At 42.8% G+C, this 61,381-nt stretch overlaps 1 protein-coding gene across 1 annotated transcript; it reads left to right on the top strand.

Annotated features, from left to right (window-relative positions):
• The first annotated feature begins 2,729 nt into the window (after window positions 1-2,729).
• LOC121855134 lies at window positions 2,730-26,043 on the top strand. The gene is made up of 5 exons (XM_042350001.1): window positions 2,730-2,954; window positions 21,200-21,410; window positions 22,199-22,330; window positions 23,389-23,571; window positions 24,376-26,043. The coding sequence occupies exons 1-5, from the start codon at window positions 2,730-2,732 to the stop codon at window positions 24,603-24,605; spliced, it is 981 nt and encodes a 326-aa protein (XP_042205935.1). The 3' UTR covers window positions 24,606-26,043.
• Window positions 26,044-61,381: the final 35,338 nt, after the last annotated feature.

Here is a 61,381-nt window from a genome sequence, read left to right as displayed (position 1 = left end):
ACGATGAGGGGAGGGAGGGGGAGGAAACCGTGAAGGTGAGGGATGGGGCGAGGGAAGGAAGAGGAGGGGGAGGGGAGATCGCTGTTTCTGGGCCAGATTTCAACAGTGCCTTGACCTATTGTCTTCAGATTAGCTGTACACGTTAGTCAGTGGTGAGTTAATGTAAGCTGCTGTGTTCCCTTCCTTCCTTCCTTCGTTACTCCTTACCCCTCCATGTCCTTCTATAATCCTCCTCCTCTTCCTATCCCCTTCCCCCCCCCTCCTCCTCCACGTCTGTTTTAATTCCTCGTTGTTAGTGTTCGTACGTCTGTATGCCTAATTACATATTTAATCACCCATAAAACACACACATACTAAACCTCCCCTCCCTCCCCTCCCCCTTCCCCTCCCCTCCCCCCAAGAAAAAATAATACCCCAAAATTACTACGAGGAAAAAAGTAAAAGATAAAATTAATATGCAAATTACTGTCATAAAGATTGGATAGAAAAAAAAAATATTCGAAAAGTTTATAATATGGAGAAAACCAAAAAAAAAAAACTCAAAATTACAATATTATTAAGTCTCTCCTCCCCCTGTGTAATTTTTAGAAGAGGTCGTTATTCCAGCAGAGATGAATCCAGCTCAGGTCAACACTTTTACCTGTCCTCAAAGGGCTTAGCGGAAATAATGATTTACCTAACTAACATAAGAGAGATACGGGTTATATTTATTCGTTTAGTTACGCCTGAAATTATTAAACGTTTTCTATAAAGGGAAAAAAAACTTATAAATTTCTTCCCGTTTTTTTTTATGGTATTGTGAATATATATTTTAATTAATTGGTGGGAAAAATATATAAAAATCTTCATATATTTCAATTATTTTCTTTATATTATCTCCAACTTAAAGGTTCTAGGTTAATTAAATAAAAAAATTACATTCGTTTTGGTGTTTAAAAAATAATAAAAATTACATCCAATTTATATTCTTGTAATTTTAAGTACAATATATTATCCTGATATATTAAATGGAAAACAATTGTCTCCCGTATTTACAAACTGCTGTAATTTACTGTTTTATAAAGAAGAGAACTTTTTCCTAACATTGAGTGATACAGTAATGTCTACATGATTCATTTTAAAGAGAAACGGTGAAGACTGTAGCGAGGCTTGTAGAGGTGGAGGGAGGGTGTGTGGTGGAGGGAGGGTGTGTGGTGGAGGGAGGGTGTGTGGTGGAGGGAGGGTGTAGGCGTGGAGGGAGGGTGTGTGGTGGAGGGAGGGTGTGTGGGTGGAGGAGGTGTGTGTGTGGAGGGAGGATGTGTGGTGGAGAGAGGGAGATGTGGGCGTGGAGGGAGGGTGTGTGGTGGAGGGAGGGTGTGTGGTGGAGGGGAGGGTGTAGGCGTGAGGGAGGGTGTGGTGGAGGGAGGGTGTGTGGTGGAGGGAGGGTGTGTGGTGGAGGGAGGGTGTAGGCGTTAAAGGAGGGTGTAGGCGTGGAGGGAGGGTGTAGGCGTGGAGGGAGGGTGTAGGCGTTAAAGGAGGGTGTAGGCGTGGAGGGAGGGTGTAGGCGTGGAGGGAGGGTGTAGGCGTTAAAGGAGGGTGTAGTAGTGGAGGGAGGGTGTAGGGGTGGAAGGAGGGTGTAGTGTCCTGTATATTGATAACACCCAGACGGCTGACGACACCTGGTGAGCTTAAGTTACCTCATTTACATACAAATTACCGAGGGTCATGGTATTAATATTTAACACTTAACTTATTTTTTTACTCTTTCATTATACCGCAGGCGGGTGATGTGCGAATAATCTCCATCAGTCCGTGCGTGTGTTTACCTCTCTCCGTGCGTCCATCCATTCGTCTATCCCCTCCGTGCGTCCATCTACCTTCCATGCGTCCGTCTACCCCTTCCGTGCGTCCGTCTACCCCTTCCGTGCGTCCGTCTACCCTTCCGTGCGTCCGTCTACACTTCCGTGCGTCCGTCTGCCCCTTCCGTGCGTCCGTCTACCTTCCGTGCGTCCGTCTACCCCTTCCGTGCGTCCGTCTACCCCTTCCGTCGTCCGTCTACCCCTTCCGTTACGTCGTCTGCACCCCTTCCGTGCGTCCTCTGCACCCACCCTGCGTCCGTCTACCCACCCTGCGTCGTCTACCCCTTCCCTGCGTCGTCTACCCTTCCGTGCGTCCGTCTACCCCACCCTGCGTCCGTCTACCCCTTCCCTGCGTCCGTCTACCCCACCCTGCGTCCGTCTATACATCTTGTCCACGCGATAACTTAAATTGTTTTCATTATATTTTGTTATAAGTTAATACGTGAATGTAACTCCTTAAGATCTTGGATGAGTTCGATAACTACTGTATTCCTTTCAGGTGTTGAGAAGTTATGGGTGTTTTTGTTCCTATGATGATGACAGTGAGGGGATGGTAGGTCCCTGTGGTCAGTCTGGTGTGTTTACGTCAGTACAGTAAATAGGAAGGTGGATGTTTTATTGTTTGTTTTTTTGGTGTTGATGTTTTTTTTTTTAGTTATTTTTTGCCAAACTCTCTCTCTCTCTCTCTCGCTTTCTCTCTCCATCTATCTATCACTCACTGTCTGTCTGTATCTAGTATATATCTGTGTATCTGTCTATATCCCAGCCAGCAAATATCACACCCACACCCACACCCACCCACACCCACACCCCACCCACACACACCCACACACACACACACACACACACACATACACACTATCATCATACTTAAAGCCAAGTAATGACGTCATGTGTCTTAATCAACACCCCCCCCCCTCCCTAGGCTTGGCTCACGGGTCGGTGGTGGCGCCGGAGGAGGGAGGAGGTGACGACGAGCCTGATGAAGGAGGAGGGAGGAAGGTGGAGACGTGTGATACCTGCCCCTACTTTCTTAACACCACCGTCCACGTCACCACCTCACAGGGCGTTCCTGCTAATCTTACCTGCGGAGTGAGGAACCTTGTTGACAGAAAGGTGAGTTGATTGTTGTTTGATGTGGTTGGGTTAGGTTAGGTTAGGTTAGGTTAGGTTAGGTTAGGTTAATTTGGGTTTCGTTAGCTTAGGTTATGTCAGGTTAAGTTAGGTTAGGGTAGCTTATGTTAGATTTGGTTAGGTTTCGCAAGTTCAGGTTAGGTTATGTTATGTTATGTTATGTTATGTTATGTTAAGTTAGGTTAAGATAGGTAATATTAAGGTAGATTAAGTTAGGGTAGGTAAAGTCTGGTTAAGTTAAGTTAGAGTTAAATTAAGAGAGAGATTAGGTTAGGGTAGTTGAATCTTAACCACAACCACCCACCAAAAATTAATTTACCCAACAACATTATTAATCTGACTAGAGTCTCCGTGTAAAATCGACGCCATAAAAAACCACCATCATACCTGTACCATTAACCTACCTTTTCCCATAACCGGTTAATGAAGAAGCTCTAAAAGTTACGAGGATGCTAAGAAGGTTTATTGTCTCAGGAGCCATAGAGTTTAATGTCTCAGGAGCCATAGAGTTTAATGTCTCAGGAACCATAGAGTTTAATGTCTCAGTAGCCATAGAGTTTAATGTCTCAGGAGCCATAGAGTTTAATGTCTCGAGAGCCATAGAGTTTAATGTCTCAGGAGCCATAGAGTTTAATGTCACAGGATCCATAGAGTTTAATGTCACAGGATCCATAGAGTTTAATGTCTCAAGAGCCAAAGAGTTTAATGTCTCAAGAGCCATAGAGTTTAATGTCTCAAGAGCCATAGAGTTTAATGTCTCAAGAGCCATAGAGTTTAATGTCTCAGGAGCCATAGAGTTTAATGTCTCAGGAGCCATAGAGTTTAATGTCTCAGGAGCCATAGAGTGTAATGTCTCAGTAGCCATAGTTTAATGTCTCAGGAGCCATAGAGTTTAATATCTCAGGAGCCATAGAGTTTAATGTCTCATTAGCCATAGTTTAATGTCTCAAGAGCCATAGAGTTTAATGTCTCAGGAGCCATAGAGTGTAATGTCTCAGTAGCCATAGTTTAATGTCTCAAGAGCCATAGAGTTTAATGTCTCAAGAGCCATAGAGTTTAATGTCTCAGGAGCCATAGAGTTTAATATCTCAAGAGCCATAGAGTTTAATGTCTCAAGAGCCATAGAGTTTAATGTCTCAAGAGCCATAGAGTTGAATGTCTCGTGAGAAATAGTTTAATGTCTCAAGAGCCATATAATTTTCAGTGCTCCTCCATCAAGTGTCTTAGTAGCATGGTAGGTTAGTATAGTATGCAAATTAGGTCTTTTTATCCCCTGGTCTTAAGTGGGTGTCGTCTAGAGCAGCTACCATCATAAGACCCTGGTTTAAGGTGGTGTCAAGACCCCCAGGGAACGATTTTGGGTGAGGTGTAGTCTGGGTGTGATCTTGGCGGCCATCTTTGTTTTTGGGTTGTGTGGGTGTGGTTAGGTTAGGTTAGGTTAGGTTTAATATAGATTTGGTTGGGTTAGGTTTGGTTAGGTTAAGTTGGATTAGATTAGATTAGATTAGGTTTGGTTAAATTAGGTTGGGTTAGGAATGATTTGTTTAGCTTATATTAGCTTGAATTAATTTGGGTTTAGGTTAGGTTAGGTTAGGTTAGGTTAGGTTAGACTTGTTAGTTTAGGTTAGGTTTAAGTTAGCATTAAGGTGAAATAAGCTGGGGGTGTCTTATCTTCACTTGACTTAACCTGTCTATGGTCGACACGGCAAATACATTCGAGGTTAGGTCAGAGGTCAAACTCATCTAGGTGGCTCTGTACCCTTTAATTATAACTCATATAGTATAGTTACTGTTCATGTATAGTTACTGTTCATGTATAGTTACTCTTCATAAAATGTATAAAAAGGTTTGATTTTACCCTAATTTATCCCTAACAGTTTTAGCGCAAAAAAAAAAATTAATTGGGTCTTTTGTGAGTTGATTACAAGCAATTACAAAAGGTTAATGAGATCATGACGTCCATTTTGGGTGGTTAATGCTGACGTCAGGCGCAAGAAACCTTTCCTACACACGTTCAGAAAAATTAAACCCGAACTTTTGGACAGGAAAATGTATAAAGTTTGTTTTTCTGGGGTTTTTTTTATATAATGGCGGCTATTTTGGATTGGGGTACACTGACGTCACGAAGACATTTAAGAGAGAGGAACATCTAAAGTGACATTTTTTAAAAGAGTTTCACAGTAACAATGACTCACTAGTTCTGGAGAGGAAGTCGAAAATGTGGAAAGTTTTGCGGTTGAGAACGAGAGGTCGACCGTACCAGCAGATGTAGAAGTAGTAGTAGTAGTAGTAGTGATAGTAGTAGTTATAGACGTAGCAATGATAAAAGTAGTAACAGTAGTAGTAGTAATAATGTTAGTAGTAGTGGACTTATACGAGAGGCCAACCATGATAGTAGGGGTATTTGTAAATTCTTTCTATGACGTCAACAGCAACCAAGCAGTGATGACGCAATGATTTTATTACATGTGGTTGATATGAGACTTGAGATTGTTTGGTAATTAAGCACAAGGTATCTCTCTCTCTCTCTCTCTCTCTCTCTCTCTCTCTCGAGTTGTTTGAAGTAATGTTTACCTTCAAGAAATTCTCAATCTATTCTTGTCTTGGAAGGAAGATTTCACATACCAAGATTATGCCTCTGGGAGCTTCTTGTCTTGACACACACACACACACACACACTAGGGGAGGAGGCTTAAAAGGTCACACGCCTGGCTGTAAATAATCCCACCAAACTCCTTGATGAGTCTTTGACCTTCAAGTGGTTTTTCCTCCTCGTCCTTCAAGTGGTATAGCTCCTCCTTCAAGTGGTATAGCTCATCCTCGACCTTCAAGTGGTATAGCTCCTGGAAAGATAGAAGCAACGACAAGGCTTTTTAACCTCTTCTCTCCCATCAATAAGAGAGAGACTGAGACAAGAGACGATGAGACAAGTATCTTTTTATAGTCAGGTGAGAGACGAGGTGAGATAATCATTACGAAGCACTTCACCTCCTTGAGAGACCTCTCACACAAATGAGGGGGGAGAGAGAGAGAGAGAGAGAGAGAGAGACTTAATCTCCTCCCAAACGAGAGACAGTACATCTTTCCTCATTTCCAAAATCTCCCCAAACCTTCTCTAGATTCCCAACCACCTCAGTCTCCCAATTTCTCCAAAATCTCCCAAACCTTCCTAGATCTCCCCACCCCTAAGTCTCCTCAACCACCCCTAAATCTCCCCCAAACCTTCCTAGATCTCCCCAACCACCCCTAAGTCTCCCCAATTTCCAAAATCTCCCCCAAACCTTTCTAGATTCCAACCACCCCTTAACTCTCCCAATTTCCCAAAATCTCTCAAACCTTCCTAGATCTCCCCAACCACCCCTAAGTCTCCCCAACTTCTCCAAAATTCCCCCCAAACCTTTCCTAGATCTCCCCAACCATCCCTAAGTCTCCCCAAATTCTCCAAAATCTCAAACCTTCCTAGATCTCCCAACCACCCCTAAGTCTCCCCAACCACCCCCAATCTCCCCACCTCCCAAATTCCCCCAGATCTCCCCTGACCGCCCCTAAACTTCCCTCAACATACCATCACTACCTGGGGTCGCCACTGAACTTAGTCAAAGGTGATGACGACAAGTCTTGGTGAGGTGAGGAAACTTTGTTCTCTCTCTCTCTCTCTCTCTCTCTCTCTCTCTCTCTCTGGAAGCTACAAGATGGTTGCCCTGGGTGTAGAAGCAGACGACTTTATTAATGTAGAACTTGACCGTGTGAACTTTATTAACCCTGTGAATTGAAGTTTATTAGAGGTGAGAGAGTGCCATTATGGGTGCTGAGCTAAGAGTGCCAGAAGGTCAGAGTGCCAGTGCCAACAGCGAGGGTCACAGCTGTTCAGTACGTTACGGGGTGGTTTTCCAATCTTGAAGAAAATGAGGTGGACTCTCTCTCTCTCTCTCTCTCTCTCCTCTCCTCCTTCACTTTCTTCCATTTCTTCTTTCCTCTCTCTCCTCCCTCCTCCCTCCTGTTTCTCTCTCTCCCTCCTTCACTCTCTTCCATTTCTTCTTTCCTCTCTCTCCCTCCCCTTCATCTCTCCCTCCCTCCTGTTTCTCTCTCTCTCTCCCCCTCACTCCTTCACTCTCTTCCATTCCTTCTTTACTCTTTCTCCCCATCATGTATCTACAGCGAACACAGACACACAAGAAACTGGAAGATTAATAAACAAAATTAACACCAAATAAATGTATAGATAGATAAAACACCAATAAACAAATACACACAAGAAAGAGAAGGATAGATAGAGTAAACCGATAAATGTGTGGATAGAGAAATAAGAATAACCACAGTGTTTTTATTACCAACTCTGCCCAGGAAGAGGAAATTTCTACGCGGAAGCATAGGGAAGTGTGTGTGGGCGTGTGTGTGTGTGTGTGTGTGTGTGTGTGTGTGTGTGTGTGTGTGTGTGTGTGTGTGTTTTGTGTGAGTCTTGTCTTGTGTGGCTCTGGCAGAGGTGAGCCCTTAGTGCGTGACAGGAGGTGGTGCCCAGTGTGCGGACAGGAGGTGGTGCCCGTGACAGTGTGGCGTGACAGGAGGTGGTGCCCCGTGACAGTGTGGGCGACAGGAGGTGGTGCCCCCGTGACAGTGTGGCGTGACAGGAGGTGGTGCCCCGTGACAGTGTGGCCTGGGAAAGGTGGTGCCCTGTGACAGTGTGTGGCCTGGGGAAAAGGTGGTGCCCCGTGACAGTGTGGCGTGACAAGAGGGGGTGCCCCGTGACAGTGTGGCGTGACAAGAAGTGGTGCCCCGTAACAGTGTGGCGTGACAAGAGGGGGTGCCCCGTAACAGTGTGGCATGACAAGAGGTGGTGCCCCGTGACAGTGAGACGTGACAGGGGGTGCCCCGTGACAGTGAGACGTGACAAGAGGTGCTTATGACAGAATGACAGCCGCTGTGATGCGACTGTCACAACCCAACAACTTGTGGTTTAGGTTAGGTCAGGTCAGGTCAGGTCAGGTTAGGTTAGGTCAGGTCAGGTCAGGTTAGGTCCAGACATAAAGCTGTAGTTTGTACGTGTAAAGTAAGGCTCGTGTAGGGAGGAACTTCTCTTTCCCGAGGAATGAGACGTTTAAGGTGAGGGTGAGGTGTGTGTGTGTGTGTGTGTGTGTGTGTGTGTGTGCGCGTGCGCGCGCGTTACCACAATATAAAAGACCTAGAAAATTATTGCCAAAAGGAGACAAAAGTATTAACCAATTTATCATAATTTTAAATATATTTGGATATTTCTTCGATAATTTTGAGATATTATTGGAATATTAAGTAAACATAAGAGACAAGGAGGTGAGTAACACGGAGAGAGAGAGAAAGAGATAAGATGTTCGCTGGGAAGGTGTTTACTGGTAAGGTGTTGAGCTGGATGTTCGCTGGGAAGTGTTTGTGTAACTCCCCGCCTCGAAACTCCCACCACTCCAACCCTTCTTCCTCCTACTATCTATCCCAATATAAGCTTATATAATACATCCATCCGTCTGACGATCGTACGCCTGTCATCTGCCTGTAGTGGCGGTCTTATATACAACAGAAACATAACTATGAAATATAAATGCTCAGATGGTCAATAATATTTTACCTATTCGTTTAGTAGTCATTGTAAGTGTTTTAAAATATATATCTCTCGTATTAAGTGTCTCATTTAAGTGCCTGGTTCTAAGTTAATGGGTTTTTATAGTAATTTATTAAACTCTTTTCCAGAAGCCGATCATTTAGAATATATATAAACTGTATAAAGGAAAAAAAAGATTAGAAATATCTCGCTATTTTTTCCCGCGCTAAAGTGACATCACTCTGTTGCGATTCTATGATATAAAAAAATGATTTTATTTATTGTTTTTTCTTTGTTTTATTTAATTCTGTTGATTTTTTTTTCATATGTTTGATTTATTTTACCTTTTCCTTTGGTTATTTTTCAGATTTTCTTATTTATTTTTGCTTTCTCGTTATTCTTTTGTTTTCTTTCTGTAATTTTATTTATTCCTTTTTTTGTTCTAATGTTTTTTTTCTTTGTACAGACGGTGGTACACACACACACACACACACACACACACACACACACACACACACACACACACACACACACACACTCTCTCTCAGGTACACGTCACCATCTTACACTCTGTTATGGTGGTGTCATGTTAGAGGTACTATTTTCACCTCTATTGCCTCTGGGCGGTGTTATCTCATGTACAATCCGAACTTAATTGTGTAGGTGTGAGATGTTGGTGGGGGATTTGAGTGTGTGTGTGTGTGTGTTGGTGTGGGGATTGAGGTGTGTGTGTGTGTGTGTGTGTGCAGCCAGCCAGCCAGCAGGGAGCCTCCCTTTATCCTCCCCCCCCAGCTGTTATGACCTGCGGGAGAAAATCTTTAACTCCCCCACGACCACCAATTAATACATTCTTATAACTACAACCACTACTACATTACCTATAACCACACAACCACCACCTATAACTTACTTGACCACCACCACCACTCTGGTATCCAGCAACTACCGACTATACCACCACCACCACCTATAACCACAACCACCACCACCACCTATAACCACCACCACCACTACTACCTATAACCACGACTACCACTACCTATAACCATGACCACCACGGCCATAACTACGACCACGGATGTAACTACGAGCACAACGATGACTACCACAACCACGAATACCACAATTACCACCAAGTTTACGTTCACATCCTTAACCACATCCACGACGATCAAAACCACGACGACCACATTAACGACCATGTTCACAATCGCAACCACCACAACCACGACGAGAATGACTGACTTCCGCAATAACATCTTCAATAATACCGGAGAGTAGATGTCTTAATACAAGCGAGGAGGCGATAGGTGGGGGGGGGAGAGGAGGAGGAGATAGGTGGGGAAGAAGGGGAGGAGGAGGGGATGGGAGAGGGCAGGAAAGAGGGTGGGAGAGAAGGAGATGAGGGGAGGGAAAGTAGGAGAGAGAGAGAGAGGAGGAGGAGGAGGATAAGGAAGGAAGGGGAGGGAGAGACGTAAAGGAGGGGAAGGAATTAGAAAGAGGAGGGAGAGAGCAGAAAGAGACTGAATAGGGAAAAGGGGAGATGAAGAGAGGAAGAGGAGACAGGGTATACCACAACATACTGTAAATTATCGAGACGACGCGGGTGGAAATGCGTGAACTCGTCCCTTCGACTCAATTAAGTTACGACACAAATTTCAGTCAGCGCGAAATTGCAAAACCGGAGGCGCTCGAACAGTCATTCAGTCAGTCAGTCAGTCAGTCAGTCAGTATATGTGTCCCCCCCTTGTCGCTGAGTGTTACTGGAGGATAAAGACACAGTTACTTATATTTAATGTCTGTAGGAACTCAAGAGACCATGAGTATAAACATAAACATAAACATTACTCCTCAAAAGCTGATTGTCCCCCTCCCGCCCCTAATGTTTTAAGCTGGAGAGAAGGAGGAGGACAGCTACAAGGGAACACAAGATAACTTAAGCTTTTTTTTTTTTTTACGATTTAGGAAATATCTTCAAGGGAATACAGGACCATTAGTGTTTATTAAGAGTATAATCCTCAAGTTTTATTCTCGATCCTTTACCCCGTCACTACTCCTTCACTCCACTCTACCTCCTTCTACTCCGCCACTCCACTCCCATCCCACTCCCCCTCCAAGTAAAACAGTAAAGCCAATCATTTATTCCCTCAGTGCAAGGAGGTTGGTCCAGGGCGGACAGGAGGGAGGGAGGGGGTGGGGGCAATATAGGGATGAAGGAGGAGAGGTTAGCTACATAGAGTGGGGGTGGGGAGTTAGAGAGGGAGAAAGATAGGGAGGAAGTTCGGTACATAAGGGAGGGAGGTTGGCTACATAGGGAAGGGAAAAGGGTTAATCCATCATCTTCAAAGGGTTAATCCATCGTCCTCAAAGGGTTAAACCATCGTCCTCAAAGGGTTAAACCGTCGTCCTCAAAGGGTTAAACCATCGTCCTCAAAGGGTTAAACCATCGTCCTCAAAGAGTATAACCCACCGGGATAATGTTTATGAACACTAAGGTTTATATTATACAAATAAATAAATAAAAAAAGTTTTGGTGTGTGAGATCGTGGGAGGAGGGGGGGAGGGAGGTGGAGGTAGGAGAGGAGGAGAGATATGCCACAGGAGGACACGTGTCACAGGAAGAGGACAACAGAGGTCAAATGTCACAGGAGGCCAACAGAGGTCACAGGAGAAAATGGTCAGAATTCACAGAGGAAGAACAGGGGTCACAGGGGAGGAAGAGAGAGGTCACATGAGGGGCATGAGGGGGCAAGAGAGGTCACAGGGAAGGACAAGAAAGGTCAAAGGTCACAGGGGAAGACAATAAAGGTCACAGGGGGAGGACAAAAGAGGTCAAAGGTCACAGAGGAGGACAACCTTTTACTCTAAGGTCATTTACATCCAACATGGTCACCAGGAAACAGACAAAAACACTTTTAATTAAATGGAAATGTTTAGAGCCTTGTTGAATACCTTTGTGGAGTAGGAGGAGTGATGGTGTCTTTGTGGAGGAGTGATGGTGTCTCTGTGGAGGAGTGATGGTGTCTTTGTGGAGGAGTGATGGTGTCTCTGTGGAGGAGTGATGGTGTCTTTGTGGAGGAGTGATGGTGTCTTTGTGGAGGAGTGATGGTGTCTTTGTGGAGGAGTGATGGTGTCTTTGTGGAGGAGGAGTGATGGTGTCTTTGTGGAGGAGTGATGGTGTCTCTGTGGAGGAGTGATGGTGTCTTTGTGGAGGAGTGATGGTGTCTCTGTGGAGGAGTGATGGTGTCTTTGTGGAGGAGTGATGGTGTCTTTGTGGAGGAGTGATGGTGTCTTTGTGGAGGAGTGATGGTGTCTTTGTGGAGGAGGAGTGATGGTGTCTTTGTGGAGGAGGATGGTGTCTTTGTGGAGGTGGTGTCTTTGGAGGAGTGGGAGGAGGAGGATGGTGTTTTTTGGAGGAGTGATGGTGTCTTTGTGGAGGAGGATGGTGTCTTTGTGGAGAGGAGTGATGGTGTCTTGTGGAGGGGAGGAGTGATGGTGTCTTTGTGGAGGAGTGATGGTGTCTTTGTGGAGGAGTGATGGTGTGTCTTGTGTGGAGGGAGTGAGGAGGAGTGATGGTGTCTTTGTGGAGGAGGAGTGATGGTGTCTTTGTGGAGGAGGAGTGTGGTGATGGAGGAGTGATGGCGTCTTTGGGAGGAGTAGTGATGGTGTCTTTGTGGAGGAGTGATGGTGTCTTTGTGGAGGGAGGGAGTGATGGTGTTCTTTGTGGGAGGGAGGAGTGATGGTGTCTTTGTGGAGGAGAGTGATGGTGTCTTTGTGGAGGAGGAGTGATGGTGTCTGTGGAGGAGGAGTGGATGGTGTGTGCTTTGTGGAGGAGTGATGGTGTCTTTGTGGAGGAGTAGGATGGTGTGTCTTTGTGGAGGAGTGATGGTGTCTTTGTGGAGTAGTGATGGTGTCTTTGTGGAGTGATGGTGTCTTTGTGGAGGAGTAGTGATGGTGTCTTTGTGGAGGAGGAGGGGTGATGGTGTCTTTGGGGTGTCTTTGTGGAGGAGTGATGGTGTCTTTGTGAGGAGTGATGGTGTGTCTTTGTGGAGGAGTGTGGAGGATGGTGTCTTTGTGGAGGAGTGATGGTGTCTGGAGGAGTAGGATGGTGTCTTTGTGGAGGAGGAGGTGGTGTCTTTGTAGGAGGGAGGTGTGATGGTGTCTTTGTGGGAGGAGGAGGAGGTGAGGTGGTGTCTTTGTGGAGGGTGATGGTGTCTTGTGGAGGAGGAGTGATGGTGTCTTTGTGGAGGAGGAGTGATGGTGTCTTTGTGGAGGAGGATGGTGTCTTTGTGGAGGAGTGATGGTGTCTCTGTGGAGGAGTGATGGTGTCTTTGTGGAGGAGTGATGGTGTCTCTGTGGAGGAGTGATGGTGTCTCTGTGGAGGAGTGATGGTGTCTTTGTGGAGGAGTGATGGTGTCTTTGTGGAGGAGTGATGGTGTCTTTGTGGAGGAGGAGTGATGGTGTCTTTGTGGAGGAGTGATGGTGTCTCTTTGTAGAGGAGCAGTGATGGTGTCTGTGGAGGAGTGGATGGTGTCTTGTGGAGTGCGAGGATGGTGTGTCTGTGGAGGAGTGATGGTGTCTTTTTGGAGGAGTGTTGGGTGTGTTCCTTTGTGGAGGAGGAGGAGTGATGGTGTCTTTGTGGAGGAGGTGGAGGAGGATGGTGTCTTTGTGGAGGAGGAGGAGGAGGATGGTGTCTTGTGGAGGAGCAGCAAGAGGAGTGATGGTAAGTCTTTGTGGAGGAGGAGGACAGTCTTGTGGACGGAGGGTCAGGGTACCAACAACATCCACTAGGGGTGGTCACCAAACAATCCCCCATCTTCCCTCAATTCCCCGAACTGTTGAAGGATTCCGTGAGTGGAGGGATTGTGGGGAGGGAGGAAGGAGAGGGAGGAGTGGAAGGGAGAGGGAGGAGGGAAGGATTGTGGGAGTGAGTGGAAGGGAGAGGGGAGGAGAGGGAAGGGATTGTGGGAGTGAGGAAGGGATTGTGGAGTGGAGTGGAAGGAGAGGGAGTGAGTGGAAGGGAGAGTGGGAGGAGTGGAAGGAGAGGGAGGAGTGGAAGGGAGAGGGAGAGGAGTGAAGGAGAGTGGGAGGAGTGGAAGGAGAAAGTGGGAGTGAGTGGAAGGGAGAGTGGGAGTGAGTGGAAGGGAGAGTGGGAGTGAGTGGAAGGGAGAGTGGGAGTGAGTGGAAAGGAGAGTGGGAGTGAGTGGAAGGGAGAGTGGGAGTGAGTGGAAGGGAGAGTGGGAGTGAGTGGAAAGGAGAGTGGGAGGAATTGTGGGAGTGAGTGGAAGAGAGAGTGAGAGTGAGTGGAAGGGAGATTGAATGTAATTAAAAGGGAGAATGAGTGGGAGGAGGTGTTGGAGTGGGAGTAAGTGGTACAGTATGGGAGTGAGGGAAAAATGGAAGGGAGTGTATGAATGTGTGATGAGTGGAAGGAGTGTAGGAGTGCGTAAATGAGTGGGAAAGAGTGTAAAAGTGTGTGATGAGTGGGAGAGACTTGAGTGTGGGAATGAGAGGGAATGAGAGTGGCTTTATAACTTCACTTTACAAAATACATAAAGTAATATACAGTTTTATGAGTGTCTTAACTAGATTCTCAAGACTACTGACTCACTCACTGATTGACTGACTTACTGTGATGTGTATTCCAGTTACGATAGACTGTAAGTGTAATGCGAGTGTTATTCATAGACTGTTACTTAGTGTGTGTGTGTGTGTGTGTGTGTGTGTGTGTGTATGAGGAGTGAGTGGGAGTGAGTGTGTTTGAGACAGCAGTTGGAGAGAGAGAGAGAGAGAGAGAGAGAGAGAGAGAGAGAGAGAGAGAGAGAGAGAGAGAGAGAGAGAGAGAGAGAGAGAGAGAGAGAGAGAACATGTACTCTCAAAAACGCAAAATAACAGAGAAAAAATAGATTAGGTAGAGCGAGGTAGTCCCGGCTCTCCAGTACCACTGTGGACAGGTAATGAGTGCTACTTGGCCTCACACGTCCACACCCAACCCACCTGAACGCCCATCCACCACCCACCTCACCTACCTGCCCACCCACGATAACCGGGATAAGAAATGATATTGGGGAGGAGGTGAGGAGAGGAGAGGTGAAGTGAGATGAGTGAGGGAGAGGAGAAAGTATGTTACTCTCCCTCCTTCCCTCACTCCTACTATCCCTCCCTTCGTTCCTCCTTCCTTCCTTCCCTCCTCCTCCTTCCCCTCCCTCCTCCTTCCTCCCTTCCCTCCCTCCCTCCTATCCTCCTCCCTCTCACCCACACCCCCCACCCTCCCTCCCACCTCCTCCCTCCCTCCCTCCCACTCTCCTCCCTCCCCCTCCTCCTCCCTCCTCCCTCCTCCTCCTCCCTCCTCCCTCCTCCTCCTCCCTCCCACTCTCCCTCACCGCTGTTGGCTCTAAGGAAACTATTACTGCCGTTGTTTTTATGTAAGATGCGACAACACTAAACCAAACCCCTTCCCTTTCCTATTATCACTAGCCTTAAGAAATACCTTACGTTATTTCTCAAGTTTTTCTCATTATCTCTTTTTTTTTTTCTCGTCCATTGTGTCTCCATGAACTTCTCCTTACTTCGGTGTTTGTCTCCTCTGCATTCTTTTAACCCCATTCTTTTCTCCTCATCGTTTTTGTCAAGTGTCTCTTCTTCTTTCTCTTTCTTCTTAGTTCTTCCTCCTCCTGGCCTCCCTCTTTCTCTCCTCCTCCTCCTCCTCCCCTCCTCCTGGCCCTCTTCTCTCCCTCCTCCTCCTCCTCCTCCTCCCTCCTCCTGGCCCTCTTCTTTCTTCTCCTCCTCCTCCCTTCTGTCTGGTCCTTCGCCTCTTCCTTGATGGTCCTCTTCCTCCGTCACTTGTCCTTATTTATATATATATATATATATATATATATATATATATATATATCATCCTCCCCAGGGTCACCAAGAAGGAAGGGAGGTGGAGGAGAGAGGAGGGAGAAGGCACGCCATCCTCCCTCACACGTCATCCTCCCTCACACGTCACCCTCCTCATACGTCAATCTCCCCCACACGCCATCCTCCTCACACGTCACCTCCCTCACACGTCACCCTCCCTCACACGTCACTCTCCCTCACACGCCATCCTCCCTCACACGTCATCCTCACGTCATCCTCCTCACACGTCACCTCCCTCACACGTCACCCTCCTCACACGTCACCTCCTCACACGCACCTCACATGCTCACCCTCCCTTACACGTCACCTCCTTCACACGTCACCTGCCTCACCACCCTCCTCCCATCATTGTTTCCTTCCCATCATTGATCGTCTCTCCCCTATTCCTCTTCTTCACCTTTTCCATCACCCCCTCACTCTATCATATCCCATTCCTACCCTTCCTCGTCATTCTCCCTCTTCACTGCTTTCCATCACCCTTCGTCCTCCTCTCCTCATTCCTCCCTTCCTTTCACCTTCCATCACCCACTCACCCTATCACTCTTCCCATCACCCTTCCCATCACGAGCCAGGTTGGAATCTTCAAAATACCTTCAGTAATGTATTTTTCTCAGGATGATTAGGAAAACCTCATGTGAGGGAGGGTGATGAGGGAGAGGGAGTGACGTGAGAGAGTGGGTGACGTGGGGAGAGGGTGACGTGAGGGAGAGGGTGACGTGTGAGGGAGAGGAGGACGTGAGGAAGAGGGGATGTGAGGGAGGGAGTGAGTGTGAGGGAGGTGACGTGTGGGGGTGGGTCCTGTGTGGGAGGAGGGGTGCGTGACGTGTGAGGGAGGGAGGGTGACGTGAGGAGGGTGGGTGACGGGGAGGAAGGGCATGTGAGGGAGAGTGAGGATGTGTGAGGAAGAAGGATGTGAGGGAGAGGAGTGACGTGAGGGAGGTGACGTGTGGGGGTGGGTCCCGTGTGAGGGAGGGAGGGTGGGTGACGTGTGAGGGAGGGTGGGTGACGTGTGAGGGAGGGTGACTTGTGAGGGAGAGACCCGCCACATCTCACGCTCACTCTGAAAGGTTCTACATTACGGGAGGAGCAGCTGTTTATATCACCTGTTGACCCACAATAGACCAGGAGAACCTTCTTTCCTCCCTCCCTATTTTCTTCTTTCCCCCACTCATCCGATCTCTCCCTTACTCACTCCATTCCTCTGTTCGTCATCTATTCCTCTATCCCTTCACTCCTCCCTCCCTTCACTCCTCCCTCCCTTCCTCTCTCCCTCCCTGGTGGAAGGGAGAAGTAGGACTTTTCCTCCCTCTCTTGATCCGGAATTCTCCAACAAGCGGTGAGGAAGGGAGAGAGACTGGAGGGAGGGGCGAGAGAGAAACGGAGGGAGGGAGAGAGAAAGACAGGAGAAAGGGTGAAGGGAGGGAGAGAAAGAGAGATAGAAGTGGGAGAAGGGACGAAGGAAAGGAGGCAGGGGGAGGGATAGAGAAAGAAATATAGAAGGGAGAGAGGGAGGCAGGCAGGAAGGGGGAGGCAGGGGCAGGGGAAGATCAGGCAGGCAGAAGGGGAGGATAGAGAAAGAGATAGACGGGGAGGGAAGAAGGAAGGAAGGAAGGGAGGGAAGAAGGAAGGGAGGGAGGGAGGGAGGGAGGGAGGCAGGTGGTGGACTGCTTCAGGAATTTCCCTGAATGGAGTGAACCAATCTAACTTGGTTATTGCTCACAGCTGCATGGTGGAGCCTCGACACTTACCGCCTCCACTCACTCTATATACCTACACAAAATGGCTATATTTACTCTATGGCTGCTGTATATGACCATGTCTACTGTATATGGCTAAGTCTATACGGCTATATTTACTGTCCTCAATATAACTCTGTCTACTCTATGGCTATACTTACTTAATCTATTACTCATTTACTCTATATCCCTTTATGTCTTCCCTAAATGATTATTATTCACTCTATTACATTACGTGACATTGGGTGTAGTTATGATAATTTCTGTTACTCTCTATTCCTATATTTTCTCTGTATTTCTCTATTTCATCATATTTATTCTGTATCTGCTTTATTCTACGTGATAATATATTCAGTCATCTGTTATCTAAGTTGGAGATAAGAGTTAGCTTCTTATCTGTAACTGGATACGGGAAGGCATTGTCAAAACTGCTGTAGGAATGACGGTAGGGAGTTGTGAGGTAGTGCGTGTGTTCGTCAGGGCTGTGTTCGGTCGCTGGTGGCGTTTGTTTACGTTGATGTGAGGAAGTTTAATTCTCACCTCTACGCTCCTCTTCTCTCTGAAACACAATGCCTGATTAATGTTGAGTTTCTCCCATATACAAACTCAAGAATACACTCAAAATAACTTCAATATTAAGCCATACTAGAAAGCTACGATAACACAATTAGAAAAGGGAATTACATGTGTTTTAAGATAACCATTACAAAGATATGTTGACATAACTTAAAATGATACGAATTCACAAACACTTATTTTCAGTTCCAATTTGTATTCTACACCTCGAAGCTTGGAGTGTTAATAGAAAAACCAGAAGGAAAACTTAATACCTCTGGTGTGTGATGGCGTTAAGGAGTACTAGAAATAAACTGAGAAAACACACACACACACACACACACACACACACACACCGAAATTGGGTCAGATACACACAGCTGATGTCAATAGAGTGGCGAGAAGAATGAATGGTTACAGTGTGAAGAGGAATATGAAGGAAGGAAGGAAGGAAGGCAGGAAGGAAAATTGGTGCGTTAAAGGAATGGGGAGGAAGAAAGGCTGGACACACACACACACACACACACACACACACACACACACATGTTCAGGAGTGGTTCAGCATAAGTGATCTGGCTGCAGGAGGACAATATGCAAGATTTTGAAGGAACAACTTGAGACCTGTGGCTGTCAACCTCCACCTTGAGAACACTCCCATAAACATGTGTCTGTCTGTATGATGTGTATATAGACATGATTATAGTGTTGCCAGATCTGTGATAGTACCCCCTGTGTCCAGTCCCCAGTGTTTAAAGGTATAGACACAGTGTTATTAATCAGGCACATCAGTGATAAGTACCTGAAATTCAGACCATAGATGAACGCCATTGCCAGAATATGGGAGGCGAATTTAAGTCAGTTTAGATAGAGGGATTGCCGTCGAGCAGTGTTGAATGCCCGTGCTGGCGATGCATTAATAAACCTAGACTCTGCGGCTGCCCCCCCACACACTGACTGAAACGCTTTTAATAATTCATTCCCTTCGGCCAACCAACCATGAGCGAGGATATTGTAATCGTTTTGTATTTTTCATGTGAGGGAGGGAATTAGGGAGGGGTGGAAATGGGTGGAAAGGGAAGGTTGTGGAGAGAGAGAGGAGAGGAGGAGGAAGGAAAGGAGGGAGATAGGGAGGACTGTAATAAAGAATGGAAAGAGAAAAAGTATATTTTTTATTTCGTGAGTCTGTCCGCTGGAAGAAATATTGACTTTGAGGAAAATAGAAAGACTCTTCCCCCACCGTGTGTGAGAGATACTGGGGGGGCATCAGCCAGGGGGAGGGGGGTTAGGGAGGGGGAGGCGAGTGATGGTAGAGAGAGAAGTAACGGCTATTACAGAAAATATATTTTTAAGTTAGCTATTACAGAAAATATATTTTTAAATTAGCTTATTCTACGAACTGTGATGGGCTCGTGTGAGAGATTATGTAATGTATGTATGTATGTATGTATGTATATATGTGTGTATGTTTTTTATGTAAGGAAAGAAATGGGAGTGAAGTATCGTAAAATGATTGTTTAGTGAGGCGGGAACATACGTCTGGCAGCGCTACAGTTGTGTACATTAAACCTTCGTCTCTCTCGTGTTAACACTGAACCTTGACAGCTCTTGCCAGCCATTTATGTCTCACATCCGGCTTACACTACACTACACAACACACACCTGCTACAATATCCTCACTCACTAGATTGTTATTTATTCATTGTTTCTGTGTTTTATCTGATTATTGCTGTCATCCATTTAGTATTGACGCAGAATATAACGACCCCAAAAGCTTTATTTTATTGATATATACAGTAGGTAAAATAGCATTCGTTTTCCCAGCTGAGGAACACAAACGAAATACTGTACAAAGAAATATAGCGACTCATCCTGTCAAGCCATCTGACCTCGGCGCGATAACATGGTGATGGGTGGCTTTGTCCACCCCGCTCTGCCTGACGCACGACTAACGTATTTTTCATAGCTCTCGGGGGACAGTATCAAACGCTTGTGATATAAAAAGAGGTTGCACAGTTAGTAATAATTCCCCGGAGAAATAAATCCACATTTCTAAATCGTAAGTGTGAAACATAACGACAACACGCCATCATAATTTTGATGTTTTCCAGCCAACACAAGTTTTTAGATGAAGAATTCCCTAATGTAAACAAACTTGGTAGCATTTGTAGCTGAACCAAACTTGCATTCACAATTGAGTTAATTAACACAAACATAACAACGGACGGAGATATATTGTAAGTAATGGACATATTAATCAGAACAACTGTCGAAAAATGTAGAAAATGGATTAAGTTACGCGTTATTGTCGTACTGGGAGAGTGTACGGTATAGTGGAGGAAGATAATGTAATGAATTGTGTCCAAGTACTGTCTCGCTCGATCTCGTCTTTGTCTCTCCACCTCACCCTTCAGTCTCTCCACCTCACTCTTCAGTCTCTCCACCTCACCCTTCGGTCTCTCCACCTCACCCTTCAGTCTCTCCACCTCACCCTTCAGTCTCTCCACCTCACCCTTCAGTCTCTCCACCTCACCCTTCGGTCTCTCCACCTCACCCTTCAGTCTCTTCTCCTAATACCTTTTGTGAGATAAGCGAAAAGAAATACAAGAGATAAAGAGACGCTGATGAGATAGTGACGGGTGGGGGGGGGCGATAATGGATGCAGAAGGAGTTATGAAATGAGACAGAGAGAGGGGGTAAAAGTGAGGTGAGAGAGAGAGAGAGAAAGAGATAGGGTAAAATTGAGAAATGGAGATAAAAAATGAGAGAACGGTAAAAGTGAGAGAGAGAGAGAGAGAGAGAGAGAGAGAGAGAGAGAGGGACCTGTGGCTGGTCGACTTTTTTCTCTACCGGAGAAAGTAATTCCATCAGGTAGACCCTTCCTGCAGGCCTCTCCCTCACTCACTCACTCCCTTCCTTCTCACCCTTCTCCTTCCCTCTCACTCCCTTCCAATCACTCTCCTTTCTCCTTCCCTCTCACACATTCTTCCTTTCATTCACTCACCCCTTCTACCTTCCTCTCACTAACTCTCCCCCTATCTTTTCCTCCTTCCTCTCCCTACCTTCTATCTCTCCCTTCTCTCATTCTTCTCTCTCCCTTCCTCAATTCCCTTCTCTCTCTCTTTATCTTTTATTCCTTCTTACAGTGTTCTTGTTTACTCACAAAACCTTCATATTCACGATAGATAGATATCTAATCTCAACCACCATAACTAAATTCCTTCCTTCCTTCCTTCCTTTCTTTCTTTCATCCTACCTTCCTTTCTTTCATCCTTCATTCACTCATTCCTTCCTTCCTTCCTTCCTTTACTTTTATCCTACCTTCCTTTCTTTCATCCTTCCTTCCTTTCTTTCATCCTTCATTCCTTCCTTCCTTCCTTTACTTTCATCCTACCTTCCTTTCTTTCATCCTTCATTCACTCATTCCTTCCTTTCAGTCATCCGTCCGTCCGTCCGTCTTTCAGGTGTCGTGGATCCGGCGGAAGGACCTCCACGTCCTCACCACGGGCGCCTTCACCTACACGACCGACGGACGCTTCAGGGCGCTACACCTGGTGGGCTCCCCGTACTGGACACTACAGGTAGATGCGCCCCTCGTCAGCGACTCCGGCGTGTACGAGTGTCAGGTCTCCACGCAACCCAAAATCTTCAGGAGGTTTACTCTAAGTGTGGTCGGTGAGTCGTGACCTAAGTTTACCTGTGAGATGAGATAATTTGTTGCATAGTTATATCTTACTAATTAGTTTACCTGTACCTGAGAGATTAATTAATGGTTGTGTAGTTATAATAGCCTACTAATTAATTTACCTGAAGGTGAATTAAATATAGCATTCTACTAATTAGTTTACCTGTACCTGAGAGATTAATTAATGGTTGTGTAGTTATAATAGCCTACTAATTAATTTACCTGAAGGTGAATTAAATATAGCATTCTACTAATTAGTTTACCTGTAAGATGTAATTAATGGCTATGTAATTATATTCTTAGAATCAATTTACCTGTACCTGGGGAATTGTAATGTAATTAATGATGCACTAGTTATAATACCTTACCTAATTAGGTTATCTGTACTTGGGAGATAAATTATTATTAGCAATTTAGTAAGAATACTCGTATCCTAATGACTAAAAGTTAAAGTGTAGTGATATTCTTGTCATTGGTGAAAAATAAGTATTGGAACGTAATAGCGATAGAAATTGTTTTTAATGAATGTTATTAAGAATTATAAAAACACTGATAGTTTAGGGTATTAAGATGATGATAATAATAATAATAATAATAATAATAATAATAATAATAATAACAATAACAATAACAATAATAATAATAATAATAATAATAATAATAATAATAATAATAATAATAACAACTCACCAATATTAACCCAGCCCATTATCTTAATTCAGGATACGTACCCGGGTTCGTGGTGGTCGGGAAGGTTCATTCATAATAATGTTTTCAGTACCGAGCGCGGAGATTCAGGGAACTCACCAGATGTTTATGAAGGCTGGCAGTGACATCAACATCACCTGTATTGTCACTGGCAACGTCCGCGGCTCACCTGTCACCTGGTACCACACCTTGCCACGCCACAGTGAGTACCATGACCACAGTACCACGCCCTCCCATGTTCATAGTACCACGCCCTCTCTTGCCTTAGTAATAACTTAAAAGATTACATATTTCATATACGTTACTTAACTACTTAAACATGGAGATGACACTTTATGACTTAAGTGTCTGTTTACAATTACTTAAGAGAGGTGGTCATGTTTTATAAGTTAAGGGGAGGTGTTCCTACTTTACTAAATCTCCATAAGTGAAATGAACCTACTTTTATCTTGTCATAAGTGAAAGAAGTCAACACACACACACTTATTTAAGCAACTTAACATTGGTGAGGTGATTCTACTTAATATCTTGCCATAAGTGAACTGAACTTACTTAATATCTTGCCATAAGTGAGCTGAACTTACTTAATATCTTGCCATAAGTGTGCTGAACTTACTTAATATCCTGCCATAAGTGAGCTGAACTTACTTAATATCTTGCCATAAGTGAGCTGAACTTACTTAATATCCTGCCATAAGTGAGCTGAACTTACTTAATATCTTGCCATAAGTGAGCTGAAATTACTTAATATCTTGCCAAAGTGAGCTGAACTTACTTAATATCTTGCCATAAGTGAGCTGAACTTTAATATCTGCCATAAGTGCTGAACTTACTTAATATCCTGCCATAAGTGAGCTGAACTTAATATCTTAATAAACTTACTTAATATCTTGCCATAAGTGAGCTGAACTTACTTAATATCTTGCCATAAGTGAACTGAACTTACTTAATATCTTGCCATAAGTGAGCTGAACTTACTTAATATCTTGCCATAAGTGTGCTGAACTTACTTAATATCCTGCCATAAGTGAGCTGAACTTACTTAATATCTTGCCATAAGTGAGCTGAACTTACTTAATATCCTGCCATAAGTGAGCTGAACTTACTTAATATCCTGCCATAAGTGAGCTGAACTTACTTAATATTTTGCCATAAGTGAACTGAACTGAACTTACTTATAACATAAACAAAGTCATCCATTACTTAACTCCACCTACCACGAGTGTGTGTGTGTAACAGCGTTGACTCCCTGAACTCCAGCTACTAGCGTGGAGGTGGAGGAGATCAACGCAGGTGGTCGTGGCGGCGTTCAGCTGGTGACTGACAAACATGCGGGTACCAGCTGGCTCTTGGTCACTCATGCCACCTGGAGAGATGCCGGGAACTACACCTGTGCTCCCGCTAATGCCAGACCTGCCACTGTCGCTATACATGTACTGGACGGTAAGTACCTACCTGACGGCGTTACCTACCTGACGGCGTTACCTACCCGACGGAGTTACCTGCCTGACGGAGTTACCTGCCTGACGGCGTTACCTACCTGACGGCGTTACCTACCCGACGGAGTTACCTACCCGACGGAGTTACCTACCTGACGGCGTTAACTACCTGACGGCGTTAACTACCCGACGGAGTTACCTGCCTGACGGCGTTAACTACCTGACGGCGTTAACTACCCGACGGAGTTACCTGCCTGACGGAGTTACCTGCCTGACGGAGTTACCTGACACACCTGTAGCGTTATTAGGTAAAAGTAGTAATTAGGATTAGTATTTGTGATTGTATATTAATATTAGTGAAGGTAAGATTGGGATGTGTGTGTGTGTGTGTGTGTGTGTGTGTGAAGGTAGAATTTGAGTATGGTGAAAGAATTTAAGGGTGAAGAGAGAATTTGTGAGTGGCATTATTGAGAATTTATGATAGCCTTGCAAGCCGCCATCAGTATTAATGACAATAGCCAGAATTTATCAAAGTTTTGAATAATAAAGTTAGAAGTATGTACACCGAGCCAGAATTTATATACATGAAGCTAAAATGAAACCAGAATTCCTATCAAGCCAGAATTCGTGTACTTTATCAAGCCATAATTTATAAAAGCCAGAATTTACATATCAAGCTATAATTCATACCAAGCTAGAATGCATATCAAGGCAGAATTACTTTATGTATAAGCTAGAATTTATTGAGCATTAGTCAACACGTGACCAGGAAGCTTTAAGATAACGTATTCAGGTGTCCTTGTTGCAGAGGAGGCGCCTGCCGCCATGCAACACGACTTGCAACCCAACGCTGCTAGCAAGGCATCCACGCCCACCTCCCACGTCCTACTGGCGGGCGTGCATCTGCTGCTGCTTCTGGAGGCGCACTGGGGGCGTATACGGGCGTGGGGAGACGGCGTGAGGTGGTGGTGGGGCGTCGTGGTGGGGATGGTGACGACGACTACGCCCAGGAGAGTGTTGTCCAGTACCTTGTGTTGACCTTGTTGCTGGTGGGCCAATCTCTTCCTCCTCCTCCTTCTCTCCTTCCTCTCCTCTCCTTCTCTTCCTCCTCCTCTCCTCTTCCTTCACATCTGCATCACCATCTGTCTTGTGAGTTTTTACAGAATATACGTATGTGTAATTATGTACATATATATACTTGAATGAGCTGTTTTGTATGAGATCAAACTTATGTATAGGAGTGTATGAACTCTTGTGTATATACAGCTGCCCAATGTTTGTGTATATACTTATGTGTGTATGGGTATTTATGATTGACATAGTGTATATACGTATTTATATGTTTGTAAACGGTTCTTCCACCTAGATTCTATTGATTCTATTTACAATGTGGTCGCGCTGCCGTGAGAACATCTGCAGCCAAAGCGCGTGTGGCCGACGGACCTATTAAGACTTTGACCCGACCTAAAAATATACCAGGAAGAGATGACGAAAAATTAAGTTTTATATTTTCAAAAATCAAATTATTTCGGTAAAAAAGTCTCTCATTTGATATATAATTAATAACTCATAAAACAACAACAGTAAATGATCTGTTTAAAATATATTAATATATGATTTAAGAGTTTATATGTTGTTGTTGTTTTTTATCTGACAATCAAAATCGGCTTAGAATCCCTTCATATCAAAATACTTTATTTATGTATTTGCATAATTATTAGATATTTTATAAAGTTTATACTTAGGTTTTAAAAAGTATATGCGGCATTAAACAAAATGTTAGTTATATGTTCCCCATGTTCCAATACTTTAGCTGACTGCAGAAGTTGTCATGAGAGTGTTAGGACAATAATGATATAGCTTTTTTTTTCCTGAAATGAATTGCATTCCAAAATTTATTGTCATATTTACATATACAAAATACGAGAGGGTTGGACCTTTTCCCCGAGAGATGACGTCACAAACCTGCAGCTGTTGATTGGCTGATTGATAAAATACAAAGGGATAAATCCTTCCCCAAGTGGTTACGTCACTAAGCTTGCAACCGTTAATTAGCTGACTGACAATACCAGAGATAATGTCCTTACCCTTATTATTAGTATTGCTTAACTAAACACAAGAAGATTTACCCACAGAGGCATTGTATATTTAGGCATCAATAATATTTTACACTCGGCTCCCTCTCCCTTAATGTCTACACTCGGTCCATCGCCCGGAGTTTTAAACAACATCTTCCCTTGACGGGGGTCATTGCGTCGAACACCATAGTTTTAAATGTGAAGGACCTTTAACTGCAGCGCACGATGGAGAATGGTGGCGGGGAAACGAACTAATAATACTGGAATTTGAAGCGGTAACTATAGTGGGTTTTTTCTCAGCTGTACGATTTTGTTCTGAAGTAATGATGTATTTCTAAACGAGTTTATTCATAATCGTTGGGATGACCGTTTCTGACAAAGATATTTAGCTAAATTATATAAAGATACATACATTCATTATTTCAAACATAAGTATGTAGAAGGTTTATCAAAAGTATTATACATGAATTAACTGTTAAACTCTGGTAGCAAATTCACGCTTTCGGAAGATGCATTTAATATATACTTATTTTTACCCACAATGAGGCATACTAAGACAAATTACGTAACAGTAATACTACATTATGCAAAAACAACATTTTAAAAGATCAGAATCACTTTGAAATATTACACGACCGTCAGCAGAGGCGGGAAATATGACGCGAACTTCATATTTTTCTCAATATTATGACATTTTCAAAAGACGTGTTTCGTGTTATTGCCAAATGTAAGCTCGTTCAGCTGCTGGAGTCCTCTCATCTTACTAACGCTGGTACGATAATACTGAAAAAAAAAATATTTTGTGAGATGGGAACCAAATAAGTCTCTTCCTCCCATATAATTGAATTGGGTAAATTGTGCGAGAGGTTGTAGTCATTTTCACCCTACTTAACGTAACCAACTTGGCAACAAAATACAACTTTTTGAACTTGCTTTATTTTAATGCTTTCCCAGATCTTCCTTAGTTGTTCAGATCGCCGAGGCCCATATCCCTCAGCGTTGAAACTGGTTGCTATCCGCATCCATGCTTGCTTCTTTAAACCAACAATCTTTCCGCATGTGTTATTATTCTGCAGAACTTTTTCCTCCCCAATCAAATGAACTAATAACTCCCGTTCTCTATGAGGTATAGGACTTGGCCTTGTTGATTGAGTGGAATAAATTATTCATGATGAGAGTACATTAGTCTTGATATTACCGCCAGCTGTTGTAATGTAAACACGAGTAAGACGACCCATAATGCATTAGCGAAGGTGACAGGATTACCAACCCTACCCTACTTGGTCCCACACGAAGGGGAAGAGGTTCAAGCAATTAAAACTACCGCTTGTAAACAATTCCTACAAGAAGGCTCTTTGTCGGTGAGGAAAGATGTTTAAAACTCCGGCGATGTATTTCCTTATTCATATTTCATTTACATGTGACCAGGAGTTATGTCACTTACCCTTTAAATATTTAGGAATTACCTGAAGATTAGGCCCAGCTTATTTCACCTAAAGATTAACCACCCTAACGCTAACCTAACCTTATGTCACATCTTAAAAACTCTCCTACTTTCTAGCTATAAAGTTTGTTAAAATCCTCCATTTAAAATATTTTAAGATCAAATTAGCAAATTTATTAATTCCTCCTGTAATCGTCACTGAAATTCGTGCTGCGCGTAAAGTTAATCGCGAACAGAAAAAAAAATAAGGTTAAGTCACTAAAACGAAGAGAAATAACACTTAACCACCTCACTCAGTATTTTGTTGCATTCCCCTTCCGTTTCAGACAGCCTTTGCGCCTCCTTGGAGCACTTTCAGCAAGGTTTTGGAGTAGTTCAGGAGTCAAAGAAGCCCAGACCTCTTTAATTGCTGCCTCTAGCTTGGGAATAGAAAGCGTGTTCATGTCACGAAGGTGTCTTTTCATGATTGCCCAGAACTTTTCAATGGGATTTAAGTCTGGACTACTGCCTGGCCAGTCACTGAAATAGTTCACTTCACAGTCCTTCATCCACTGTGTCTGGGGGCACCATCTTTCACAAAAATGTCTGCTTTGGCTTTCTCGAATGATGAAGGTAAAAAATTTTCACACAGCAGTTCCAAGTAATTGTACTGGTTCATGATCTCAACTTAACCTAACCAGTTTCCCAACACCATAATACCCAAGACCCCCAAACCATAAAAGTTGCAGGGTGCTTCAGTGTCTTCACCGTGTATTGGGGAAGGTACACGTTAGAGTGGGGGGTTGACCCCCCTCCACTGCTCTCAGTCACAGAAAATTTTGCCTTATGACTCCTTAATATAGTCCTCCACTCTTCTAAGTCCCATTCTCTTATACTTTTGCAGAACTTAGTCCTGTTCGCCTTCTGCTTCTCTGTCAGTAGTGGTTTGCGGCGGGCACGGTAACTCTTAAACCCGAGATCATTGTGCAACACCTGCTGAATGCACCTTAGTGACACATGTCCCAGCGGACTCGTTTTCCTTCCCTTCCCGGGTTGTAAGCAAGGGGCTGGCCTTCGCCTGCCTAGAGACAATTTTAAGGTTCCTTAGAGACAATAACTTGGGTCTACCAGACTTGGGAAGTGGAGCTGGTAAGCTGTCCTCCCCCTCTCCTTGTAACGTCGCACGAGTCCTTGAACACTACGGACGTTCACACCAGTTTGAGCCGCTATATGTTCGAGCTCGTGCTCTGCTTTAAACAAATCAATCTGCCACAATATCCTCCCTATTTGTGACTTCTGGGCATGATGGGTGGGCACAATAGCAGGGCACGTGACCTCCCATACACCAGTGGAAGGATAAAGGGGGGAACGGAAGGGAGTTGTAGTGGGAGAAAAAGGTGCTGTGGCTTGACGCAGCTTGCTTGATGGTGGTGGGGTTGTCCCCAGATTATTGGGAGCAGCAGCGTCACCTTGCCCGGCTGCTGCAGTAGGAAGGGACCAGGAGTCAGGTAGGTGTCAGGTGTCCGTTCTTCTTGGTCGGCTTTTTACTTTGGTGTGATTTGCGTGTTCGTTTGGACGGGCTGCTCAAAAAAATATATCCAGGTTTTTTTGTTTTTGTTATCTGGGTTCTTGTTTTTATTTAGTTCTTGTTTTCTTCATTTTTTTGGGGGGGGGGGGAGGAAGTTTGTTACGTTGATGTTCTTCTTTTTCTCCTTTTGCTCGTTTGGATTGACCACTCCCGAGTGTTTTGATCTTGTTGTTCTTGTCGTTGTTGTTTATAGATGTTCATAAATCCTGTTGAGGAAATTCTTAGTGGTGACGTTTCTTGTTCTGCCTATGGATTCTTGTTTTTCTCTGTTTTTTCTTCACTTCTTGTTTCTTCTCTTTTTGTCTTCTGTTTTTACTGCAAGGAAAGCTTCCTTGTAGCTCATTCTCTTGTTGAGTCGCACCTTCGCTATCCTGCACTCCTCCCTCCATTTAGGGGCACTTCCGGTCGGCATAGGAGTGTGTGTGAGGCGCCACAAGCTGCACATTTCTTGTTTTTGTTAGGACGCCCGGTGGTTCCGCTCTGGGCGCATACGTCCTCCTGAGCCCTGCACTTCTTGGCAGTGTGACCGTAACGTTGACATTTGTAGCCACGTGTTGGTCTGCAATATGGTGAAACTGGGATGATTTCCCAACCCAGTTGTATTTCCTTTGGTAGGGTCTCTTGGTGGCCGACCAGGGCCGTTGTATTGGTCAGCCTCTTGCCAACGTGGAGCTGTCCCTCGAGAGTATGTGTAGATCATTTTATTCCAAGTGTCCAATTCCGGCGTGGGAAATCACTCCCAGCTCCAGAATGTCCTCTGCATAGAATCGTCTCTTGATTTCGACGCCATTGGTGACCTTCGACAGTTGATAGATTTGTCCGAATGTAGGAAAGAATGGCACGGGAGAAAATGGCTATAAGAAAATATCGCACCGGAAGAAAGGCATAATCATCAGACTACGAAAAAATGACACATTAAATTTTAGTGACATGGTTCGCTAAAATTTTATAACGTTTGTTACTGAAACTTACTTGGTTATATCAACGTCATAACATAAAACATTTATTACCGTTAACTAAAACATTCTACCGTATGTTAGTGAAAACTCGTACATAAATTAAATTACAAAATTAAAAATGTCACATTGTATATTATTGTTTAAGATTTCCAACGCATGTTATAGCCAGCGCCTTGCAAAATCTCTTGGACTGACTTGCGACCAGCGGCGGTCCTGGCAGAGGGTCTTCAGTCTTGTCTGGAGGTTCTTGTACACTCGTTTTTAGCGCTTCCTGGGTGGCTCACCACGAGATTTTTTGACGATTTGAGATGATACAAGAGCATGGTCAGCTTGGATCCACTGGATGGAATGCCAGATAGTTGGGTGGCTGTGCCCAACCAACCTGGTAGTAGATGCAGTAAAGAAGGCTTTGAAAGGAATGAGTAAGGGCAAAGCAGGAGGGGAAGATGGCTTAACCAATGACCTGATCAAAGATGCAGGAGATTTTGTATTAGATAAGCTCCTAAAACTCTATATAAAATGTTTACAGACCCACACTGTACCAAGAGCCTGGAAGAATGCAACAAAGATCTAAAGAACTATCCACCAATAAGCCTGCTCTCTCTAGTTTACAAGCTCTTCACAAAAGTAATTACAAGTAGAATAAGTGCTGTACTCTACTCCAGCCAGCCAAGATACTCCACAACTGATCACATCCACACCATCAATTAAGTTATGGAAAAATCTTCTGAATGTAATAAACCATTATGCATGGACTAACAATGGCTGATGATGCCCAACCAACTTGCTGTATCGGTTATTCCATCCCTCACAAAGGTTGTTCGTGCGTGATTCATCATTGGGCGTTGCTTTATGAACGTTCCACATTTCTGGGGTACCGTGGAGGGATGCGACGCAGATGTATTGCCTGGACCTGGTCATCATGCTCGTCGATAACTACCAGTCATGTAGGTCTGGTCGAAGTCTGTGAAGAAGGGCTCCATGCTATCTAGTGTGTGGTCTCTGAGGTAATCAATGCCAGCAGGAATATCCTCAAGAGGGAAGAGAGCTAGACTGTCTACCATCCCACAGAACAGCTTGACGTCCTCACTGTCCTTGTAGATCGTCGCTAGGCCAAGTTCTTGTATCTTTCTCCAGGATGCCTGTGTCAAATGGTAGAAGCAACCACGACAAGTCACTTCGGTTCCGAGGACAGCCGCGATGGCTGTATTATTCTTAAAGTTCTTACTGTTTGTCTGTTGTCCATTATTTCTTAAACTTGGATTGTGGCAGTTGGAGTGGAGACCTATCTTCCTGTTTCCTGCTTCTGACTCTCCTAAACTCTGACGGGTCTAGTATTTTAAAGTCAGTGGTCGTAATCTTTTGTTTGTCCATGTGATTAGCGTCCAAAAGTATTCTTCGCTGAAGGATTTTTCTTGACATGTCCACTTGTATATCCCTCCTTCACGGTTTTTTGCTATTGTCCCTCCTGTTGGTCTCGATGTGGGGATTCCATGTTTTGGTGTAGTGATCACTTTTAATCCAATATCATAAACATAAGAACATAAGAAAATATGGCGTCTGCAATAGGCCGGTTGGCCTGTGCATGGCAGCTCCTGTCGAGAGTTACTACCACTCTCTATCATCCATGAATCTATCTAGCCTCCTTTTGAAACTCTCCAGCGTTCCAGCACTTACTACAAAGTTGCTAAGTTTGTTCCACTCGTCCACCACCCTATTTGTGAACCAGTTCCTTCCTATCTCCCTCCTAAACATAAACTTATCCAACTCAAATCCGTTGCTACGAGTACTATCCTGCTCGGATATTATAAGAACTATATATCGCCTTTATTGATTCCTTTCACCTACCTAAATACTTCTATCATATCTCCCCGCACTCTTCGTCTTTCTAGGGAATGCAAGTTTAGCTTCTTTAACCTCTCTTGATATGGAAGGTTTCTAAGTCCCGGAATCATTTTCGTCATTCTTCGCTGCACCGACTCCAGTGAATTGATATCCATTCTATAATAAGGGCGCCAGAACTGAACCGCATAATCGAGATGCGGCCTGACTAGCGCAAGATATAGTTGCAATAAGACCTCTGCACTCTTATTACTTACACTTCTAGATATAAAACCTAATACTCTGTTTGCCTTATTTCGAACATAAACGCACTGTTTTGTAGGCCGTAGGTCCGGGCTTACAAGTACCCCTAGGTCTCTCACAAGTCGACCTTTCTAGGTTGATGTTGCTAAAGCTGTATACGTTGACAGTATTTGTTCTACCAATATTAAGTACGCTGCACTTGCTGGTGTTGAATTTCATTTGCCATTTCTCTAACCACTCCTGCAGTTTATTTAAATCCTCCTGTAGTGCATTTGCATCCTGCCCTGATTTAATCTGCCGCCCTATTTTGGTGTCATCCGCAAACTTGCTTATGTCATTGCTGATCCCAGTATCTAGATCGTTTATATAGATTATAAACAAGAATGGGCCCAGTACTTACCCCTGGGGAACCCCACTGGTTACACAGCCCCACTCAGATTTGACACCATCTACGCTGACCCTCTGTGTTCTATCGGTGAGCCACGATTTTATCCAATTTAAAACTTTATCCTCGATACCATGAGCCTTAAATTTTCTCAGAAGCCTCTGATGTGGTACTCTGTCAAACGCTTTGCTAAAGTCCAAGTAAATAACATCGTAATTATCGTCTTTATCTATTACCTCGAAGACTTTCCTAAAAAACGTCAGCAGATTTGTTAGACAAGATCTTCAGCAGATTCAGGTTGTCTGTTGTGATCAGTCTCCATCTTCTCTTCTCTCCTCTTTATCCTTTGTCTTACAGACTGGCCTTTTGTTGTTTCTGTCTTCTCTTTGTCACTTCTATTCATTTGTCTGGGGTCTCTATCAGTCGCTTGTCTTTCTTGTGTATCGACTGTTGCTCCTTGCTCGTACCTTTTTCCTAGCTGTAGTCTTTCTTATGTTGCCTGAAATAATTTTCGGATTCTGGAGTCTCTGGGAATATCATCTCCGGTATGCTATTCAAATTATACATTTTCCTTAACTCGTCATTGTATGATCCGGGTTCAATGATATTGTGCAGATGTGCGTGGATCATACTGATCATTACCTTGTCGTGTATTGGTTCGATTAAGTTTAAGATGGTTGATTTTGTTCTGTGAGCCTCTTGGACAGCTCTCTTGGCTATTTCAACGTATGTCGTGTCTTTCTTTTCTTGTTCCCTTTTCCTTGTTTCTTGTTCCCTGTACTTTATCATGTTCTTTTTTATTGGGCTTGTACAAGACTCTTAAGACGAAAAAAGTAAGGGTTTAGCGTGTACGATGAGTCGATATGCAAGTTGAACACAGGAAGGACTCGTGGGTAGACCCAGCGGAGACGTAGTAGCTCTGAAGACATGACCTATCAGCCGTTGGTTGTTTTGATTTGCTGGCCGTCAGCTGCACGGTTATACGGCCGTAGTCTTGTTTTTATGTTCGCTTCCTTTTGTACTTGGTCTTTTTATTCTTTTGGACGGTTCACTCATAAACATTTTGTTCTTCTGTTTCTTGGTCTGTGTAAACTTTGACATCTTTAATATAGCTGGTTCTTTCTTGTTTTTGTTTTCTTTTGTTACGACCCTAGGCCTCTTAGGTTGTAACAAAATCACAAATTCAACTTGTCTTTGTATTATAGGTCCAAGGAATAGATCCCACCAAAATCATCACCTCATTACTATGGGGTACTTTGAAATGCACGGAGTAAATTTAATTACAGAATAATTAACAAACAAACAATAAAACAAATATATCAGTTATGTACAAAAATAAACAAATACAAATTAAATCTGGTCAAATTTGTAATTTAACCGGGTGACAAAATAATGAACATAAAAGTAAAGCTAAACACTTATTTAGCTTAGCAACTACATGAGAAACGTGGTATATCCACCACACGAAGCCTCATAAATAAGCAAGTTATTTTCTTTAGAACTCTAAAATATGATTAACAACAATCTTTCACAAATAATACTTGGTGTTTTAAAAATCGAGCAAGGTTTACACGTTATACCACTAGAAATATACTGTACAATAAGAGAGGAGATACTCTGTACTTAACTTATCACTGCCGGCCCAATACTGCCGTCACGCGGCTTGGGAACAGGGTTGCCAACTCGGATTTTCAAATGTCGCTAGGCTGGTACCTAAAAGTAGCTAAATGTCGCTAAATCTTCCATGAAAAGTCGCTAGCTATTATTCCCCCCCTTTCAGTATAAATAAAATGCATTGTGTAAAAATACAAATAATATTTTTTTTAAAGGTTAATGTGCACACTTACCTATTATTCAATAGTAATTGCATCCCAGTCCTCTTCGTAGTGTGAACAATTGTAGAGCTGGAAGCATGTGAAGTGCTTGGTTCAGGTTCTCTTGTAACTGTATGCCTCCACAGTCCCTATCTTTCTTAAAATATCACTAGGAAGTTCCATACTTTATTGTAAGAATTGCCTTTAATGTCGATAGTTTCATTTTGTTGCGCAATTTTGATTTCACAAAGTTCATATTACTAAATGCGCGCTCTACATCTGCGTTTGAATGCGGAAGAGATAAGGCAGCGAGTGCATTTCAGCCAGATCATGGTAAGGGTTTTTACAGGTCGCATCTCTGTAATTTGCCACTTCTGACCACAATTTTAGGGTGTTAGATGCATGGACGGGCTGACATCAAGTGATCAGGAAATAGACGTGTCCCTCCTTCTGTACCACGACCCGTTCAAATGTATTAAACTTTTCTTATTATTTATTGTCCCTGTAATATTATGGCTCGAAATTAGGAAAACTGAGTTTTCATGGACAGTCCAAAAGTATCCAGAAAGTCGCTAGATTTCTGTGGATATCTCTAGATTTGCGACAAGTCGCAAATCGCTCTAAAATGTCGCTAGAAAAAAACAAAAAGCTCTAGATCTAGCTACAAAGTCGCTAAGTTGGCAACTCTGCTTGGGAAGTAAACAAAGTGAGCAGAAATGACGTCACAAACAAAAGACGTTCACGTTGCGAATCCACAACCAACGATTGAACTCTCACTCGTAACATCTTTATTTCTTGTTTCTTGTGGTTTCTTCTTTTTTCCACTTTTCAATACAAAGTGAGCCTCCTTGTCGCACCTTGGCTACCCGACACCCCTCCATTTCGGACACTCCCGGTCGGAGCAGGAGGGAGGGCCGCCATAAGCTGTGCGTATCTTGATTTTATAATAATAATAAATAATAATAATAAACGGTATATTAATAGAGTTGCAGCCGGTGGTTGAAAATATACAGACTTACGTTTGATTTAGACATAATGATATAATATGCGTTGAATACATTTACAGGGCTGTACAGTACATAAATCAGTTGTTTATTATTTTAACAATAGTTGGGATGGTGCTATTCTTATGTCTATCGGTGCGGGCTCTTATGGGCTGAATTTTGTTGTAGTGGCGGACTGCACGAGGTGGGTGGGGGGCTGCCGGTGGCAGGAAGTGGCGATGACGAGGGTGGTGCATTAGTTGGCTGCCAAACCTTTCCATTGCTTGGTGGTGGAGGTCACTGAGGGATGGCATTTCCAGGGTGGAAAGAGCGTTGATGTAGCCAGAGTATTCTGCGCCGAGCATGATTCTGCAGGCCCTTTTCTGTACCTTCTCTAGCCGACGTTGTTGGGTGGAGTTGAGAGAAGACGACCAGGCTGGTGACGCATACGTTAGTTTGGGGAGAATAAAGGCGTTGTAGATAGTCCTCAGCTCTGGCGTGGGTGTCCCAAGTGACCAAAGTCGCTGTAGCATGTAGAGACGGTACGAGGCTGCCTTGACTGTGTTATTTACATGAGCCTTCCAGTCCAGTTTGTTGTCTATCGTTACAACCAGGAGTTTGGCAGACTGCACCAGCTGGAGAGGATGGGCACCCACTGTGACTGCTGGGGCTTGCACTGGAGTGGTGGCGGTATTGATGTGCATGACTACGGTTTTGGTGTGGTTGATGGTGACCTTGTACTCCATAGTCCATGCCTGTAGCCTGTCCAGGGTGCCTTGTAGTGATGAGTAGTTTGGTGCGGTGTTGTCCACTGAAACCCCCACAGTGCAGTCATCCACGTACTTCCACCTGTGAGGAGTGTCCGATAGAGCGTCGTTGATCAGAATGAGGAAGCACAATGCTCCCATCTTGGTCCTTTGGGGAACACCGCAGGTCAGGTGTTGGAATGTGGAGACCGAGCCCTGATACCTCACTGCCTGGCGATGGTCCACTCAAGAAATCAGTGAGCCATGAGACCAGGTTGGTGGGCAGCCCTAGTGCAATGGCCTTGTTGATAACAATGTAGTGATCAACAAGGTCAAAGGCCTTCCTGAAGTCAACAAGGGCAACGGCCAGTGATGTCTTACGTTTCTGCAGGTTTCTTTGCAGAAAATCTAGAAAACTCACTAAGCAGTGTGATGTAGAGGAGGTCCTCATACTGCCAAATTGCTGTGGATCAATTGCTGATAGATTCTGGCAAATGCCCACTCAAAAACAAAGTCCTCACAGAGTAGACTGGGTATGGGGGTAATGGCAACTGGCCTGAGGTCGTTAGGGGACTGTGGGGTGGTGACCTTGGGGATGGGGGTGACAAATGCGGTTTTCCATTCATTAGGGCATTTGCTTTGTCTGTGGGATGCATTAATAATAGAACAGAGGGGGGTGGCAAGTTCGACTGCAAACTCCTTGCAGTCGGTATGCTGGTGTCCAGAAGACGCACATCTTGATCATACGTCCTCTGTAGCCTTGCATTTCTTAGCTAGGTGACCATACCACTGACACTTGAAGCATCTGGTCGGTTGTGACACGTAAGGTTTCACCGAGACGGAAACTCAGACGGTGTCCCATCCCAGTGTAACGGTCGTCGGTAGGTGAGAAATCCAACTACAGCCGAGGTGGATTTTCCGTTTGGTCTGTTTAGTTTCATTCCCACGGTTACGTCGCCTCTTTATTCTTGTAACATTTCTTATATTTCCTTCACTTTCATGTGTTGTATCTCGGTGTGGGAAAAGACTCCCCACACCGCGTTGCCATCGTAGTTGATTTCCACCGTAATGGGGACGTCATTAATAACTTGGACAGTTTTAAACTGTTCCGCCTGTCCCAAGTCACATTGCCGACAAGTCAGTCTTCCCAGGTCCTCATTTGGTACCCTGTCACTGGCTCTTGAGACTTGGCATTTGGTCGATGGCTTCTCTTCCTGGGGCGAGGTCGTCCTACAAGATCTTATTGCTGACTCGGCTTCTAAAAAAGTTCGCCCCCCCCCCCTTGCCATGCCAGGATGTACTCCACTCTTCCCTCATCTTCTTCTTCAACAGCGACCTCTTAACCTGTCGCATGGTGATGATGTCGACGTGGCCTACCCCGAAGAGCCTCGCCATTCCTCCGACCTCCAAGCCCCACAGACCCCCGGCGGCGACACACCTCACCGCGGGGTCGCCTGAAGCCTTTAGACAGTGTTGCCATCTAAAATATGGATTTCTGTCTGAAAAATCCCCTAGAGAAAGGCAAAATGTCCCTACGTGTCCCTAAAGTTGAGCAAAATATCCCTACACGTTCCTACATTTTATAATGAAGATTCGTATCTTTATAGTAAGGCTTATTAAGCTAATTTAATACCAACCAAGATATTTAAAATCCCACAAACATACTAACCTTTTATTGGGATATAAAATCAATAAAGAAAAATGCATACTTTCAGCACTGAAAAATATTGACACCAGTGATTTATATAAATGTAAAACTAAATGGCGAGCAGGCTAGCTCCCAGTAAAGCCTTAGCTGAATGAGGCAGAGAAGTTATTACTCCTTTGCTCTGGCAAATCATGACTAGTTTTTAAAATCATACATATGTTGATTGGGATATAAAAGGTAACTTTCATCAACCTCCTTGGCAAAATCAATGCAGGTTTTGTCTTTGGATTTCAAATTTGAGTTGATAAACAATAAAGAATCTAACAATTCTGGTCCCATTCTACTGTGTTTCTTTGTCTTATCAACCATCATTGAGAAAATCCTTTCAGTTTCTGCATTTGAGTGTGTTAAGGTCAGTACCAACTTTGCAAGTGAAGCAATATTGCCAAATATAATTTGGTCAGATAAATTTTTTAGAGTAGACAAATAAGACCAAAACTCTCCATCACTTTTCTTCATCAACATTTCACTCTCCTCTGGATTAAAATAAGCAGGTAAATCTTCCCATTTAGTTTGGGCATGACTTGATGATTTTAGCAAATGACCATACTTTGCTGTCAAAGTATCAAGCCAGGGTAGCTTTGCTCGAGCATTATAGCCTAGTACTACAGTAGGGCTTATAAGTTTCACTTCACTAAACAAAGGGTCAAACAGTGGTAGTCTTTTCTTGATTTCATGAAATGCTGTTTGATAAAAAGAAAGACGTCTCATCCTGAATGTATCAGTATCAATATTTTCCACCCCTTCTGAAGAAAGAATATCCTCACATTCAGATCCTAGACCTATTTATTTTAGTGGCAGCAGATAGTCTGGATTGTGGGCTCTATTTTGGAAAAGTCATTTAGATACTCTGGCTTGGTGGAGCTTTTGCACAAAAACCTCGTCATTCTCAGACTTTCTTCTTGGAGAATGCCAATTAGATTATTTTTGCCCTGAAACAAAGCATTCAGCCGATTGGAATAGACAAAAATATATTTCATGAATGTAAGATATGCTTTTGAATATGGATTCTTAAGGTCTCTCATGATCAGTACTGCTGAGACTACTTTATCTTTTACTTTAGCTAGGAAAAACGTAGTTTTGACATTTCCCATTGATTCAATATCCGTTCAACACACTTCTGCAAAGTAAGCCATCGTGTGTCAGATGGTCTGAGAACTTTTTATTTCTCAACAGACAGGTATTCTTGTAATTCTGCTAATTCAGCTTGTCTTTTTGAGCTATAACCAAAGTATGATGCTATGTTATGAATCAGGTCCTCAATGTTTCTGGGCAAAGTTGCTGCAGCTTTGCTGGCGGCAATATACAATGAGTGGCAAATCCATCTTATTGCAAAAAACTTTTATCTGCATTTTGCTGGAGTCTTGTCAAGGGTGAGTTATTCTTACCTACTAAGACACTTGCATTATCTGCAGCCATTGCAATTATGTTAGTTAAAGGAATTTGCTTATCAGTTAAACATGACTTTATGGCATTATATATTGACTCTGAACTACTGTTTCGAGCATCATGTGATATAGCTTCCAACAGCTGAGTTACAACTCTGTTTCCCTCATCAGAAAAGTACCTAATTAAAACTGCTATTATTTTTACACTAAGCTAGGCTGCAACTAGCAGTTGAAGAAAACGGGAAATTTGAGAGAATGGGTGTCTGTGCAGAAGGGTTCCTTACTGCCTGCGCCGTGTTACGCCGTACCTGATTCTTGTTTCAGGGGTCGTTACTTTCCAAAACCTACATCAAGAATAGCAAGGGGATGGAGCGAGAGGAAGGGCGTGATTAAGTGTGTGCATTAGCTTCGCTCACTCACCAGAAATAGGCTTTTCAGCAAGCTTCAAAATCCCCTATTTTAGTGAGATGAGCTTGCTAGTGCACTTGCTACATTCCACGGGAAGAAGGGTGCTAGGATGTAAGGGGAGCAGTGAGCCCACGCAGGACCATTTGAATTTTATTTATTCTTAGATTAAGCGGCATTTATGTATTTTTACTTGCGTGCTGTCTGTGGGTCAGGGGCCGAGACCCATTGCCACGCAGGGTACGTCTGAGAAGAGGTGATGCTGGCTGGTGTTGTTGTCGGCCGTGGCGTAGATGTATTGGCAGAGGGTCCCGACCGAGTAGAGTCGGTGGTGCTCGCCCTCCACCTTCAATGCCGGAACCGCTACTGGCTGGAGCTTGTGGTTCTCCCGCTCATTCTTTACCAGGGAGGTGGGAGGTGCCTGGGACACTGCAGTCTCTCCTTGGGCATAAGAGGTCCACTGGTCGAACCTCATGAGTACCTTGAGCTGGGAGGACCTGAAGTCCGTGGCCAGCGCTACGAAGAAGAGGGTCTTCTGTAGTAGGCGGTCCTTTGACGGGCGGATGGTGAATGGATCCTGGGGTGAGACAGATATCAGATTAATCCATGGTTCCAGAATAGGTGGGCACAGTTTCAGTAATTATCGACGGAGACGCTACTTGGTAGACTACCTTTATGAGAGACGATGCATAACACTTACCTATCGCTAACCTAACCTAACCTAACCTTAACGCAACTTAACCTACCTATCCTAATTTAACCTAACATAACTCCCCAACTAGCGTTAGGGTGGTTATTCTTCAGGTGAAATAAGCTAGGGTGTCTAATCTTCAGGGGATCAAGATGTTTGTGACAATCTTCTGAACATTAGGCTTTGTGTTGCCCCTATAGTATTATTTGGTAAAACTCTGGACAAATAATGCATATGTCTTTATTGATGGATGATTTCACATCACAACACCCGCACACCACAACACCCGCACACCACAACACCCACACACCACAACACCCGCACACCACAACACCCACACCACAACACCCACACAACACCCCACACACCACATCACCCACACACCACAACACCCACACACCACAACACCCACACACCACAACACCCAGACTTTAACCATTATCCAGTAACCTCGTAACTTACCAATAAGCTTCAATCCAATCTCCTTTTTTGTATCTGTATATTATGATATTTGTATGATGAATATTTTGACAAATAAAACATGTAAATATTGTGTTAGTGTTTCCATATCCTTCCCTTCCTCGGATGTTAGTGATAATAAATACTTTTTTTTTTTATTAACTAGATTTGTTAATGTTAAATATGATCAGTAGTTAGGACACACACACACACACACACAGTAAGTAAGATCCAGCAAGTCACTAATTACTGAAGGTATCAATTATATGACGTGAAGATATAACACGTGAAGTAATTTATTGATTTTGTGTTAAATATGTATCTTAGTGCCAGTAAATGTTTATTAAAATATATAACAACAAGCAGAGCAACAGGTAAAGAATTTATTGGGTATTAAGAGTTTTGTTTAAAGTTTTTACAGAATAAATACCCTGAATAGCTTGGGGAAAAATCATTACTAAAAGCGAACTTATGTAAACACGGCATTTCGCTTTTAATTTTGAGTAAATGGGAACAAACGTTATATGCCCTGTTCGTGTACACATATGTGCAACACTCACGCACTGCAGCTGCCTCGACCATGGCTGTTAACAGTTGAAGTATAATTACAATGTTAATTCAATTGCTTTAGAACTATATCATTTTAACTGGTTTACTATTTAATAGATACTGTATTGTATATTATATGAAAAACTATCACATGCCGCCCCCCCCCCCAAAAAAAAATAACGTTCTTTATATTTATGAATATTTTACTCTATATCAATCTATTACGGTAATACTTTGTCCTGTTTTATCTATATTCAGACGCACGGAAAGTATCTCGAAATATCGTAAATATTACAATAATAATTTATATAATTCTCTTAAAATCATAATAAACTCTGTAAGTGTTGACATGTTTGAGGTGTGAGTGACGTGTCAGTCTCATGTTTCACCTTCACGACACCAGAGAGCTGAGCGGCGGCCGTGTTTACCTTGAAGTTCTATCTCTTAGTATAATAATTGTTGCCTAGTGTATGGACCTGCTTCAAGACTCATTGTTGTTAGTCTAGTCGCAGTGGTTCCCAACCTTTTTTGGCTGCGACCCAAAACCCCGCGACCCTGATTTGGTTCGCGACCTGAGGTTGGGAACAGCTGGTTCTAGTGTATGGACCTAGTTAGAGGACATTGTTAAAGGTTTTAGAAGTAGGTGAGGCACTATTACTGTTAAGATTACAGTCGGGGACAAAAGTTCGCTCCCTGTGGTGAAACTGAGTCGTGGGAATGAGTCTCCGAATTAACTTAACCCTGATTGCTGTATCTCATTTGGAACGATGCTGCTTCATTTTGGGAGGGAGTGAACTTTTGACCCCGACTGTACAAAGTAAACAACGAGTTACTTTGCGACCAGTGTTCATAGCGTCGACAGGCAGCGAGGATGTATTTATCACTGAAAAACACTGGATTCGAAAATAAATGGAAAATTATGGTGTGTTGTGCTTCTAGCGTCGGTGGTCAACAAGACGTGATGATCCCGGAGGACTGCACACCATGTAAACACAGGTAAGATATTGACGAGACGACCGGCTGATTATCCTCCTCCCATAGGGACTCTCTCTCGTTACAGTAAGCCATATTTTCTTTAGAGACTTAGGAACTTTTAATCGAATGGCAGAAATATACCCGTGACAAGGTAGAGAGGTATGGTAAGGTCACAAGTAAGCCCTAAGATAAACTGTAGACGATTTTTAAAAGACTTTAGTATAATCCGCGTCAGTCGCCATCAGGTTTGTGTCGTCGATAAACATAACACTCGGTTCATTTCTTATCTTAATATCACTAACCTTGAAATATTAATTGCATTTTTTCTCGTATTTTTATTTATTTAGTTTAGTTTATAAAGAAATCCCAGTACCTATGGTCCTCCCTCACTGACCAAACCTATTTACGTTAAGGGAGTTTTAGGAAATCCATGTTGTTTTAATACGCTGCCAGGCTGTATGACCATTAACCCCACATTAACACAACCATAACTAATTCCTGGCCATTGTTGTTTATGTCGACTGTCAAAGAATTATCAGCACTATTGAAGGCGCGTCATCACGGTAGCCTCATCAATCAACGCTCCAAAATATATTGTGTTTTTTATTTTGTTTTTGATTCTGTACGTACGAGTAAACTGCAACCTTATATAGATCGTGCATTTTTAATATGTAAATTATACTTTTTTTTATATGAGTTGTGAGTATTTTGAGTATGAATAATGCTGGGTTTTGTGTATGACTAATGCCTGCTTTTTAATATTTATTTTTAATATGTATAAGTGGTGTGTGTGTGTGTGTGTGTGGGTTAGGTGCGTGTATGTGTGTTTGTTTTAGGTGCGTGTATGTTTCTGTGTGTGTGTGTGTTTTAGGTGCGTGTATGTTTGTGTGTGTTTTAGGTGCGTGTGTGTGTTTGTGTGTGCATGCGTGTGTGTGTGTGGGGGGGGGGGGAGTTCAAAGAGCATAATTTACAGCATACTAAAACAACTTTGATTGAGTAAAATGTGACATGGAAGTTTTGATTTATCCTTTTCATGAACGCACACCAGCAATTACACAAAAATCTGACGTAAATGGGAGAAAATTAGTGATCCGTGATATATATATATTTTTTAATCAGTCACGTTTACGGTATTGGCAGTTTAACACACGCACCACCACCACTCTCTCTCTCTCTCTCTCTCTCTCTCTCTCACTTAACCAAGGGAATAAACTGGTTCCCGGGGGTGTCCTGGACTTAGACAACAGGTATGGTCTGTCGAACGAAGGGTTTGTTTGATTAGCTGATGGTATGGCGAACGAAGGGTCAAATTGGTTAACTAGATAACACCGTTAGATTAAAAATAAAGGAAGATATGTATATTAAAAGATTTTCCCCCGAGAACTTAACGTTATAATGTACACACACAAAAAAAGTTCTTCATATAAATTTTACTTCATATTGAATATAAATGTAATACACTCGCTAGATATTTTTGTACTTTCCTCTGGTTGCACTGTCAGCCAATCGACTACCTTCATCACTAGCCCATAGCAGTTGCATATATGTAATAGGGAAGAGAGGAAGGGAAGGGAAGTAAATAAGTGGGTGGAGAAATGGATGGAGGGAGAAAGGAGGGGAGGGAGGGAGTAGAGGAAGGGAGGGAATTAGGTGGGTGGAGAGAAGGACGGAGGAGATAGGAGGGAGGAAGAGAAAACGCCGCTAGCACGGTCCCATTTTTAACACACATCAAGAATAAGTTATATTTTTTATTTATTCCCAACGTATATGACTGCTATTTTTTGTTACCTCAGGATACACATATATGGGATCTGTTTGATATATTTTCTTTTATAAATCTGGTTCGTAAAAAGTGACGTACCGTACCGGCAACTATAGAAATATGGATTATGCTTCCTATCCCTGGTATAAATATGGGTTATATAATTTGACATTTGGCCTGAATATGGATAGCTTTTGTTTGCTGTTATAGAAGGATGGATATAGTCAGGGTTTTCGGAGTTAAAAGCCTCGCCATCACTACTTCTATCGTTCAGAATCATTGTTTAATTTCACCCGGTAATAAACACCATCTCGCCGTATCAATATTGTCCCTCAAAAATCTTATCGATGAATTTTTGTTTTACTCGAAAGCTTAATTTGTGTTGGTTATAAGCGCGATCTTGGGAAGTCTAGTGGTTTTTTGTTTTTTTTACAGTTTTCAAAAGTTATTGCTTGGGTAGTGAACCTTGTTATAGAGGAATTCTTCACTAATACTTGATACCTTCACCCTCCACCGTGAGAAGTTAAAATCCAACTACGCTATGTGGTCAGTTTTGTACGCCATTATAATATTCATATCTGCCCGTTAAAATAATTGTATATGATATGATATTTGACGTAATGTTTTAATTATGATTTTTTTTCTCGAATATATACGTTTTTTCGTATGTTTTTTTTTTCATTTTTATTAAACTCCGAACGGCTTTTAAACATTACATAACGTAGCCTAACCAGTTAACTAAAATCTCATTCAGTCCTAATTCTTACCTAATAATTTTAACGTATAAGACAACCTGATCCACATTAAATATTCGTGAATTTTCGAGATTAATACATCCGGTTTGTTTGTCACGATAAATATAAATATGAGAATAGAGGAGAGTATTTGGGAGAGAGACGATGGCCATGTATCAAGCCGTGTAGTGCTCCCCCGCCAGGTACCCGCCACAAAATACTGGAAGAACGAAGATAAAATCGATGATGCGCCGTGTTAAATAATGGAAACACAATATTTCTACTTAATCTTTACTCTCTTCTGTGTATATATACGGTATATTCCCTGTGTATACCCTGAAGCTTGGGATATTTTATTTTTATTTTCGATATTAAAATCAGGGAATATATATCTGTTTTATTGTTGTATCAAGAAACGATGGAGGGGAGAGTGTGGTCGAGTGATTGTTTGTTTGTTTGTTTTTCTCGCTGTGGCATTATTTATTTTCATTTGTTTTCCCTTTGGACTGTCGGGTTATAAATCATATTAACTGGAAATGATGAGAAATGGTGCCAAAGGTAGACAAGAAAGACTATTTTGTTTGAAGAGAATGTGTGCGTGCGTAATATATGACGTAATCAGTTGTGTTTCAGTGAAGGCGGTGCGATATAGAAATGTTCCTGTTCGTCATTTATCTCCGAAGCTTAACTCAAAATTCGAGAAAAAAAATCTTAATAAAACAATGAATATGAATTGTTATAGTAATAAAGAGTTTCCTTAATACTAAAGACATTACTCTAATTTCCTTTTAGTAAATAATTTAGATTTTTTATGACAATGTCTTTATACTTGTTCTCTTGCTATCTGAAGAATATAACGTTTCCAGAAAGATTATCAAAGATTTAGTCGTAGTAATTCACATAAAGCGCATCATAACTGTGAATATATTTTAGCGGGGTTTTTCCACTGTGACCAGCGGGCGGGATAAGACTTTTAACGTTTTTAAGTAAAATGCAAATCATTAATTCTGCAAAGGCAAAAAGGCGGCTGGATTATCGCGGTAGCTGACGTGGCACTTAATTGACCAGAAAAAAAATATGAATAATTGATGATCAGTGAGAGGGAGTGGGAATAATGAATCTCTGTTTTAGTAAGTCAGATTACTATTGGGGTAGACACCATGATAACGATTCAGATACACAATAATACATGCTTCCACATAATACGTAGTAACACATGAACAAATATGAAAAAATAAAAATACATATACTGTACATCACTCAGATTCACAAGACACACACACACTGACATTCTAAATCGCAAAAGTATTGGATGACCGAGAGGGTGAGGAGTGAAAAATAAAAGGCATTTGTCTAGCTAATACATAGCCCGTCGCTGGGGTGAGAGGGGGAAAGAGGAGTAAAGAGAGTGAGAAAATAAGAGGAATGAGAGGATAAGAGGAATGAGAGGCTAAGAGAATTAAGGAAAGAGAAAAGCAGAGGAGAGAAAGAGACGATAAAGTAATTTTCTCATTTTCTACGTTAGGAAGTTTATAAGTGAAGGGCTAACTCAACAAAAATTATAAGGCGTTTGGGATGAGGTAACGAGAGATTCAATTTGACTTCTACTTTGTAATAAAAGGAATGCTTGAGATAATTTAAGAGCAGGTATGTAAAGCGAATTGAGATTTAAAGAAGTATTGAGGAACACCAGGCCCACGGAGCACTAGCCCAGGAAGCACCAGCCCACGCAACATCACCCCAGCAAGCACCTGCCCACGGAGCACCACCCCAGCGAGCACCAGCTCACGGAACACCAGCCCAGGAAGCACCAGCCCTTGGAACATCACCCCAGTGAGCACCTGCCCACGGAACATCACCCCCAGTGAGCACCAGCCCCCGAAACACCACCCCAGCGAGCACCAGCTCACGGAACACCAGCCCAGGAAGCACCAGCCCTTGGAACATCACCCCAGTGAGCACCTGCCCACGGAACATCACCCCCAGCGAGCACCAATCCACGGAACACCACCCCAGCGAGCACCAGTCCACGGAAATTCACCCCAGGCAGCGAGCACCAAGTCCACGGAACACAACTCAGCTTCCCGCCGCGCACAAAAGAATAGATTGATCGTGAAACTTTCTCTCGTAATCTGTCATTCGGGGTTTTCAGGACACACCCCCGGCTGTAAATTATCTTTGACACGAGAATAATGAGGAGCAAGAACGCTGGGACGCTGAGATTTTTTTTTTCTTAGTGGTTCTGAGTCAGTCGGCCACCGTCAGGAAGGTGATGGATGGGTGTCGGAAGGTGAAAGTTGCTGCTATCTTCACTCCATCGGTGACGTTGACCTGCAGGGTGAAGGTTAAGAACTAATCTTTGTCTTATCAATATCCCTGATCAACTGACGTGACCTGACCTTGCCTTTCTTAACCTAACCTAATATGGCAATCTGAACTAAGCTTATCTAACCTAACCCCCGACCTCACCTCACATGATCACATCAGCTAATGCCCCAGGGTGTTGTGTATAGTCAGGGGCAGATCCAGGATTATCGTAAGTTGTGGGTGGAGGAACATGGCGAGCGCAGCGAGCCCTCCCAGCCCACTCAGTGCATTTTGAAACCAGGCGCTCTTGATATTAGGATATATTCTAAAGTCAATAGTAAATACTTTTTACTATACAAAAATGCCTGAATACAATACTGCATTAAAGAAAAAGTATTGGAATTTTCTGGTAAAAGGGGGTCCGGACCCCAGGGCCCCCCTGGTTCCACCCTTGATAGTGGCTTGGCTCACACAACTCGGTAAACTACTCTGAAGGCAATAGCTACATCTATAGGCGCAGTCACACCTGCCAAATGTCGATGGGAAATCAACGAATCTGTCAGGACAGGTAACACCCAGTCGCCACGGTGACAGTTGAAGCACACACAGACAATAATGGTTCTCACCGTTCGAAAGTTGTCGATTCAAATGATTCTCCGTCGCCCGTATTGATCTTTGAAATTCGAAAGTATTATTTCAGAATATATCATTCATAAATTATCCTCTTCTTTGCCCGAAATTTGTCCTAGTATTACTGTATTACAAGTATGAAATACAAGTTAGAATTGTGAAAGTACAGTAAACGCATTACTAAAATAGAAATCACTACGAGGTCTCATTTGACAGGAGACGGCGATGAGGAAATCTGATCTTCAACTCTACATTCTCTAAATAAATATTGATTCTTGTCTATGAGTGACTTACTAGGCGTATTAATTCCTGAAAATTGGACTTGTTCGTGTAATGAAGATCAGAGAATGATTGCGGGTCTTCCAGGCCGACTTCTTGTACTAGAATGTAACTAGATTATGGTACATACTCTTGTTGTCTCTTCTTGCCAGCCAGGAACGAACCCACACGCGTTTTTTTTATTGTGTTTAACCTTCTTTAATTGAACTGCGCATGTTATTAAAACAGTGATAGCCGCTCAAGTCATGTGTACATGAATGCCATTTTTTGTTTGTGTTGCTGAAACTGTCAGCAGCCTGTGCGATGGATTTCTTATGTGACCACGGAGTCGACGAAATCGCCAATTTACTGCCTGTCGATAAATCGAGACTTGCGAGTGTACCGAGCCAAGTTAATGGCTCGAATCACCGCCCTTTTTACTCGTATGTTTATGTTTCTCCCTCTCCCTCACCCTGGCTGCGATCATTATCAGTACAGGTTAGAAATAAATTGTTTTGAGAAAAAAAACGTGGACGTTAATGAAGATACAATAATGTAAAAGCGCGTGCGCGCACGCGCGCGCGCGTGTGTGTGTGTGTGTGTGTGTGTGTGTGTGTGTGTGTGTGTGTGTGTGTGCTGCCACACCTCAATATTTCACTGCTATTTTAAGCTTTATTTTGACGGTGATGTTCTTGTGGGTGGTGACTGATGACCTTGGTGAGGGCAGAGTGTCGTTAGTTAGGTGTGATTCCTTCTTGAATTTCTTGTTTTGTCGTCCATAGCGAACTGGTGGTAATGGGAGGACCCGTTATAGTCAACCCTCTCTTGATAGATCACTGTTTACTATATATACAGAGTTCACGAAGATTAGCCCCCCTCTCAGTTTATATCACCAGGTAATTAAAAACACCTTTAATGTTACCTGGGGATGGGTTAGGTTAGCATTAGGGTGGTTAATCTGTAGGTGAAATAAACAAGGGAGGGCTATTCTTCAGGTGATCCGTATAGTGTAGCGAGAAACGTTACCTAATCCAGCTATCACTTACGATCTGTTTACAAGCACATCTAAACGCACACACACACACACACACACACACACACACACACACACACACACACACACACACACTAATCCATGATAGAGCAATTTAAATCCATCAGGACTCGAGTTGCACCAAACCTTTGAGATAATTTTGCCTATACGAGGCTATGCTATTGTTGTGTTTGACCACAAGTGCCTCAACTGGCTGGGTTATTGGGCACTGGTCGTTAACAGTCGTATTTATTAAACCCAAAGAGAAGTATATCCTTTAAACATCAAGCAAAGTCAGTTATGAAAGTGAGAGATAAGTGTCAGTTATGTTATGTCTCTTCAGTTACACCGAATTTCAGAGGAACATCATCGCTTCTCTATCGCGTCAACATTATGATCGCAACAATAAGGTAAATACTATAGAAATGTTTAAATAATGTTAAATACACACCTTGATTTTGCTTAGAATATTTCCGTGGTGTTGAAATTAGATAGTTTAAGTTGTTATCAATCAATAAATCAATCAACCAACCAACCAACCAAGTGGGGGCGCCGGTGGTAGAGTGGTACCGCTCTTGCCTCGCAAGCAAGATATCACGGGTTTGATTCCCGGGCCGGTGGAAAGTTGTTTGGACGCACTTCCAAGCCTCCCTTGGTCCCTGTTCACCTAGCAGCAAAGTAGGTTCCTGCTGTAAATCGAAAAAAAAAAGTTGCGAATTCGTATTCAGGGAAAGTTGTTGGAGCTTCCAATAACTTACTGACAAAAAAAAACCTATGACCCTTCAAGCTTCTATGCCCTTAACTCATGAGACATGAAGGCAAGCATGAACTTAGCATGCTTCCCAGATGGGCGCTGTAAGCGCTTGCGCTTCACCTTGCACAGGATGTAAGGGGGTGCCCAATAAACTAAAAAAAAAAAAAAAAAGTTTTAATTTCATTCATCCAGCCCGTCTCCACCTTCCCCTGGCACCCCGAAACCTTCAACTTTGCTGATTAATATTTCTGTTATTATTCTCCCACCCTTAATTATATGACCAAAGTATCTCCTTGTTATTCTTCTCTACGTTTCAAGTGTTTATCTCGAAGTTTTGCTTTCTTAATACTCCTTCATTTGTTTTCCTGTCAGTGTAGTTTATTCTTATCATTCACCGTCCTATAACACCACATTTCAAAGTCATCCAACCTCTTTCTGGTGTCGTCTGATGAAAGTGTCTACGCCTCTGACCTAATCACCAGTCCCCTATTCTTGTTTTGATTTCTTCTGTACATCTACCAACACAGCTTAGTCTTCGTTATTAACATTATCTCTAACGTAACCATCATTATTAAAAAAAATAATTTATAGCTTATCTCTCATAGTAATGTTAATTTATAGCCTAGCCTTCATTGTGATGTTAATTAATACCTTAGCCCTTATAGTAATGTTAATCTATACCTTGGCATTCATAATAATGTTAATCCATAGCATAATCACCAATATTTATGTTAATCCCTTAAGTTAACCCGCCAAAATTTGTAAGGAGGTTTAGGGTATAGGGCAGCAGATGCTTCCTACCTCAACACTGATCTGAATAAAGCCATAATTTACATCTCATTTAAAGCTGATATAAAGAAGACCTTCTCACCCTCCCCTTACCCTTCGCCTCCCCTACTCCCCTTCCCATTTTTACCTTCTGGCGTCTCCTGAGTCGACCTCCCTTTTCTTAAGATGATTTTGAGATTTCTGATGTATTACGGTGCTTTAAGTAATTTATTGTCGTGCTGGAGATAATTTATTGTAGCGCTGAATATAATGTATTGTGCTGAATGTAATGTATTGTAGCACTGAATATAATGTATTGTAGCGCTGAATATAATGTATTGTAGCGCTGGATATATATATATATATATATATATATATATATATATATATATATATATATATATATATATATATATATATGTATATATAATTTTTTTTTCTTTTTTTTTTCGGAATTAGCCCACCAGGGCACAGGTCAATGATCCACATCAGGGCCTGGGGGCGATAATAATAGTAATAATAATAAAAATTAATAAAATTAATACAAATATTATAAAGTATTAAATAAAAATTTAATATAATAATAATAACAATAATAATAATAAAGGACCACAAATAAAGCAATTTAAAAAAATCAATACTGAGAAACAATATATACTGTATGTTGTGTTGTCAATAGTAAGAGAAACAATTGAGACCCTGCAATTGAGTGTAATGAGGCAGAAAGTCAGAGAGCAACCTGGGACTTGGTCACAATTTTTGTAATGCCATATGGCAGCAGGGTCTACCATTAGACAATACATTATGCTTCCAATATCTTCCCAGGTGGTAGTACCTCCCTGTTGGATTGCTGCCTACTACCTACTACCTAATGTATTGTGACACTGAATATAATGTATTGTAGCGCTGAAGGTAATATGTATTTCAGCGCTCTTAGTATTGTGTTGCAGCGCTGAAGATAATGTCCTACTACGCTTTCATGATCAGTAGCCCTTAAGTGCTTATTGTATTTGATATTATGACGAATTTCCGCGTCTGTAAATAATGGGTTCCTGCGCTTCAAATAACTTAACGGGTTTTAAGAGTCGCCCTGTATTTTATTCATCTCTTTCTCTTTTTTTATTCTCTTTCTCTCCCTCGTTTTTCATTTATACTCACATTTTCTCCCTCTTCCTCCTCCTTTCCCTCTTCTTTCCTCCTTTCCTCTTCCTCCTCCATTCACCTCTATCCCTATCCTTTTTCAGTCTTTCCGTCCTCTTCCTCTTGCCACTTTCCATCTCTCTCCTGCTCTTCTTTCCTGCCTTTCTTCTCTTCCTTCCCTCTTCCATCCTTTTAGTATTGGCAGTCAGAATACCTCGCTCGACACGCCTCCTCCATCCGTTTCAACATCATCAATGGTATACGTTCGGGGCGACTTTGATTCTATAGTGAGCAAGACTACCCAGGGCTTGTTGTTGTTAAGTGGCTCTTCTCATAACACCCCCGTGAATGAGTGATGAGGTTGAGAGGTGGAGGAGGTTGATGTGATTTCCCTACCTCTACATACACAACATACATACACAACATACCACATAGCCGTACACTCACTCAGTCACATAATAAATATAATATTGGTTGACCTTCGCATAACGAGGATGGCCTAGGCGTGAATTTGTTTAAGATGTAGAAGCGGTCGCCAACACAACAACCACACGCTAAGTTAAAGAGCTGCATGATCCAGTGTCCAGGAATAGTCCGAGAAGACCGGACAACTCGCCAACTGCACTGGCTAACCATTACCCCGGAATACGATCCGCAAATCGATTAACATCCAGGTTCCCAATTACTGCGAGGATGCTGACCATTACACCACATAAACCAAACATAGACAAAATTCTGCCAAAACAAGGCCTTAAATCACAAATATACGTTAGTTAAATTAACTTAATGGAGGACATGAAAACGAATATATAATAGCCTCGCTTAAGCTGTAAATGTGGCGGTAAATACTGCACTGAGATGACCGGAGCTAGGATAGATGCGTTCTCTCGTTCAAAACTACTCTAAAAAATTTATATCCGTCAGTTAATACTAATTGCTATCATGTAGAAACAGACAGACATGGGGAGGAGCAATGATATTGTTCGGGGAAACGGTATTATATCAGAAAATATTGTGAAAAAGGATAGCGCTTTTTTCTCTTTATGTCCTAGAAAACTCTGGCCATTAGAGGTGGAGAACGTTAACGAGCTTTATGCAAATGCGCCAGAGTTTATGACTGGTGAAAAACTTCATCAGAAACTAAAGACTCTCATTTGATGGAAGCGAGACGTAGAAATTCCATGATTATATTTAGTGTCTGTTTAGTGAATTGCTAGAGATTGGATGGATCTGTCTGACACTGTAAGTTTAACATTTAAGTAAATAAATAATATCAGTATATCGTCCACTTAAAGATAATATACTTTTGAGAGCGGAAAAATTTTAACGCAGTCGACAAGATGGCGCCAACTCTATTGCCCACATAAATAATTCGAAATGAAATTATAAGTTTTCTTATTTCAGGAAAATTGATCTTTATATGATTTTCGTCCCAGTTAATGTTATTCATGAGGCATCTATTGTAGCGTTAGGGTGGATACTGTATAGAAGCCAATTCAAAACAACGGGTTAAGAAATGACACAACAATGAGAGATAGATTTTTCTCCTCAACACCATACCTACCTCGCCATGGACGCTTAACACCCGCTACCCGAAATTTGCGAGAAGTGAGGCAATTTTGAGGCTGAGACGGCTACAAAAGTTTTATAATTGAGGAAGTTCCATGATGAACCTCCGTGATGACTACTGATTACCTGGACTGAAGTGTGTGTGTGTGTGTGTGTGAGACCCTCGCCCCCACTTTGTGTGTGTGTGTGTATGTAACTGTTTGTGTTAAGACTACACTAACACTAGTAGTACATGCTCACTATAACACTATTACTACATCGACTCTATAATACTAGTACTACATGTTACTTTATCACTAGAACAAAGATGCAGACAATGCAGACAATTTTGTAAACACTCAAAGTAATTTCACCCCAGCATAGCGAAACCAAGATTATACAGTATTAACCTGTGATTCCTTTGTGCACTACGGCAATGTGAGTCAGCCTGTAGGTTCACAAGTTACACCCCAGCTCCATAAATGTCCCTCATCCATTCACAACTTCATTAAATTGTAGAATATGTCGCATGTTTCTTATGTCTTGTCTCTGAATACCTTGATATATGGTACATAAGTTATATGAAGTAACGTTTTACATCCACTTGGCATCACCTTCTCTCATCTTGCTTCATAGCCTCTTAAATAACCTTGGCTATATTTTATCGTATATTTTTCAGATGGTATTCGATGTGTACATCATATTTGCCCCCTTACACTGCCAGGCTAACAGAATGATGTGTGTGGGGTGGCTAAGAAGAGGAAGGCTTGTGTGGGGTGATAAGGTTTAAGGTAACGCATCGACTTTGGCGGGCCGCTCCACCCCAGTTCTATGGAAACTTCCCCAAACAACTTATGAAAGGGTTATTCCTCCTTCACAAACACTAAGTTTAGTATAACTGTTATTTTTTCCTAATAGAAGTTATTATTTTATTAAATTAATCCAATGCCAAAAACAAATAAGCATTCAATTTATCCAAACTAGACTGAGTGTAGGTGGAGCATAACATCGTGAATTCCGCAATCACTGATAACAATAAGAACGTCATGAAAATAGTTAATATTATTAAGCATGGTGAGAGATGTGTAACGGGTAAATAAAAGCACTACAACTACCATATCTCTGCCGTTCATGGCTACGAAGGTGAGACTGATGGGCACACCAGTAATTAATTCTCCGTGACTACCAGTAATTATAGTCACGGAGAATACACAAGTTGTTACCAAGGTTGGCGCCACCCACACCAGGGGAAGGAGGTGATGTCGAACACTGAAACATGCCGAGGTCTCATTCCTACCAGCCAGCCGGTCACTTCAGCTAGTCAGCCGTAAACCTCAAGCCAGCCTCAGAGAGCCAAACAATATAAAATAAATAACAAACCATTCCCCGCATCCACACACCCTACCTCCATCCACACACCCTTCCTCCCATCCACACACCCTACCTCCAATCCACATACCCTACCTCCAATCCACACACCCTAACTCCCATCCACACACCATACCTCCAATCCACACACCCTTCCTCCCATCTACACACCCTAGAAAGAAAAATAAATTAATATTTGATGATTTTGATATTGTTCATGAGCAAAGAGCGAGTCATCAGTCGAACATTAACTCACGTCTCACGGCCTAAAACCCCAAATAATAATAATAATAATAGTAAAGGAAGTATTACGCTTATGCTAACCGTGGAAGCCAATTGCTTGTTTGGTTGTGGACTAGTTTAGTGACGTAAGAGCGGAACATTGACGAAGCTTCGAAACTCATGACTATCTTTTCGTTAATAATTATCAGTTTTATTTTAGCTAATGGTGGATAGAAGTGATTTAAGAAAATTAATGAGATTATAGATGACGGACCAATCGTGTATGGTGTTCTTTCAGCCGTCCAGTCGATTATTTTCATATGAATCAGTAAAGCGAACCAATGAATTAAGGAATCGAAGCACCTCGGGTTCGCCACTCGCCAGTGATCATTAGAGGTGCGGCAGTGGTGGCGGCAACGTGTGTGTGTATGGTCATACAGTATTTGATCGCTATTTCCATGTTTTACGTTTGCTGTTTGTGGATTACCTCGTGTTTGTGGCGTCGTGAGGACTTCCAGGACTCTACGTTGTGGTTATTAGCAGTTGAGTGAAGGTAAGGTGATAAGTGTTGTGTTGTACTGTGGGGTCCAGGGAGGAGGAGGCGGTAGTGTAGCTCTCTGCCGTGTGTACAGGAGTTGTGGATGCTGCGACTCGGACAGATAATACTGCTATTAAGATGGCTATTAACCTAAGCTAATATGTGGATATATGAATAAAATCCTAAAATAAGTATCGGTACATTGTTGTTGCAGTGCGGGGTACTTATCCACCTGTACTGGGACCTTGATTTTGTATGAATTTATTGAGTAAAAACCATACATACATACATGAGGGTTATCGGCCTGGTTATTTCATGTTGAACACCTTGTTCAGTTGAAGTTTTTGTTAGGGTAAGAGTGGTAGGTATCGTCACCGGGGCTGCTATTGTTGAAGTAAATTATGTAATGGAATCACTGACCAACATTTCCAATATAATTATTTGCCCTTGATAGTGTAAATACCTAGCACGTCACTTGGATCAATTCAATTCAATTTCAATTGTTTATTCCTTGATAGAGGAAGCGGGATCCTAGTGCTGTCACTAGGTACCCCTGTACAATGACATCAGAAGCATCTGGCAAGTGTCACAAGTATATACAGTATAAATATTATAAAGGGGCTTACTAAAGCCTAAGGAAGGAAGGATATTCTTTTAACATAAAATCAATATTATTTACATAATATCTGGCCAGTATGGGGAGGATCATCGTGTCTCCGTCAGGGGGTCGTGGAGTGGTAGTCCAGCAGGCGTCACGGAAGCGTTGTGTGTGGGGACATCTGAGGAGGTAGTGGATAAGGGTGCTGCTGTCGGGTCTTCTGCATAATGCACAAGAGCGTTGCTCAGGGGATGCGGGGATACCAATCTCCCAAGCAAAGTCATACCCAATGATGATACGGGCAGTAATCACATCCCTTTTCCGCGACCCTTTCCCATAGACATACGAGAGGTCAGGAAGTTTACAGAGGACATCGTACCAGGTGGGCGGGGAGTCCAGGGCTGCTTCCCGAGCTTCTCTCTGTTTGCGGCGAATTTGGGTCCTAAGCTATAAAAGTGTTCAAGGAACAACGTAGTCAGGTGTGGCCTTGTTGCAGCCAGTCTTGGCAAGGCCATCTGCTGCCTCATTCCCCAAGATACCGACATAACTGGGTATCCATAGGAATGTCACAGGACGGTCTGCATCCTGAAATGTGGATGTTAACCCTCGTATTCGGAGGATGAGGTCCTTATTTACCCCTGATCCAAATGCGATCCCGTCGAGAGCAGACCTGGAATCGCAGCAGACAAGCAAGGGGCAGAAACCATTTGCTTCTTCCTCAGCGAGAAGGGCAGCAAGGAGGGCTATTAGTTCCGCCTGAGTGGAGGATGCCCCGTCAGAAACTTTGAGACACAGTTTGGGGTGAAATGAAACCTAACCTAACCTCACCCCTGTAAATCAAACCAAGTGTGTCTGTAGTGATGATCAATTGTCTTATAATAACTGGGGATCATTCAGCAGCATCAATCATCATCACCATTATCATCATCATTCATCATCACATATACGCCATCATTATCGTCATCATTCCTTATTTATCATCGTCGTCATCACATATACGCCATCATTATCGTCATCATTCATCATCATCATTCATAATCATCATCTATCATCACACACACCACACATTACCACCCCTGAGCCCTCTCCCCCGCCCGCCTTGACGACCAGCAGTGTCAGTTGGTACAAATTTGTGGTTATTTCGGTTCGTTTACGCCATTTTGTAGATTTTCTCATAAAAATAAATATATCGTAATATACCAAATAAAAATCTTTGTTTGACATATGCAATAAATTCTGATTATCTACATGATATTACGTGTAATTTATTCAGAATGTATTCATCATGCAGAACCTCTACCTATGGAAATATGTCAACCTGTCGTTTGTATCATGAGTTCTGAGTGGCTGGTCACCACAAACGAAGCGCTGAATCAGAAGTCGAGCTTGGAGCCACATTTCTCTGAACCATCTGTGATTTTTGTTGATCAGCTGAATAAAAAATGTTTCCCATTATTTCCTGCAGAAGCAACTCAGTTTTTCTGTTAGTGAGCATTTACATGTAATATCCGGTCCTTATCATTACAAGAGCGTCGGTTAGATAGAAGTTTCGATCGGGTGGTTCAGTGTCTGGGAGTCGAGCTCTCAGTTGTCACTTTGGAAGGTATCAGTACTTTCTTATGGTGTCAAATTAAGCAAAACAAATATGGCCACGCCAGCCATCCGATTAAGTGTGTTATTACTAAGGTTCGCAAGTGACGCTTTATATCATGTGCTTCAACACCACAAGAGCGTATGTTCGTACTGGAGATGGTTCAGTGTGTGGTGGAGATGTGGAAGAACTTTAGACCAGGGACAGCCAGACGTGGAGGGAGGGAGCCGGCCAGTAGTGAGACGGTCGAGGCGATTAGTGGATGTGTGACGGAAGTTAACGTTTACAAAATGCTCCTAAATTAATACATCCAGTTGTCAAGGATTATAAAATACAGACGCCATCATGTGTGTTGGTGTTGAAAAATATAAGGTATGTCGCTGTGTATATTGCCCTTACAACTTATTTCTCTCTCCAATCTACGTCAATTCGATAGCCCATTAATTGTATAGAAATGTTGACGACTGGGACTTAATTATACTGAATGATCTTGACAGCTTCACTGGGGTAGAAATCCACTTCAACGTGATTTGGTTGTAGGAGTTTAAGGTTAGGCACCAGAACAAGGCGACCACCCACGCTGATTAACCCGACCTTCTCCCCTAGACCATTATCCGGTTTAGCATTTATACGGAGTCCTTTAACACGGCTTTAGAGGATTATGAACATTAGATTAACACCTAATCGTGTCCATGATCAAACCTTATAAAGGGTTGTTCCCAGTCGGCGTAATAGAGATGTCTCAACTGTGTACATTATGCCTTCAGTCTTCATTGGTGTATTCATAAGTGTTCTAAGTGGTCTATGATTGTCGGGGAACAAACAAACAGCACTTTTTAGGTTAAAACGTATGTAACAATGTAAGCAACTAACCACTCAGCGCAGCCAAACTCAGTTCGAAATTAGCCACCACGTGAAGATTAGGCACCCAATCAGATTTTACTTTGTTATACACAGAAGTGCCACTTTGGTGGTAAGTGTTAGGGTAGTTTAATCTTCAGGGTGATATAAGATAGGGCTGCCATATATCTTTGTGATTTCATAATTTTATCTTGTTTAAACCAAACGTGCGATTTCTTTATGAGTTTAAAACCCAGTGTAAGAGGCGGTAAAGCATTCTTGTTCACCTGACAGTCAACAAAATGCTTTGAGTACACTTATATAATGAACACTTAGTTCCATGTTCACCCTTAACTGGTAAGACTGCCTCTCATCCGAGCGTGTGAGCGGAGAAGCTGGCGTCAAGCTGCGATTTGATTAGTCAGGTGACCTCGCTCGACTTCTGAGAGTGTTTGAGCCGGTATAACGTGAACAACTACCAAATCATTGTTTAATAACTTAGTGAATAATTTGGTGTTATTTATTTGGGTGACTATTCATTTAATGCAAAAGGTGCTGTTACAACTTTCTCATCACCACCGCCACAATCATTTCACCACCACGATCACTTAACCACAATCACTCTACCACTATCAATTCACCACTATAACTTCACCAAACCAGCCACTACTTCCACCACAATCACTTCACCAGAAACACTCACCAATATCACCAGAATCAGTTCACCCCATCACCACAATCACTTCACCACCATAAGAACATAAGGAGTCTGCAAAGGGCGGATCGACGTATGGTGGCAGCTCCTGTCGAGAGTTACTACCACTTATCATCCATGAATCGATCTAGTCTTCTTTAAACTTTCCAGCGTTCCAGCACTTACTACAAAGTTGCTATTGTTCCATTCGTCCACCACCCTGTTTGAGAACCAGTTCCTTCCTATCTCTTCTAAACCTAAACTTATCCAATTTAAATCAGATTACGACAGTCCTATCCTGCTCGGATATTATAAGAACTTTATCTATATCTCCTCTATTGATTCCTTTCACCCACTTAAATACTTCACCACAATCACTTCACCAACCACAATCACTTCACCATTACCACAATCACTTCACCATCACCAAAATCATCACACTGCTTTCACCACCATCACCACAATCATTTTACCATCACCACAATCTTCATCATCACCAAAATCACTACACTATCACCACAATCACTTCAATTGTGTCTTATAAAACCAACCACATTATAGAAATATTGCCCAGGCGTTTAGTATCTTAACCGCGGCCTTATAGGCTAGTTTACCGTATGTAATTATATAAACATAATGTTTGTAGCCCACATTAATATAAGTATGGTTCGTCTGACGGGCTAATACATTATTATAATGTACCAGCCATTTCTATATTTATCATTTTTTAAGTTGTTGTTCAGGTTTTAATCACCAGTAAATATATATTTATAATAACGTAGATATGAGGATAAATATTGAAAATACGAGGTGGAAATCACATTTACTTTTAATATTTACCAACACAGGTCATACAGAATATCAATAGCCTACGTAGTAGGGGGATCGGTGGTAGAAGCGGTACTGTTCTTGCTCCGCAGCGAGATGTCCCGGTTCGATTCGCCGGTGGAAGTTGTTGGACTTACTTCGTAGCCCCCATTAATCCCTGTTCACCTAGCAGTACTGTAAAGTAGGTACCTGGTAAGTCGGTGCTGGAATTCGCATTCAGGAGTTGGAGCTTCAATAACTGATGACATAAACCATTGACTCTTCAGGCTTCTACGCCCTTAACTCATGAGACATAAGGGCAAGCATGAACTTAGCATGCTTCTGTTGGGCGCTGTAAACGCTTGCGCTTCACCTACACAATGATGTAAGGAGTGCCCAATAAAAAAAAAAAATCTACGTAGTATTAGTTAAGGGCTGCAAATTGGGCCATCTTTTACTGTAATAATACAAGACTAATATATATGATGGAGTTTGATAAACCTTATATAGAAGCAACTTTAGACTATTACAAATTCTAAATTGCAATTAAAATATGTATGCCTTCTTTTGGACCCGATCTAATGTTGACACTGGTGTATATACTATTCAACACAGTATGGTGGCTCACTGGCAAGGTACCTGTTGTGGATGATGGAGGCCTCGGGTTCGGCTGCCAGATGGAATGAAGTCGTATTGAACTGGACGAGGCAGAGACAGGATTTTGAATGGTTCGTAAGTAAAATTTATGTTTTACCAGCAGAGACTTAATTGATGGTGATTAACTCTGTAGGGAAGGACTTGGTATGTTGTGTAAGAGTGAGGGAAGGACTTGGTATGTTGTGTAAGAGTGAGGGAAGGACTTGGTATGTTGTAATGAGTGAGGGAAGGACTTGGTATGTTGTATAGGAGTTAGAAGGACTTGGTATGTTGTATAGGAGTGAGGGATGGACTTGGTATGTTGTATAGGAGTGAGGGACTTGGTATGTTGTAGTTAGGGAAGGACACAGTTGTGTAGGGTGAGAGAAGGACATGGTATGTGTGTGGGGTGAGGGATGGACTTGGTATGTTGTGTAGGAGTGAGGGAAGGACTTGGTATGTTGTGTAGGAGTGAGGGAAGGACATGGTATGTTGTGTGGGCGTGTGGGAAGGACTTGGTATGTTGTGTAGGAGTGAGAGAAGGACTTGGTATGTTGTGTAAGAGTGAGGGATGGACTTGGTATGTTGTGTAGGTGTGAGGGATGGACTTGGTATGCTGTGTAGGAGTGCGGGAAGAACTTGGTATGTAGTGCAGGAGTGAAGGAAGGACTTGGTATGTTGTGTAGGAGTGAGGGAAGGACTTGGTATGTTGTGTAGGAGTGAGGGATGGACTTGGTATGTTGTGTAGAAGTGAGGGTTGGACTTGGTATGTTATATAGGAATTGAGGATGGCCTTGGTATGTTGTGTAGGTGAGGATGGACTTGGTATGTTGTGTAGGGTGAGGAAGGACTTGGTATGTTGTGTTGGAGTGAGGGAAGGACTTGGTATGTTGTGTAGGAGTGAGGGAAGGACTTGGTATGTTGTGTAGGAGTGAGGGAGGGACTTGGTATGTTGTGTAAGAGTGGGGGCTAGACTTGGTATGTTGTGTAGGAGTGAGGGAAGGACTTGGTATGTTATGTGGGAGTGAGGGTTGAAATTGGTATGTTGTGTAGGAGTGAGGGAAGGACTTGGTATGTTGTGTAGGAGTGAGGGATGGACTTGTAGTGTGGTGTAGGAGTGAGGGATGGACTTGTAGTGTTGTGTAGGAGTGAGGGAAGGACTTCGTATGTTGTGTAGGAGTGAGGGAAGGACTTCGTATGTAGTGTAGGAGTGAAGGAAGGACTTGGTATGTTATGTAGGAGTGAGGGAAGGACTTGGTATGCTGTGTAGGAGTGCGGGAAGGACTTCGTATGTTGTGTAGGAGTGAGGGATGCACTTTGTATGTTGTGTAGGAGTGAGAGAAGGACTTG

This window comes from Homarus americanus, unplaced genomic scaffold (assembly GCF_018991925.1).
Source record: "Homarus americanus isolate GMGI-L3 unplaced genomic scaffold, GMGI_Hamer_2.0 scaffold35307, whole genome shotgun sequence".
In the NCBI taxonomy this organism is placed as follows: domain Eukaryota; kingdom Metazoa; phylum Arthropoda; class Malacostraca; order Decapoda; family Nephropidae; genus Homarus; species Homarus americanus.
Note: the sequence above shows the minus strand (reverse complement) of the source record. Positions and strands in the feature narration are given on the sequence as shown.

Excerpts from the sequence above, each read along its gene's own strand:
- LOC121855134 (XM_042350001.1), top strand. The coding sequence starts at position 2,730 with ATGTGTCTTAATCAACACCCCCCCCCCTCCCTAGGCTTGGCTCACGGG. Across the intron at positions 22,331-23,388 it reads CCACACCTTGCCACGCCACA|CTACTAGCGTGGAGGTGGAG; the intron begins GTGAGTACCATG and ends CCTGAACTCCAG. Across the intron at positions 23,572-24,375 it reads CGCTATACATGTACTGGACG|AGGAGGCGCCTGCCGCCATG; the intron begins GTAAGTACCTAC and ends TCCTTGTTGCAG.